The sequence below is a fragment of the Enhydra lutris genome, unplaced genomic scaffold, assembly GCF_002288905.1.
Source record: "Enhydra lutris kenyoni isolate GAN:26980312 unplaced genomic scaffold, ASM228890v2 scaffoldscaffold13, whole genome shotgun sequence".
In the NCBI taxonomy this organism is placed as follows: Eukaryota; Metazoa; Chordata; class Mammalia; order Carnivora; family Mustelidae; genus Enhydra; species Enhydra lutris.
In genome coordinates this window covers 48,467,153-48,535,730 of record NW_019154097.1, presented here as the reverse complement: position 1 = coordinate 48,535,730, position 68,578 = coordinate 48,467,153, and the positions used below count along the sequence as shown (strand labels likewise).

The window sequence follows — 68,578 nt, the reverse complement described above, 5'->3', positions numbered from 1 at the left end:
CCACCGTCTAGTGCTGACCGGCGGGGGTGGGGACAGGACGCCGGGCTGGGGGTGGAGGCAAGACGGAGAAGAAAAGAGAACCGAGAATGTTTTGAGCGGCTTGGTGGGGAAGTCAGGGGTGGCGGTCAGGGCCCACCACTGCTGCGGTGACAGCCCGAGTAAGAATTCCACAATTCATCATCGAATGACTCAGCCCGGGCTTTGGACCGGCGCCTCTCTGAACCCCGGGGAGCGTGACTCAGCAGCTGAGGGGGCCGGGCGCAGGAGACACAGCCACAGTCCATGTGAGCGCTGACTGTGGGGAGAACGGCCTGTTCCCAGCTCCAGACCCCAAGGCGGAGCGTCTGCCTCTGTGGTCAGACACACACACGGCCTGGGGTTCCTAACCATGCGGCCGAGTCTCCTCCCTCAGACCTGGGTTTCTCCTAGTCTGCTGTTGAGAGAGCAGCCCCAGAGATCGTGGGGCTGTCCCCTTTCCCTCCTGGCCTTGGGGTCTGCAGCAGGATGCCACGGTCACAGATGCTAGGGGCGTCTCTCCCCTGCACTGTGCTACTGGGGTGAGGCCAGCCTCCCTCTAAGGGCTGCAGAGACCTCACTGTAGGGGCAGGGAGATGGGCACGTGGCCCAGGCTGGGCACACGACTGGACAGATGGTCACAGCATTCTTCCTCACTGCTGAGGGCAGGGGAATGGGGCTCTCTGGCCTTGATTTTGCTCAAGGGTCAACTCAGAAAATGTCTCTTCCCCTCAGACACAGAGAACCGTCTCCCCTTAACACTAAGGTAGGGACAGACCGTCCCTACCCCGTTTTGGCAGAAAACAGCCAAAGCAAGGCAAGATGGAACAGCCCCCCCGAATCCAGTGGCGGGGGTGGGACACAGAGGCTGTAGGGCGCCACGCAGGACACACAGACCCACTTGTCCCTGCCAGCGACCCCGATCACATTCTCACCTTGATTACTCACACGCAGCCCTCTCCTCCCCGGGACAAGAAGTCCTGATTCACACGCAGCATTCCGCGATCCGGTGTTCGGTAAATATTTATTGGGTGAAAGAACAAAGGAGCGAATCAGGGCTGGAAACTAGTCACTGTTCCCCACTTGGGACGCAGTGGCGGGAGGAGCAGCAGACACCACAGCCCGCAGGGCCCTGGGGCTAAAGAGGTTTATCCCTCCTCCTTAGAAGGGAGGGGCATGCATAAGAGCGAAGTTACCCAAATTCTGGGGGAAAAGTAACCCCACTCTACTGTCCTTTTTCTTCCCCCCCTCCAGTCCTTCCAACTTCTACAGGACTGGTTCATTTCATCGCTTATCCTGGTGACTGACTGCTTGTTTTCCTCTCCAGTGGCCGCCCTGGGAAGGATGCAAGCCCTAGGAGGACAGGGCATTTTGCCTGTTTTGTGCGCTGTTCTATCCAAGCCCATAGTACAGTGACTGGGATATAGTAGATCCTGAATAATGGATGAATGAATGAACGCTACCTTTTGAGCGTTTCCTCTGAGCTGGGTCCCTTCCTACCTGCTTTGCATTTTGCATGTATGACCTCATTTAGTGCCCTCAAATGTTCTAGGAGGTAGCTATTACTATCATCCCTGGTTCAAAGATGGGGAAGTTGAGGTTGGAGATGATGTAATACGGACAAGATCGCCGAGAGCTGGGCAACGGCCTGGGTCAGAGGCCAAGGCCAGCTGTGGCTTGTCTGGGGTCAGCTCTCAATCATCCCCTCCCCGGCCTGGGGGGACGCTGCCCACAAGGCCTTCCAGGGAAGCCACACCCTGCTCATCTAACCCTTTTGGTTGATGTTTTTCCCTATCACTCTTCCTACTGACTTCCCCCATCACCCTGTCCCACCCCCAAAAGATATTTCTGCCCTGAGATGCATCACTCCAGCTTCCAGGCTTTTCCTGGCAGAAACACACAGACCTCCTGAGGGCAGAGAAGGGGACTAGGGAAACTCGAGCCAGCCAGGCCATACAGAGATGGGCAGGGCTGTTTCCATAGCCCACTCCCTAACACCTCCCCTCTTGCTCTCTCTGAGATCATGTGGGAGGCTCCCAGCCCCAAGCTCAGGGGAGGCAGAACCCCCCACCCCCAGATCAGTTTCTGTGGGTTTCCTACTGCTGGGAACTGAGCTAGAATGCAGGGAGGCCCCTGCGTACTCCAGAGTTCCAGCACTCCCAGGCACTGTCTCCTCACCCGGGACGGCTCTGCAGGGCCCAGACAGGGGGAGCCAGACCCCTCACCTCCTGCCTCATCCCACAGTCCCCTTCTCTGCCCCCAGGCCTCTGTGGTTCTCCTGCCAGGAAGAGTCTGGAAGCTGAGGAAATGCTGTGCTTCAGGGCAGAGATATCTTTTAGGGGTGGGACGGGGTGATGGGGGAAGTCGGTAGAAGAGTGATAAAGAAAAGCATCAACCAGAAGGAATGGAGGAAGCGGGGTGGGCTTTCCTGGAAGGCCCTGAGGACAGCGCCTCCCTGGGGGAGTGATGGAGAGCTGGCCGCTGGCGTTGGCCTCTGCTCAGCTCCTTGCTCCCCGGAGACCCAGGAACATCAGGAGGGGCAGGAAGCCTGCAGAGACCTGAGGACACACACGTCCATGCTCAGGGAGACACAGTGCCTGTGTCACCATCCAGGGGCTCAGGGAGGCAGTGGGAGAGGAAGGGAAAGAGGCTGGGGCGTCTGAGCAACATCGCCAAGTGGGTCAGCCGGGGAGGCGGAAGCTGGATCGGAGGTTGTTGGGGAGAATCTGAGTCCAGATGTTAGAGAGCAGGACCACGCCTCACATATGGGTTTCTGCATGTGGCTGGAGCCGAGCATCCTCGCTGGTGTTTGCGGGAGAGAGGGGGTTGTAAACACATGAAGGGGGGGAGGCTTGCTGGAAGGGTGTTCCCAGGCAGGCTCCGTGCCAGCTTGAGCCTCATCAAAGAATCAAGTCTGGAATTTCCCTGAAGCTCATTTTCTATCATTAAACCCTCAGTCGAGGACCACAGCTGCCCAATCGACCCCTCAAGGGCAAGTGCGGGGGGCGGGGGGCGGCAAGGAGCAGAGCCCTCCAGGAGCACCTCTGAGACCAGTCCACCTCTCCACCCAGAAGCCCCTCTCCTACCACAGGATGTTTTATGCCTCCCCTTGGGGTCCTTCCTCCTTTCCTCCAAGAAAGGGATTCAGGATGATGAGAGCCACAATTCACCCCAGCTCTAGCGCTCATTAATGGGTGACCCCTGCATAGTTTTCTTTCTTCCTTTTTTTTTTTTTTTAAGATTCCATTCATTCATTTGAGAAAGACAGAGAGAAGATGAGAGGGGCGGGGCAGAGGGAGAGGGAGAAGCAGACTCCCCACTGAGCAGGGAGCCCAACATGGGGCTCGATCCCAGGACCCCAGGATCATGACCTGAGCTCACATTTAACTGCTCGAGCCAGCCAGGCGCCGCCACCCATCTCCCACCCCCCCATAGGTTTTTTTTTAGCCTCTCTGGACCCTGTTTCCTCATTTGTATAACGGATGCAGTGAGATGTCGTGGGGCCCCCACATGAAGAAATGAGATACAGAATGTAAATGCGCCCCAGCCAGCGCCTGGCACAAAGATGTCCAAATTCATCGTTCCTTCCTACCCTCACCCCTCAGGACCATGTGCCTTTCCCCACACCTTCTGGGGACAAAGCTCTGGGGCTGACCTGTTTTCCTCCCCTGCCCCTCGCCCCTCCGTGCACCCATCCACCAGTCCACCATACAGAAGGCATTTCCTAGGCCCTTCCTCTAAGGGACCAAGGCAAACAGCAAGTGCAAAATTGTCGAGGGAAGACACGGCCAGCTGGGCAAAGAGGCGGGTGACTTTATTGGGGACATCCATCACGGCCCCTCTGGTTCCCTGCTAATACGTGCACACCATAGACAAAGCCAGCTCAGGGCCAACTAACGGCAACAGGGGCATAAAGACCAGTGCTAGGAACCAAACGCCCGTGTACTAATTCACTGATAGAGACACAGACCCCAGGCACCTGGACGCGTCTCTCCTGGCAGCATCAGAGTCGAATGGCCAAGCGTGGGGTCAGAACAAGGCCTGGGCATGGGATGATTTCAAAGACTGGATGATAGCCGGAGGCATCCACGCTATCTCGGGACAACCCAACCCCACGGCCTGATCCCTGAGGTTTTTGGGACAGAGCACCAACTGTCCCACATAACCTAGAAACCGGGCCCCAAGTTGGATCTTCCTGGAAGCCCCATTCATAATGAGGGGGAAGTCTCCCCTCTGTTGGCATCCCCCCACCAACCCAGGTAGAAGACAATGCAGTTAGGTCCCTAAGATCATTTGCAATCTTATCTGTCCTGAGATTTTCCCAGGTCTCCTTAATTGAATTTGGGATATTTACAGACAGACAATCTCCTAGGTAATTTCTACATAGGGCTAATATCCTCTCCTAACCCGTGTTTCTTCCTAATTGAATTCTCAGAAGGCAATGTTAACTTCAAGGTACTTGGCTATGAGGCCCAAGTACCGCCCCCGTGGGGCAGTATTAAGGCCCAGAGGAGGAAAGTGTAGATCCAAACAGTTCCTACAACTAAATGGTGCACCACCCAGTAGGGAAAACAAAATCAACACGGGTGGTACAGTTGAAGAATGAGCCAGGGCTGAGCGGTGTGTCTGACTGTGGGTCTGATCTTAAGAGCGTTCAAGTTCACAGGAGAGACAGCTTAGGGTGGCCTGGAGGAGGCTGGGAAGACTTTGGGGGAAAGGGAGGATCCAAGCTCCCTTGGGAGGCTCTGTGAAGGGCTGATACACATAAGAACGGCAGGGGAGATGGGTGGGAAAATGGGAAATCAGGTGATGTAGATGGTGGGGACAGATATAGCAGAAGATCCTGTCCCCATCATGAATGCCTTCCCACTTTCCTTCTTTCTCCCACTGTTCCTGCTATCTTCCCCAAACAGGAACGGGGTTTGTGGAGAAGCCCAGCAGACCTAGGGAGGCCCCGCAGTTAACACAGACCTGGCAGGTGCCCATCCCCCCAACTGCCACCACCACCCCCCACTTCCTTTTCCCCCACCTGCCTGCCCTGTCCTGCCACAGAGCTAACATCCACAAGCCGGAAACCGTACAGAGGGCGGGCAGGGGAGCCTCTGCCCCAGACTAGAAGCGGCAGCCCCTCGTCTTCCACCTGCTGCCCTGACTGTGGGCCTGATTCAGCCCGGAAGCCAGCTCAGTGTGCCAGACACAACAGGACCTCTTCCCCTTACCTACCGTCCCTTGGGCTTCGCAGAAATGATAACATGGAGTTTCTGAGTCAGGGGCTTTCCATCTGGGATCCTCTGCCGCCTCCCACCTCGGCCACTGCCACAGAGTGCGTGGCAGGCCACTTCCTGAAAGGATAAACACTTGAGGACCCGGGTCCCCTGAGGCTGTCCTAAGAGTCCAGCCTTCTTGATAGCTCCAGAGCCTAACGGGTTTTGTCAGCGCTGGTCTAAAGCTCCAGCGCTGGGAGCTCAGAATGAGAAGGCCTCCCCGCTACATTTCCTAGACCCCAAAGCTCTCCTGTTGGTCTCTCTGTAATTCCACTGGTGTCCCTTCTGAAGGAGCAAGACCTTGGACTCGAGACAATTGCCCTTCTGCTTTCCCAGATCGCTGATCATTGACAGGGCTGGCCTGTGCAGGGTGGAGGGCTCGGGAAGAGGGAGCGGTCTCCAGCCGCAGGGCCCGAGCTCTCGCCGACCCTGGCATGACCCACGGAGGCCGTCTGGGTCTGGGGCCAGCCCTCTAGGGTGGTGAGCTGGCAGGCTGGGCTGTACTCTGGGAAACACGGAGTGCGCCTCAGGGAGCCAGCTGTCGGTTCGGGCTGTGAATAACGGGGGCCTCGTCACCATCCCAGAGCTGCAGGGCAGGAGTACTGAGCACCGGGACTGACTAAGAGAGCAGGTCTGGACGGGTGGGTGACAGGCACGACGCAGGGAGGCTCCGCCAGGCACCTACACGCAGGGCAAATCCGTCGGCCTGCTCTCTGGTGTTCTCCCTGCCCAGGCCCTTCCTTCTCCTCATATGACTCTTGTTTCTCCAGATTGACACCTCCTCCCCGTCCTCTCCACCGTGCACCTCTGCCTTAGCCCAAAGGTCGGGTCCCTGGACCCTTCACTGTCTGCCCCAGGCCTCAGATATCCCTTGGCTGGATGCCTGAGCTCCCGGATCACTCAAGAGGCATTTGGCACACCCCTCCTCGGAATTTATAACTGCCTTTCTCCAGAACAGGGCCCTAAATCCCTCCAGGGCCAGAGCCCTGGCTCCTGCCCCAGCACCTCTACCTGCCCCATGGGCAGAAAAGGCAGTAAAAGCTGCTGTCCATGAAAGCTTGCAGGTGACAGCAGGGATAGCGGATAGAGACATCCTACAGATCCAGCCCTCAAGCTGGCGCTCACAGGGGCCTTCCTGAGTGTTTCATGTGTCCCTCTTTGAGGCATTTGAGGCCCGTTCTGGCTTCTCTGGCCCTGAAGTTGAAGACGGTCCCTCCGTGCCTGAGACCGGCCAGCTTTTTATCTCCTCTCTAGCCTTTCCCACCCATCTCCAAGTCCAGCCTGAAGTCCAAGGTCAACAGATAACCAGGCCACAAACAGGAATGGTGCCCAGAAACTGCTTACAGGGCAGATGGGTCAAAGGGCAGCATGGCACGTCCTCCTCCCCAGCCCTCTCCTGGGGCTACGGCTCCCTGTCCCCAGGTGGCCCAGGCTCAAGACCTCAGGGAAGACTGTCAGGCAGATTCTTCCTAATGTGATGAGATCCCTTGCCTCCCAAAGCCACCTCAGAGCCACAAGGGTCTGAAATTGCACACCACTCACGGGGGGTGGGGGGGGGGTGCGTCTCAGGTTGTAATCTCAGTCCCAGAGAGCCCCTGGACCGAGATCCAGAACGTCACCATTCCTGAGCAAGCATGGCCGGGGAGAGTGTGATGTCATCACAGGGAGAGTGTGATGTCATCACAGCTAGACTGGGGACCAGTTTCTTGCACAGTAGCAGCTCTGGGGGGGAAGGAAGGAGTCAGGGGTGGGAAGGGGAGCTGTGGGACCTAGTAAAGGAGAAGCCTGGGCCTATCCTGGGTTGGGGGTTCAGGGGAACAGGTGGGCAGGGGACCCCAGGGGGACAGCTGAGGCACTAAAAAACAGAATGGAGGCGGTTTGAGAGCTGGGGATGCTGGAGCCATCTCCTCTCATTAGCTGAGTGTCCTCGAGCAAGAGCTCCAGCTCCCCTGTGGGTCCAGACAGTGCCACTCCCGGTCTCTGAGCTGGCTGAGAATGAACGCAGGTACTGAGCGTACAATAGGGCCACGCAGACAGCCACCTTTCTGCACAACCTGGCCATCCGTACCGCTGCAGCTTGGGGAAGGGACTTTCCCTGAACCTCTAAAGAAGAGGCATGCAGACCCCCCAACACCTTAGGAATGAGTGGATGCACAGGTCGGAAACTGCCTAACTCCATCAGCCAGGCAGCCCGGCGGGAGTTTCCAGACGCTCAGCATCCTCCTTCCCCCAGCTTCACCAGCGTGAGAGGCTGGGATGCATCCCAGGGTCACCGCCGCCCTCTTGGGATGTCTCTTTCCATCTCTTCCAGATGGAAGCTCCTTCTGGGCTCTGAAGGAGGAAGGAAACTCCGCACCTCTGGCACTGCACACGGTGGGGGAACCCTAAGCTGCCCTCCACCCTGGCCTAGCCTGGCCTCCTTCATCCCAAATGGAGCCCCCATGGGCTCTGACCTCCGCAAATCCTGCCCTAGAACCTAGAGTTGTCTCGCTTGGTTTCCGGCAGTCCACTGGCCATCTGGGGCGGGGGCTATCCCAGCCTGCGCAGGGCTGGCCTTCTTTGCCAAACGCTCCTTTAGTCCTGCCTTTGGCCTCCCTCTGATCCTCCTGACCTTGGCAGGAGATCCTGTTTTTCCCCTATAGACGCTCTTCAGCCTCAGAAGGCCAGAAAGGGGGCCGGGGACCATTTCTCCCAGTTGTCACAAAGCAGGACCCAGACCTCTCGCTTTCCACGCCAGCATCCATACCTGGCAGACAGCTCACGAGGGGGCTTCCCTAGGCTGCTGGTTGTTTACCTGCTTGGGGCAGGAAGGCCCTGTCCAGTTCCTGCCCCTTGCTATCTGGAGGGTGACTCTGTCTCCCGTGAATTGTTTTCTTTCCGGTGGAATTTTGTTCTTGAGGACTCAGTGTTCTGTCTTAACCACTCCGTTGCTGCCACCACCGCCAGGCCTCACATCCCGGTTTCCTCCTGTCCAGACAGTGCTGGCCACCGGCCAGGACCTCGGCCATTCGTGGTGAGGACAAGGGTTGAGGACAGCGGAGGGGGAAGCAGGAAGTGGGAAGCTGAATTCCTCCTTGGTCAGGGCTTCGGGCCTCTTCTGCGGGGCCTGCGGCGTGTCCGCCGTGGGTGGGCGAGCACTCCCCCTGCAGGGGTCCATGTGAGCCCAGCGAGCAAGCCTGGGGTGGACACACGGAGAGGTTTCACACAGATTGGGACACACCCTCCAACCTGGGACTTCATAAATCCCCAACTGGTTTCCCCTGAGATTTGTTGCAAGACCCCCTAGCCCTAAGGGAGTCAGGGAAGACTGATGGGCCAAGACTGAAGCCAGTCTCTAGTGGGGTCGCAGGGCAGGGGGTGGGAGGCGGAGGTGACAGGCAGGACTGCCCAGCCTACGCCAACTCCCCTGCCCTTGGCACTTCCTGTGGGGTTGCACAAAGCCAGAAGAAGGGGCAGGTGTGGGTGGGGGTGGCTCATGCCTCCCTCTTTCCTGCCCTAGACGTTGGCCCACACAGCGGCTCCAGGAAAGAGCCCAAGTCCGGTTCCCAGGGAGTTCAAGGCAACCCGGGTCAGCCTGCCCCACCAGGCCTGGAGCCCTGGTCAGGTCTGAACTGCTTAACCTTGCCACCTCGGCTCCCCTCACCTCTGCAGCCCCAGCTCCTTCCCCCAGCACCCCTACCCCAAAGACAGAGCTGTGATGTAAATTACTCACTCCGCCTGCATCAGCCTTTACTCCCAGGCCTGCTATTTCCCGACACGCTGGGCGGGGGGGTGCACACCAAGGTCCCCCAGGCAAAGGACTCAGGAGGAGGGCGTCGTGTATTTCTGGGTCCTGGACGATGAGGGACGGCAGGCACTGCCAGCCCTAAGCACCCGCTTCAGATCCAAGTTCTTAACACGATGACCGTGCTTTCATCACGCATCCACGGGAAGCCTGGTCCCCTCCTGCCAGTGCCAGACACGGGCCACAACCCTTGATGGCCCTCCTTGCCCCAGTGGGGCTTTTGTCCAGCCCCATCAGCTGAGCTTCTGGGGTTCCTGAGGGCCTGATTCGCTGGCCCCCCTCTGGCACAGGGGTCCCAGCCTCTGCTTGGGAGCCAAGTGGCTCAGGAGAGGACACACAGGGAGAAAATTTAAGAATACAAATTGTTGTTGTTGTTGTCGTTTTAAAGTAGGCTCCATGCTCAGCATGGAGCCCAATGCAGGGCTCGAACCCATGCTCCTGAGATCAAGACCTGAGCTGAGGTCGAGTCGGACACTTAACCGACGGAGCCACCCAGGCGCCCCAGGAAGGCAGAATTTAAAGTCAACTGAAACCTACGGAACACCTTCTCTGTATGGACAGAGACACTCGATCATGTCACCCATGCTATCCTTTGAAATCCTAACGGCGCTGTCATGAAAACGGCATCCTCCTCCCCACTCTGCAGAAGAGAAAAGTGGAGGCTCAGAGGGACCAAGGAAGCTGCCCAAACGCTCCTGCTGGTCCTCGGGCCACATCTGCCTCTTTCTACAGAAGGAGTCTGGTTCTGAGTCGTGGCGTCTGTCTTAGGGAGAAGGAGGCTCTAGGAAGGAAGCGGGATAACCAGAGCCAGCCGCGTCTGGTTGCACGGCTGAGCATCAGAGAACCCTGTGTCGAGAGCAAGTGTGCTGTGCCCATTCTCCCGGACCCAGCTGCAAATCCTGGGAAGGTTATGAGGAGGGTCGTGGGCCCTGGAAGAGCCGAGCACGCCAGCAGCCTGAGTGCATCACAGCTCATCAAGTCAGCTGCTCACTGAGCAGCCCTGGGTGACTCAGGGGGAAAGACATGCAGAGAGCGCGTGCTTCCATATGGCAAGGAAGCGAGGGAGAGGAATGGTCAGTGACTCGAGAGGTCCCTGACTCTCCAGTGGCAAATTCCATCTGGGCGATATCACACAGGCTGCTTCATCCCTGGGTCCTCTGCCACCCACAGGTCTCCCCACTGACCTGGGGTCACCGTTTCTCTGGGCATTCGGAACCAAACCAGACTAGAACAAGTACATCTATTTCAAGGAGCTAGAAGGCAGGTACAGAAAGAGCAGAGGCCTGCCCATTTCTGGGAGGACAAGACAGAGGCAAGAAGCCTCAGCCAGAAGAGAAAAAAACTGGTCCCTGGAGAGGAAGGCGGGGAGAGAGGGTGGGCGCATTTTCTTCCCTTTGCCCAAGCAGCTCTGTGCCTCCTGGGCCCACCCCATCCCTCCGGACCTCCCTGCCTCCCCGCTGCTGAGGCCAGGCTGCCTCTCCCTCGTAAACCAGCAGCAGTCCCTCTGCCTCCGGGGAGCCTTCCCCCCACATTCGAGCCTGCGCCCTGACACCCTGGCCCACAACTTGTCGTAGAGACAGTTGTAGCTTTTAATCTAATGATCACGTACACATTAAATCTGTCCCAGCGTGGCCGTTCCTTCAGGGAGCGAGAAGTGTCTCTTTCTCGAAATCACACCAACTAACACTTGTTGTCAATAAGTATCTGGCCATCTCAGAGACGCCAAGATTCACACAACAGCCCGGGTGAAATAAAACAGGATGTGTCCAGAGAAAGTTACAAAGGGAGTTTCAGGAATTCAGAGAACGAGGAACAAGTTCTGGTAAGGATGAGAGAAGTGAATCAGAGCTGGATAATCCACATACGTGAGCAAAGAGAAATGGAAGGTGGCCCTGGGGTGCCCCACAGGCCTGCACTGCTTCATTCCGGCTGACAGGGGCAGACCCTGCGGCCACAACTATCCCAGCACTTGCACACCCCACCCTTCCCGGTTCATCAGACTTCCCCTTGGGGCCACACTGGGCCCCATTCACTCCCTCTGCCTCTTTCCCCCAAGAGAGGAGGCTCACTTTTGCCTGGGGGATGTGGGGGTCTTGGTGCTCATTGAACAGAGACATTATGAGAGAGCCCCCAAGAGGATATGGCCCCTTGGGGCCCTCCCAGGACATAAAAATCAATGAAACACAACGACAGCACAGTAGGCTTGCTGAGTACAGACATGACCGTGGGACGGGGGAAGTGTGCCCAAGGGATGAAGAGTATGGGGACCCGACAAGGGACCGGGGATGTGGGTGGCAGAGAATGGGTCAAGAGGGCGGTCTAGAAGAGTTGGTCAAGCTCTGTTGGATTTTTTTAATACAGATTTTTAAAAAGATTTTATTTGCTTTTTATTACTTATTTACTTATTATGCTTAATTAATTAATTAATTTATTTATTTATTATACAGATCACAAGTAGGCAGAGAGGCAGGCAAAGAGAGAGAAGGGAGGAAGCAGGCTCCCTGATGAGCAGAGAGCCCTATGCGGGGCTCGAGCCCAGGACCCTGAGATCATGACCTGAGCTAAAGGCAGAGGCTTTAACCCACTGAGCCACCCAGCCACCCCAAGCTCTGTTGGATTTTTACCTTTTGCTAAAACAAAAAACTCCCCACCTTCCCTGCATGCTCAGGGGTCAGGACAAGCGTCGAATGTCAGGAAGATGCACATGTGACCCCACAGCCCAGAGAGCAACATTTTCCTAAGACCTAAAATTGGCAAAACCAGCCAGAGGTTCCCCATCAGGCCGGGGGTGGCAGTGGGAAGATGTGGCCCAGAGTAGATGACGGCAGCTGGCATTTGATGCCAACACTCGCCCCGGGCCAAGGGAGGCGAACAGAACATCTGACATCAAGGAGCTCAAGTTGTATCAAGGTTAACAGCTCGAGCTGTCCCAACCAAGCATGGCCGGCTGCCACTTAGTGAGAGCTTAGAACACACGCTCACAGGCAATATTTCGAAAGGTGGGAGTCGTTCTCAGCCTCTCTATAAACTGTCATCTACACACTTATCTACGAAAAAGAAGACTGAGGGGCGCCTGGGTGGCTCAGTGGTTTAAACCTCTGACTTCAGCTCAGGTTGTGATCCCAGGGTTCTGGGATGGAGACCCGAATTTGGCTCTCTGCTAAGTAGGGAGTCTGCTTCCCCCATGCCCCCGCCTGCCTCTCTGCCTACTTGTGATCTCTGTTTGTCAAATAAATAAATAAAATCTTAAAAACAAAAAAAAAAGAAAAAGAAGACCGAAGCATCTGAAGGTTAAGTTGTCCCTGAGGACACATAACCAGCAAGGTGTCAGATCCACGTGTCCGGGTGGGTCTGTCCTTGGCTGTGACCGCTCTTCTCCCCCACTGGATGGTGCCGTGTGGCCTCACACACTTCACGCCCCCTCTGTAGACCGCAGGGCCCATGCCTGCAAATTTGAAGGACCAGACTAAATGGTTCCCAGTGTCCCCTGCTCTGAAATACTGGGATAAAATTGCGGAAAAAAGCAGCCGCAGACAAGCAAGGCTGGGGCTAGGTGGCGGGTTGGGGCTTCTGCCTTCTTCAGGCCATAGGTTTATAGGAGTGTAAGGAAAGAAGGCCAGCAGTAGCCAGAGAGGGGGAGGGGGCTGTGGAGGCAGAGGAGGGGACATCGGGCATGGCACCTGCGTGAGAAGGGACCCTGGACACGCCAAGGAGGCATGTGCCTGTCGGGGTCCCAGGGGCATGATCTTAAGTGAGGAGAGGCCTGGAGACAGGCCACTCACCCCAGCTCACTCCGAGGAGAGGGGCAGCGCCAGGCTAGCCCAAACACAGGCTATTTTTGGCTTTGTGTTGTTTGGAAAGCAACCAGGCCAGAAATAGTGCTGTGAGTTAGAAGGACCCTGTCTTTCTCCCACCCCCGGCTCTCCCAGTGAAATCACCAAGAATCGGCAGGGCAGGCCCCAACATTCCAGGGAGCCTGTGTAACTGATAGGGGGCAGCGCTCTCCTCCCCACAGGAAGACTTGGAGCAGAGCATTTGACTGTAAAAGGGCTTCTGCAAGAGGAGAAGCCAGAGAAGGGGGGACTGAGTCAGAGCGGAAGAGAAAGAAAGGGGGAAAGTGGGAGAGATCTCCCGTGGTTAGAGTAGGAGTGGAAACCTGTTGAGGAAGGGTTGAACAGGGCAGTCAAGAAGAGGGAGTCCCGGGGGGAGAAAGGGAAAGTGAAAAAGCCAGTGGGGTGGTGGTGTTGGGAGAGCAAAGGGGAAGCAAAGAGGAAGAGAGGAGAGCAGGCCAGGGACAGCTGGAAGGCAGGAGGTGAGGGGTGCGGGGAAGACCTGCTGCTCTGAGGCCAGAAGCTGGGGTCTGTGGGTGGGGGGTGGGGGACAGTCATGGAAAATGTGACTCTGGTCTAGTCATGAACCACCTGCTGGCGGACAGATGGCTACATCTTTCCCAGTTGGCTGGAACTGAAACTTCCCCTGAAATTCATAGTCTTATAACTCACCCTCTTATCTCTAACCCTCTGGGAATCAGAGATCAAGCAATTTCAAAAGCAGGGACTTTTCTCTTTCTGTCTGTTTGATCCTTTACAAAAGAGCTATGGCTTGAGCAAGGTCAAGGCTGTTCGCTTGGGCTTCAGGAAAAGGGGGTAAAGTGACGGCCCCTTGACTCAGGATGGATTCTGAGAAGGGTGTCACATGGATGTCTGCTGGGGGACAGCGGGGGGACCTAGCTGCACTGACATGTGGAGGGTATCCAGAGGGCAGACAGGGAGGAAGCAAGGCCTGATCACACAGAGGAGTGACAGTGACTTAGGTCAAGTCTGGGTTTGGTCATCTAGCAGCCCTAGCTCCTCAGAAAGTCAAAGGAAGAGTCAGAAACCCCAGCATAGGACCCAGTGACACTGGGCCTTGCCTCAGTTTCTAATTCACACCCATTCACACCCATGACTGACTTCGTAAAGTCAGCCCTCGTAAATTGCATCCCTGCTCTCCCCAATGGGACACAGAGCTGCTCCCCTCCAGGCCTGGGAACAGAGGGTCTTTTCTGGAATGCCGCCAGGATCATCCGTCAGGTCCAGGAGCAGGGATGGAACTGGTCACTGCCCTGGCAGGACCCAAGCTGTCCACAGAAAACAGCAGGGACTTTTAGGCTAAGGCCTGGCTGGGCGACGCCAGGCGAGGGACGATGGCTCCCGGTATGGCCAATGGAAGAAGGGAAGGAGGCTCAGCTCAAGGAGGCTACAGAGGACGGGCAGCAGGGTGCCCCCAGGGACCCCTTCCAGTCCCATCTCCAACCATTGCCCCGCTAGCTTGGGGCTTGGCCCTCCCACCCCTGACTCCCACTGCCCTGTCCCCCTCACCGTTATGCCCCCAGGTGTGGGGGGCGGGGCACTGGGGGCATTTCCTGGGGTAGGAGATGGGCTGGGGGCTGCGCTTCTGTCTTCTCCCCTTGAGAGAGGTCAAGAGTAACCGCCCCCTTGTGCTTAACCACTCTCTCAGGGACTGCAAACCAGACCAGCAGAGGAGAAGGACATAAACAAGAAGTTACATGGGAACTGTCCTATACTGGAAAAGAGTGGGTGATCCTAACTTTCCGACCGAGGTTTGCCCTTCTCTCCCTGCCGCCCCCTCCCCACCTAACTCCCAGGGGCAACGGAGAAAACAAACGGAGGCGGAGGCAGAGCACAAGTGGGGAAAGCCGTCCAGCTGTGGTTGCCCTTGGCAGCTGCTTACTGAAAACATCCAAAACAAATACCCCGACACTTCCACCCACTCACACTTCCTGTGATTCTGCTATCTCCACGGATACTCCCAGTTGAACCCCACCACCTACACCCAGCAAGACAGTGTGTGGACCGGCAGGTCAAGGGCTTCATCTCCCCACCCAGCCACCCCCTCTGCCTACAACAGCCTGGGCACGTGGCTGGAGCCCACTAAGCCCCCAGATGCCCGAGTTCGGTCCCACACACAGCCTCTGGCCAACTCCCATCCTCTCTAGGATTGTTGGGTCACTCCTCCACCTCCAAGCCCAGTGGCCTAAAGACGCACCCCACAAACAAAAGGCCACGAATGGATTCTCTCACTGGCTCCTCCAGCCCTGAGGGTGTCTGCTTCTCGAGGAAGGATAAGCTGTAATTCTCCCCAGGCTCCAAATTCCTCGCCAAGGCTTTACCCCGTTAACCCCTGGTCCCTCTCACCTTCCATCACCCCACCCAGCACACTCAAACCCCCTCCAGACACAGCTGTTGGCACACAAGAGAGCCCAGGGGGCACCTCGAGAGTCTGGACACGTGGGAGAGTCAGCTGTGTATCATCGACGGGCTGGCGGGCCCCCGGCAGGGAAGAGGAAAAAAAACGGAAGGGAAGGGAGTCCTCTGTGTGCTCATGTCCTAGACAATCAAAACCCAGACAATCACATGGCGCGCTCTGTGCCCTCTGGCCGCTGGGATGAGGCCAAGAGGAGGGAGGCAACCCGTTTCTCCGAAAGAAAAGGAAGGAATGTAAACTGTTTCTCCCGTGCAGGTCACTGCAAACACGGGGTCTTTGGGGCCGTCTGGCCCTGCTAGGAGTCAAGCTAGCAGATCATCTCAAAAGAGAAGGGCACAGGCAGAGGGGGGCAAGTCCAGGGAAGCCCTTGGGCCAAGGCAAGTAGGGTCTGCTCAGTTGTTCCTGACCCCACTCACACACGTACACACACAGAGCAGCACGCACACACATGCCTCAGCGAGTTTGGCAGAGGGAGGTGCAGAGGGGGCCTGGCCGGACTTCCAGATCCAGAAAGTGGGTGGGGCTGAGCCATGAGTTCATCTATTTCCTGCCCACAGTGGTATAAAGGGAGGTAGCAGGCTGCCGAGGAACACAGCTGCCTCCGGCTGCGGGGCCACGAGCACTGTCAGGGGAGCCACACCCCCTCTGGGGCAGCAGAATCGCCACTGGCAGCCGCAGCAGCAGGACAGACCAGCAATCACAAGGCACCTTTGAGAACTTCAGGTAAGAGAGAAAAAAACCACCTCTCCGTCTCTTCCTCGGATTGCGAAACACCTCCCACGAAATGCCTTCCATCCACAATCCCCGCTTTTCCTCTTTTCTCTCCACTGGAGACCTGCCGATCTGAGTTGATGTACGGTGGCGGGGCCGGACCCACAACCCCACCGCCCGGAAACAAGGGCCTGGATTCTCTGTCCTTCTGCATGAGGACTCCCTGCCCTCGTCTGGGAAGGGGCTTTCCATGCCTGCTAACTTGAATGAATGAATAGTGGTGAAAACATTAGAAGAGAATTAAAAGCATTATGCAAATCAAAGGCAGTATTATAATTTAGCCTTTTGCCCTCCCCGCCCCCCCAAAAGGAGAGACACTGCAGGGTGCTGCTAGGGGGCTGCTGGAGTCCCACAGGGAGAACCGCACCTGGGACTCTGTGGAGCTGAGACGGAGGGGAAAGGCTCAGAAATCGGGCCCTCAGGGTCTCTTCCTTGTGTTCACGCATCACCCGCCCACGGCAAACACAGGGAGCCTGGCCCCTGGCAGGGGGGCCCGTCTCCCCGCCCCACCCACCCCTCTTCCAGAACTCTCCCCTCACCAGATTCTTTTCCGCTTGCTCTAGGATGCAGATGTCTACAGTCTGCCTTGCCCTGGGCCTGGCCCTTGTCTTTGGTGAAGCATCGGCCTCCTACCTCCACGAGACTCGGGCAGCGGAACTGGCCACAGACTTCGGAGTGAAAGTGTTTAAGCAGGTGGCACAGGCCTCCAAGGACCGCAACATGGTTTTCTCCCCCTATGGGGTGGCCTCTGTCCTGGCCATGTTGCAGCTGACCACAGCAGGAGAGACACGGCAGCAAATCCAAGAGGCCATGCGGTTCCAGATTGATGGTGAGAGATGGGGCAGAGCAGGCGGCGGGCGGGTGCTCAACCTGTCTTCTCGGGACAGGGGCGTCACCAACCAGAAGCAGGGGGAAGGCCAGCCCCGGCTGAGCCGAGTCACCTCCTGTGCCCCATTTCCCTGGACATCCTGTGTCATGGGGCCGAGTTGGTCACTGGGAGTACGGGTCAGGGGATGTGGCTTACCCCTTATTAACTGCGCGACCTTCATCCCCTGTGGACCTGTTTCCTCATCTGCAAAATAGGGACAAGAAAATTATCTCCCACACAGAGCTGCCATGAGCATTCAATCGAATTGTGCGGGTGAAACGCTTCTCATCGCTATTATGCCAATAAGAAAAAAATGTAGGGTTCATGACCTAAAAGGAGAGAAAAATATTCGAACCCACAAAAGGGTGGGGACCTGAGATTTTTGAGGAGAAGAGGGAGATGAAGAAGAGATTAAGATTTGGAAGGATATCTCCCTCCAGAGGTCCCCAGGAAGCAGAAGAGCCCCATTCGGGTGGGCGGGATTGGGCCTCTCTCGTGGAGGAACTTGGCCCAAAGGGGCGCCCTTGGCTTAACATAAGCTGACATGTCCTCTCTGTCCCGTCCGGGCACAGAGAAGGGCATGGCACCTGCCCTCCGCCAGCTGTACAAGGAACTCATGGGGCCGTGGAACAAGGACGACATCAGCACTGCGGACGCCATCTTCGTCCAGCGGGATCTGAAGCTGGTTCACGGCTTCATGCCCTACTTCTTCAGGCTGTTCCGAACCACAGTCAAGCAGGTGGACTTCTCAGAGGTGGAGAGAGCCAGGTTCATCGTCAACGACTGGGTGAAGCGACACACAAAAGGTGAGCCGGCAGGGACAGGGGGCTGGGCCCGAGGGCCCGCAGAGGAAACAGATCCCCGGCAGCCCAGTCTCTCCTTGCCAGCGTGCTCTTCTCTGTAGACGGGTCAGGTGCTGGTTCTTAGAGAAGAACCAGAGCATCTCTGTTTTCATAAGTAGGCCCTCTAAGGGTGCTCAAAAGGGCTGTGAGATGTCATAAGAACGGTAATGAGCGGGACTCCTGGGTGGCTCAGTGGGTTAAGCCCCTGCCTTCGGCTCAGGTCATGATCTCAGGGTCCTGGGATTGAGTCCCGCATTGGGCTCTCTGCTCAGCAGGGAGACTGCTTCCCTCTCTCTCTCTCTCTCTCTGCCTGCCTCTCTGTCTACTTGTGATCTCTCTCTGTCAAATAAATAAATAAATTCTTAAAAAAAAAAAAAAAAAAAGAACGGTAATGAGCACAAGAACACAGCTCTCCCAGACTACAGCTTAGGGAGCAAAGCAAGGGAAAAGCCAAAGTTAGGGAAGACTTCTCTCTGAGTCTGATCCCAGACGGGATCCCAGCAGCAGAGCGTATGCTGGGCGGGAAGCTCTCCCGAGACTCCTAGGAAGACAAAACAGGTGGAACATAGCTAGCCCTGCTCACTTACACCCCTAGTCTGCCTCAAAGACACACATCCAATCTGACGACTGAAGGAAACCTGCTAATAGGACTGAAACCTATCTGACCCCGTCACCGCTCACCTGGCTTTCTCGCAGGCATGATTGGCAACCTGCTGGGCAGAGGGACTGTGGACCAGCTAACGCGCCTGATGCTGGTGAATGCCCTCTACTTCAAAGGCCAGTGGAAGACCCCCTTCCCCAAGTCAGGCACCCACCACCGCCTCTTCCACAAATCTGATGGCAGCACCGTCTCTGTGCCCATGATGGCTCAGACCAACAAGTTCAACTACAGTAAGTTCAAGACCTTCTTCCAAAAGTCCCAGCACTACTATACCTCATCCCCCCAGGGGGATCCCCTCCCAGGGAGGAGAAAGTCCCGAATATAGCCCAGCTTTGCCAAAGACTCCTCAAGCAGGAGCTGTTGGGATAGCGGGAGCAGCCAAATGTAGCTTTAGCTCACGCAAGACAAAGCTGACATCCAGAAAGTCCCTCCAGCCCACATGTGACCGCCTGATCTCTGTCTCCAGTCGAATGTTTCTAGTATGATTACAAAGGGGGGCTCACAAATCTTCCAGGGGGAAGGCCTGTACAGATGGACGTTGAGCTGAAGCAGAAAAGAATGAGGATGAATTAGTGGTTGGGTGTGGGGGACACGGGAGTGAAGGCCAAGAGCCCAAAAGGAGACAGGGTAACCAGACAACACTGAATTGGCAGAAGAGGAGGGAAATGGGGATTAAAAACTTTGACTGGAGGAGCCTCCAAAGCCCGGTAGAAAGCTGGCTTCCAGAAAGAGCAGAAGAGACCAAACTCATTGAAAACCCAGTGCTGGGTGAGAACCAACAAAAGCAGAAGCCATTATCCGTGCGCCAATCCGGTGTCTTCGCAGCCGAGTTTTCTACCCCCGACGGCCATTATTACGACATCCTGGAACTGCCCTATCACGGAGACATGCTCAGCATGTTCATTGCTGCTCCCTATGAAAAAGACGTGCCTCTTTCTGCCCTCACCAACATCCTGGATGCCCAGCTCATCAGCCAGTGGAAAGGGAATATGACCAGACGGCTCCGCCTCCTGGTTCTGCCCAAGTAAGTCACCCCTTGCTCTCACCACCCTTGCCAATCCCTCCCCAAACCCCCTCTATGTACCCCCTCCCCTCCCCCAGGGCTCCCTGAAAGGCCCACCTCCAGTTTCCCAGATGTAACATTTGCAGGGCAGGGACATGTGTGGGAAGCTGATGGGAAACACTCTGGCCTGGGTTTGATTAAGATTCCGCTCATCCTCCCTCCTCCTGTTTCCACTGGAGGGCGGCGGGGAGTCTTTCTAGACCGTGCCCCCACCCTGCCCACCCTCAGCATACCAGGCCAAAGCCAGACGAAGGAAGAGCCAGAGAAATGGTGGAGGTGGGGGGGCCAGATCGGCCTTTGAAAGACCCTTTCCCACCCCCCTCGGCTCAAGTCAACATCCAAACAATGGAGACAAAAGGAGCCCGAGCAGCTTCTAGCTGGCTTCTAACAAAGGAGATTTTAAAAATCCTTCTGCAGAAGCACAGAGGGCGGAGAAAGCTGAGGCTGGGTCATTCCGGAATTGTAGGGAAGCCTCCCACTGCACTGACCCCAAATTTCCAGATGCTGTAATGCCAGGCTTGGGGAAAGGGGAGAATTTAGCTGGTTTGAATGCTCTTGCCCCGCCCCCACCCCATCCCTATAAAGTGAAACCCAGAGGGAATGAGAGCCCTGATAGGAAGCAGGGGGAACCCAGAGCTGGAGTCCTCTTCAGAATTAGCTCCCCGGAACACAGTCTACAGACCAGGTTCCTGCAGAGGAGGCGGGAGGCGGCGGGGAGATGGCCGACAATGTTCATTTCTATTAGACCTTCCACACAGATTTGAAAAGACCAGCCTCCCTCCACTTTCACATCTGTCCCCAACCTGTTGGGCCGCCAGCCAGGCCCGGAGGGGGCTACACTGGCAGGGACTGGGAGAAGCTACAAGGGGAGGCCCGAGCCTGAGATGTTTCCTGCTCCTGTTTCCAGGTTCTCCCTGGAGAGCGAAGTCAACCTCCGGGGACCCCTGGAGAACTTGGGGATGACTGACATGTTCAGGCCAAACCAGGCAGACTTCTCCAGTCTTTCAGGTAGGAGATTTTCCTTCCGCTTTCTTCCGCTGGCAGACTGTGGGGCCCCCAAGGGGACAAAGGGGTGTGTCTCTGAGAACCCCAGCTGATCTGCCCTGGGATGCACTTGTGTTTCAGATCAAGAGGCACTGTACGTGTCCCAGGCGCTGCAGAAAGTAAAGATCGAGGTGAACGAGAGCGGCACGGTGGCGTCCTCCTCTACAGGTGAGTCAGGCTCAGGTGAGGCCTGGGGGGGTCTCCGCCCACGGCTTCCAGGAGGGGCCTACATCTGGGGCGAACCCCGTGGCCCTGCTCTACCAGGCTCCCCTCATGGAGTGGCACCCCCTCCTCGCCCTGATGCCAAGGGCATCGCCCCGACCCCAACAGAGTTTCTCAGCCTAGAAATTGGGCCCACTTGGCCTTGGAGCCCAGTCCCTGACCCGACGGCTCCAGAGGTACCCTGAAGGTGAAAAGCACATCCCCCCACCCCGCAAAGGAAGCCTGGCTTCTTCTCCCAGTGGCTGGTCAGCTTAAGGAACTTGCTCACCAAAACGCTCTACAAAGGCTTACATAAATGGCTGTTTATGAGGAGCTGACAGGTCTCGGCGAAACTCCTAGAGGCAACCAGGCCTCTGAGGATTTCCCTCAACTGTTAAGGCTCACAGCCAAGCCTCCTAGACAACCCCCAGGGCTACCATCAGAAGGCTGGTGTCAGGGCATCCCTGCTGATCAGTCCAGGCACCAGCGCCCAGTCCCTCTGTTCTAGAACCTTGTTCCTTCTCTCTTAGCCATCATCGTCTCAGCTCGAATGGCCCCCGAGGAGATCATCATGGACAGACCCTTCCTCTTCGTGGTGCGGCACAACCCCACAGGTGAGCCGAGGCCACGATGCGCCCCTGCCCTCTCCCCCAGCCCCCCGCCCCCGCCCCATCTTCTCGCCTCAGGCACCAGTCTAGACAGGTGTAGACACTCCCTCCTACCCCGGGAGGACTCCAGACAAAGAATCCAGAGCTCTGGTTCACCTCCTCCATTCAGGGACAACGCTCTGTCACCAAGAGAGCACCGTGCCAGGACCCCAGCCCTAGCTTAGTCACAACAGCAGCTGTGACTCCTGACAGCTCACTCACGTTCTCACATCTCGGTTCATCCATAAACATGGGGCTGCATGAGCCAGGCCTTTTCTTCCCGTTCTCATCTCCCACGCATCTTCCATCCTCAGGAACGGTTCTTTTCATGGGCCAAGTGATGGAACCCTGACCGCGAGAACAGCAGCCCTCATCTGGGACAGAACTGGAGATACATCCAAGAAGAAGGAACTCTAAAGGAAAAAAAATATATTTTAATTAATTTTTCTGGAGAAAAAGAAGGCATTTGCCCTTTAGGGAAAAACAAAACAAAACAAAACAAAAAAAAAAACAAAAAAAGGTAAATTTTTCGAATCTGCATCCCAGACCTCAGCCTCTCCCAGGAATGGGGAAGAGGACCTTTCAGTAAAACTCCACGGTGGAGCCCCCCGGAGAGACCTCCGAAGCACAGCTGGGTCTCCACACCAGACTGTAAACCTCGGACAACCACTGGCGCAGCTGCTCTGCCCATCCGGGTCTGCAGACCTGGACCCCGCCGAGACCCCGGCAGGATGGCACCCCAAGGCTTGCAGGAGCTTTTGTGTGCTTGGTGGAAACGATTTGTGTTCCAGGCACGTAGCTGTCACTCTTGCACTGTCTGCCACTGCTGAGGAGGCTGGCGGCGGGCCAAAGAAGGCCAGTGGGAGAGGCACACTTCCCGTTCGAGGTCTACGCCACCCCAGATTGGAGGGTCTCGCGGCCCTGGGTGGAGACCCGCCCTGACCTGGCCATCGCCCTCCCCAGAAACAGTGTGCATATATTATTTTGGAGTGTAGGTGACTTGTTTACTCATAGGAGCAGGTTTCTGCTTCCCACTAACTTCATTTTGCAGGAATGGAGGAAGAGAAGTGATATGAGTGCCTGGTTCTTGGCTCTAATCTCCCGGTGGGGAGGGTGGGATGCCAGGGGTGTGCTTGGGTATTTAATCACATCCTTGTCCTTGTGTGCTTGTGAGAGAGAAAGAGGACCCTCAAGAAAAACGTAGTCTATGAATTTGCTTGTCATGTTCCCTGGTGGTCTGCGTCTTGCCTCTCAGGAGTCTGGCCCCTTGACTAGCTGCCCCTCTGGGCGGCAAGCGTGGTGGGGCCCACACTGCCCCCTTGTGGCTTCCTGAGCCCCGTGGTTCCTCTCCCGTCCTGGCCCTTCCACTCCATGGCGAAGACCCCCGCCAAGATGATCTAACTTTAGGGACCAAAAGGATTAGGTGGGTCAGAGAGATTACAGCGAGGACAGTGTGCTTTCAAAATTTTCCAATATATTTAGGAACAGGAGAGCAAGGGGCTGCACGACCTAACAGGACAGAACTTTCCCCAATTACAGGGTGATTCACAGCCGCATTGGTGACTCACTTCGATGTGTCATTTCCGGCTGCTGTGTGCGAGCAGTGGACACGTGAGAGAGGGGGAGAGAGACTGAGAGAGAGAGAGGAGAATGAGAGAGACCACGAGCTCGGACTTAACTACCCTAGCTAGATAATCTTTCTGAAAGCCAACGAGCTAGGGGGCATGGTATGAAGACCCAGTTTGTTGAAGAATTGCACATAGATGTTGAATGAATGAATGTAACCCAAACAGGACCCTAACCGCCTCCCCCACAACCCCTCCCCACGCTCTTCAGTGAAAAATCTTTGTTCTTTGTTTGTTTGTTTCTCTTAATGCACTGGACAGTGACAGCTACACACAGTCCCCATAAGGATACCCAAGTGTGGGGTCCAACATTCTTGAAGTTGTGTTGAATCATATGCTTTTTTCACTTTTGATATATAAACAAGTAAAATATTTTAAAAAAATAATAAAATAAGTTAATTAAAATATTCCAAAAGAGTCCCTGTCTTTACTTCCCACGTTTCATGTGGTAGAAAATCAGAATCCCATCAGTCCACAGACTTCTCCAGTAAAGGGGATTTTTATGAAACATATGCCCACAAGCCCAAGGCACAAAGACCTGCCCTGGGCGAGTCCATGGGGCTGACCACCGGGCCTCTGCAAGAAGGCGCACATGGTAGGGCATAATTCTCCCCCTGGGCGTCACCCTCTAAAAGGAAAGAGGGGTCCCCCCCAACACCTTCCACCTGCCCTGACACCTGCTCATGCGCACTGTCCCTGGGGGTTCCCATCTCGGTTCATGCCATTGCCTTCCTTGCCAAAAGCCCCCACCCCTGCACAAACCCTACTCCCCACTTCTCAAAACCCAGACCAAGCCCGGTTCCTTGACCTGGCACTCCCCATGAGTGACCTGGTCCAGACCATCACTCTCTACCTGCCATTTTAGTAAGATTTCTTTTTCCGGCCGTGTAACAGTGCTCGTATTCATGTGTGCTCTTTAGCTCTGAGTGTGCCATCCCCATGTACAGATCGGGTTCCTCTGGAAACAAGGCTCTTTCGTGATATAGACTCTTAATATCCTCCTTAAAACGACATCCTGGAAAGTCTTTTATTCTGTTCCTCTAGTCTCTTGAAGGCTCTTGCCAGGGGACATACCTCCCCCAATTAGTTTCTGTTCATATCTTCAAAAAAATAATCTTTTAAGCTGAAAAAAAAAAAACAAAAACAAAAAACAAACAAGAACTAGCTGTCGGAATTGTATGCTGTCCAGCTCCAGAACCCTAAAGACAGGCGTGATAGATCAGCCCCCTGGAAACCTAGGTCTTCTCTCTCTCTCTCTTTTTTAAATTTTTATTTATTTTAAGGAATCTCTGTGCCCAGCGTGGGGCTTGAACTCATGAAGTCGTGATCGAGAGTGAGTCCAGACTGAGCCAGTTCCTAGGTCTTGTCTTTTCTTTTTTTTTTTTTTTTTTACGATTTTTTAGAATTTATTTGACAGGCAGAGATCACAAGCAAGCAGAGAGGCAGGCAGAGACAGGGGGAGGAAGTAGGCTCCCTGCTGAGCAGAGAGCCTGATGTGGGGCTGGATCCCAGGACCCTGAGATCATGACCTGAGCTGAAGACAGAGGCTTTAACCCACTGAGCCACCCAGGCACCCTCGTAGGTCTTGTCTTAATAGGAACTGATTACCACCTGCGGGCTTGTTCAAAATGCCTTCTAACAGTTACTGGGCAGTAAGTTCTCCATCACTGGGAGGGTTTAAGGACAGCCAGGATAACCTCTTGGTGGCGCTAGCTTCTGCAGACAGGGTATACTTTTTAAAACGTATGTTTTAATCGAAATTTAATTTTAGGTGTCAGGTGACTTGTGTAAGGGGTACCAAACACAAGCTCATAGGAAGACACTCAATTTGAAAGGTAAAAATAGGAACTTAATTGGTCCCCAGTTTCTTCGGTGTTCTTTTAGAATTGCGCTAAGCATTTATAAGCATATTTAAAATATTCTTCTCTTTCACACAAATGAGATCATTACACACACACACACACACACACACACACACAGAGTGTTCGGCAACTTGCTTTACTTACCCAATGATACAGCCTACACACCTGTCCCTCATCCCCTTTACCAGTTGCATATATAGACGAACTATAATTCCTAAACCCCCGTTGATGGATTTTGGTGGTTCCATGGTTTTATTCTTATTTTTGTTACCAGCAAGACTGGGATGCACATGCATCCCAGTGCACGTGTGTTCGTGTGTCCATAGGATAGTTTCCTAGCAGCGGGACTAAGGATCTTTCAAGAACCTCTCAACCCTGCAGTCATGTGACTCTGTAATACAAACATTCTCAAAAGGCACAGACAGTCAAAAGTGATCATTCTGCCTGGTTGGAATCTTACTTCTTCTCAAGCTTAAATAAGCCTTCACAACTTTCCTAAATAAGCCCACTGGTGTGAATAAAGATAGATTTCAGGCCTTGAACTAAAGGAACCTTCACATTATAATTTTCTCTAAATTGTGTTAGACTTCTTGGAGCGAGTTTAGATTATGATGTTAATCCAGAAAGGGCGTTCATTCAGCCTACTCACTCCCCAATCATTCAACATTTGCTAAAGGGCTTCTCCCTGACCCTATCGTTCCTGTTTCTCTCTAGAGGGACAATCAGGGACCTCCTTGGGTGCCTCCAACATGGTGCTCTAAGATGTTCAAAGGGGATGTGGTTGTTTGGCACCTTCTCCTTATGGATTCTTGTCTTTTTTTTTCTTCTTTAAAGATTTTATTTATTTGACAGAGATCACAAGTAGGCAGAGAGGCAGGCAGAGAGAGAAGGGGAAGCAGGCTCCCCGCCAAGCAGAGAGATGGATGCGGGGCTCGTTCCCAGGACCCTGAGATCATGACCTGAGCTGAAGGCAGAGGTTTTAACCCACTGAGCTACCCAGGCGCCCTGGATTCTTGTCTTTGGATTTGTCTTTTTTTCAGGTTTTCTCTTCTCCCCAGGGGTCCCTAGAGTATGAGGGGCCCAAAAGCCCAATCAAGCCTGGTCTTCCTCTCTCCTTAGAAAGCCAATGGATTAACTATACTGGAATTAAAATGTAAATTTTGGAAGGAGGGAAGGAAGGAAGGAGATGGAGGGAAGGATGGGGGAAAGGAAAGGAGGCCCACGAAGCTACTCTTAGCTTCCGAAAGGTGCTCTCAACCTCCGTGAGCACGCCTTCTTTCCTTTCCAATTCTCTGGCGAGCTCTGTGGGACCAAGATGGACTAGAAACTCATCACAGAACTAGGGAAAGGGAGCCATAGAGGCCACTTGGCCTGCTTCTAACTGGCTCAGACCAGAGATGCCCAAGCTAGACGTGGCCTGGTCCAGTTCATGAGATCACTGAGATTTGTAGCCAGAACTTAAGCTTGTGCTAAAGTATTCCTTTTCCTGCAAGCATACTTCCTTCCCTTTGGGGCTGTAGCGGGGAGCTGGAGTCATGACGGTAATGGCCCAAGAATGCAAGGGTACAGGGACCCAGATAGATCTTCTGTCCTCCTTACCTCCTGAAAATAAGACCGATTCCATGCACTGGCCTGATTGTGGAGGATTTACCCATCGGTAACAGCTTTGCTCAGAAACCGAGAGCATCTCAAAAAGCAGAGCAAGTTAGCCTGGTTTGACAGGGTACAGTTCAAAAAACCATCCATCCCTGCTGAGAAGTCTCAGAAGAGAAGGGTTCATCAGAAGGCCTCACCCCCGCAGAAAGAGTTTTCTCCGGGAGGTGCCCTATTTAACTGTGCCCTCTGCTTTTCTCAGATATTTTGGGGACAGAGATGATGATGCGCCCCTCACAGTACAAAGCCTGCCCGCCCCTGCCTGGCTTCACCCGGGGCCCCCCTCCTCCACCCCTCCAAATCTCTCTTCCTCCATCTCTTTAGAAATGAAAAGCCAACAAGATCTGCTTCCAGCCATCATTACTGCACATTTCTTATAAACCTCACACAGTGGAATTATTTATCTGCCCACGTGTGGGCAATGAGTATGACTCATTCTGTAAATCCCTCCATGGTAAAAATATTCCATCAGAATGAAACTTGTCAAGGAGACACCATCTGTTTTCCAAGCCACTCTTTTTTTTTTCTTTTTTTTAGGTGGTTCCTCAAGTAAGTTTCGTTGTAATAGTAGCAAATGCTTACGTCAAGATGAGGAAACCAGGCAGAGAGGGGGAGGAGAAACTTGTCATTGTTATTATTATTACTATTATTATTATTATTATTACTATGATTACATAACAGCCCAGATGTCTCTGTGCTCTTTGTTACACTGTGCCGTCCCTCTCAGTGGCATTTGCGAACACAGGTCTCCCTGCCCCCACGTGCCAGCCACCAGCACTCCCTTACACCTTGGCCTTCAACCTGCACACCCCCGTCCTACCACCACAGAGCCATTTCCTTTACTCCCTAGCCACCAGATGTCGCTTTGACTCCAGTGGAAAGCTCTTCTTGAAGCAAAGCAGCTGTAGCTTCTGCCCAAATCTGGCCAAGTTTGAACCCCATACGATTTAACAAGTATTTATTTAAAAGCTTAACTTGATACTGGATACTGTGAAGCCCTTTTAAAAAGCATAAGTGATCTTTCTTACTATCTTACCTAAGGAGAGTAGACGCCAGAAAGCTGAAATGCTACGTGAGTCCCTGCCAAGATGGTTGAAGGGAACACTGTCAAAATGATCGCAGGGGCCTACATAGGAGGATAAGCCTCACCAGGAGTGGGCGCTTGATGGAAACTTACAGGATGGAAACTTACAGGAGGGATAAGGTGGGCTTGGGTCTGTAGGGCAGGAATGGTAGCACATTTCAGAAAACAGCGTGAATGAAATGACAAAGGAACAGTGTTATCAAGTCACGTTCAAGGCACACACCTGAGGAGGACGTCCCAAGTCACCAGGCTGGCCTTCAGACTGCTGCCTCTCTCCTCTGATAACCCAGCCAGTCAACTCTCCCCCTCTTTGAAACACCCTCTCCTGATCTAGTCAGGCAAGTCTGGCCTCTGTTTTTTGAAACAACCATGCTTTCTTGTTATCCTTCATGTCCCAGGATTATAGTCTGCAAGACTACAAAAAGGTTGTGACATTGACCAAATGTCACATTTGGCTTTTGGGAAGCCAAAAGATGGGAAACCAAAGGTTCCCACCTTCAGAGGAACGCAAAGGAAGGATGTCAGTGAAGCTTGATGATGTCAGAGATGACGATGGAATTTTCTTTTTTTTTTAAAAATTTTATTGGCGTGCTTGGGTGGCTCAGCGGGTTAAAGCCTCTGCCTTCAGCTCAGGTCATGATCTCAGGGTCCTGGGATCCGGCCCTGCATTGGGCTCTCTGATCAGGAGGGAGCCTGCTTCCCCTCTCTCTCTCTCTCTGCCTGCCTCTCTGCCTACTTGTGATCTCTGTCTTTTTAAAAAATGTTATTTATTTATTTGAGAGAGAGAGAGAGCAAGAGAGCACAAGCAGGGAGAGCTGCAGAGGGACAAGGAGAAGCAGGCTTCCTGCTGAAGAAGCCCAATGTGGGGCTCGATCCCAGGACTCCGGGATCATAACCTGAGCCGAAGGCAGATGTTCAGCCAACTGAGCCACCCAGGCGCCCCAACAATGGAATTTTTGAGCAGGGGATCCCGTGTACATTTATTCAACCAATGTTGGGTATCTGCTGCTGTCAGGCACCATGCTGGGCACAGTAGAAACAGCATAAGAAGTAACCACTATATTGGACATGCTACCACCATATACAAAATGAGATCGTAGCATATGTTGGATCAGAAGATGGAAACGTCTGGATTTAAGGACCGTGGGTACCAATCATAATGGATGCCAGTCCACAAGTACTATGCGGGAGGATGCCAGGAAGAAAGAAGAGATGAATAAGATTCCATCCCTGAAGGCGCTTCCAATCCAGTGGGAGAGACAAGGTGGCTTACAGGCACAGCCAGTGGACAACGCGGCATGCTTACCAAGGTTACCAGAGTCCTTAGTTCGCAGGAACGGAAACCAACTCTAGCTAAGGGGAGCACCAAAGGAAACTGGGGACCTCAGGGAATTGCCGGGAGAGCCAGAGAACCAGAGAGCAATCTCAAACTACAGACAGTGCCCCCCAAATCACACCGGTGCCCGTGCCCTGATCTTCACTGGACACAGGACCCTGTCATTGGTGCTGCTGCACTGGCGCCCTAAGTTTCCATCCTCTGACCCTCTGCCAGAGTCTTACTTACCTCCCCTCCATCACCTCATTCCTTCCCAGTCCATAGTCTGGGCAGATGTGTGGACTGGCCGAATCCAATGGGCATGCCAAGGGCGTGGTCCCAAAGAAGGCTGCAAAAGCGAATGTCAGGAAGCTTCACACGCTTCTGTGAACTGCCACACATGCAACTGGGAGGTTGTTCTGTCTTCCCCTAGACTCATAAGGTGGGATTCCTTAAACCTTAGGAGTGGGGTTAGAGCCCAGAAGGCAAAAGAGAATGGCAAACATCTACTACAGAAGGTATTCTAACTGTCCAGACTCTTAGGAACAGTACATGGTAAGGTCCAAGCTGCTCAGTTAAAAAAACAAACAAGTCGGGGTGTCTGGGTGGCTCAGTGGGTTGAGCCTCTGCCTGCAGCTCGGGTCATGATCTCAGGGTCCTGGGATTGGGCCCGCATCGGGCTCTGCTCAGCAGGGAGCCTGCTTCCCTCTCTCTCTCTGCCTGCCTCTGCCTACTTGTGATCTCTCTCTCTGTGTCAAATAAAATAAATAAATAAAAAATCTAAAAACAAACAAACAAACAAAAACCAAAGATGGCTACAAATGACATCACTGGGGAACTATGGACTACTCAAAGAATGTGCAAAAAATGGGTGCGGAGGCACCTGGGTGGCTCAGTTGGTTAAGCATCCGACTCTTGATTTTGGCTCTGGTCATGATCTCAGGGTCATGGGATCAAGCCCCACCTTGGGGTCTGCGCTCAACATAGAGTTTGCTTGTCCCTCTCCCTCTGTTGCTCCCCCTTGCTTGCTCTCTCTCTCTCTCTCTCTCTCTCAAATAAATAAAATGTTTTTTAAAAAAATGGGTGCAGAGGGGGCGCCTCGGTGGCTCAGTGGGTTAAGCCGCTGCCTTTGGCTCAGGTCATGATCTCAGGGTCTTGGGATCGAGCCCCGCATCAGGCTCTCTGCTCAGCGGGGAGCCTGCTTCCTTCCTCTCTCTCTGCCTGCCTCTCTGCCTACTTGTGATCTCTCTCTGTCAAATAAATAAAATCTTTTAAAAAATGGCTGCAGAGGGCATCACAACAGGGAGAAGTACAGAGCATAAACTCACAGAGATGAAAGACTTCAGGCCACCCCTCCAACCACCCCAGGAACCACTGCCTACAACCAGAAGAGGACAGACTTGGGGAGGTGTCAGTATGGTTTGTAGGGTGACAATACAAACGTCATCACTTACGAAGGTCAATCTCCCCTTTAACCCTCCAGACTTATCTTTGACTTTTCCTCTTTCTTCTTTATGAAATAGATGAGTTCTCCATATCAATTGATGTGCCCATTACAGGCATCTCCCCAGTTTGCCCCTCTCCATTTCATCTTTGTGCCTGGATTCCCAAAGATGATCTTCCAACCCTCCATTTATCCTTTCAAATTGTCCCCTGTTTAACTATAAGATTAACTTTCTTTTTTTTTTTTTAAGATTTTATTTATTTGACAGGGAGAGAGAAAGAGAGAGCACAAGCAGGAGGTAGCAGCAGAGGGAGAGGGAGAAGCAGACTCCCCGCCAAGATGGGAGCCCGATGTGGGGCTCGATCCCAGGACCCTGAGATCATGACCGGAGCTGAAGGCAGACGCGCTTAACCACTGAGCCACCCAGGTGCCCTAAGATTAACTTTCTTAAAAACCGTTCTCACCAAGTTATCCACCAACTCAGGCAACCATAACCACTCCCAACTGCCCACTGCCTCAAATCTGAACTCCTCTGCAGACACAAGCCAAATTGGATCCACCAACTCAGATTTTTTATGATTAGCAAAGAGATCCAGTCCACCGTCTTCAGACTGGTTTGAATCACCTGAACTGTAGGACTCCGCAGGAGCAAAACCCATATTTCTAACAATTCTCTCCTGAATCCTCTTTTCTGCAGTGAGGCATACCACATTGAGACAAGGAATTCTAGAAAGTATCAGCTTTCCAAGGAGTGTAGGAGTTCACATCTCTAGAGCTTCCAAATTTCCAAGAGCTGTTGCTCAGCTCACTGCTTTACCTCTCTGCTTCACGGCTCTTTACTTCCTTATCTACAACCTTCCTCTCCCCCTCCACCCCAGGCGCACAAATCCTTTCATTCCTTATGCCATCTCCTTTCCTTCTTTTCACTCTGTAATGTTTTACCCTTCCTGACGCCAACAGCTGGCTTGATTGATCTATTTTTGACCTAAACAAACAAATTAAAAAAAAAAAAAACCAAGACAGTCCAACCAATGTCTACATCATTGGTAAGCTGAAGGTATACACAGAGGAGAAAGGGAATTGACAAAGAGGAAAAAGAAAGAGTAGAAGCAAGAAGTTGAGAAAGGGAGAAAGTAAGCAGGGATACCGATGAGTGTTGGCCATGTGCCGGATACTTTCTGTACAGCCTCAAAACAACCCTGCAAAGCAGTTATGGCCATCCTCAGTTTTCCAATAAGGACACTGAGGGCTAAATGACTCATCTGAGGCCACACATCCAGTAAGGGTCAGAGACGAGACCGTATCCCAGGTGAATTAGGACCCCTGTTCTTGCGACAATAGCATATTAATTCATATCCAAGAGTAAGAAAAAAAAAGAGCATAAAATGGAGACGGGTGAGGCTTTAGCGACAATTGCTTCAAGTGCTATTCAGAAATAATAACATCATTTTCGACCTGACAAAAGGGAAGGTCTTCTCTTACCCCGACCTGCCAATTGCTTCACTCGACCGCAAGGAAGCACGCAGGCACAGGTGCGCATGCTCACACGCGCACGCCGAAGGCCGAGAAGCCTCATCTAATTCACTAATTCACAGCCTCATCTTTGCCCTTGCGTCCCGGTTACATCTGTCCTTTTTCAGTTTCGACCCATGCTGCCCTTTTAAGATGCTCTGTATTTCTTCCCGTTTTGCCTTCATTCATGCCCTCTCCCTTCTCCGCACATCACTTTCCTATCAGCCCCCCCTTTTTTTATCTCCCATCTCCCTCATGACCTACATACTTCCCTCACTTCAGGTAGGTGCCGCATCGAGCAGGTTCTCGGTACATCTCTCTTTTGGGCTCCATGTTTATGTCACCCCCCGCCCCCCTCCACCACTACCACGCTTTGTCTAGTCTTCCTCAAGCCCTCAAGTCAGGACTCCTTCCCCACGTCCAGTTCCCGCCCTGCGCCCTCTCCATCGCCCCCGCGCCCTCCTCAGTCGTGCCTGTTTTCCCACAAACTCCACCACTCGTCCCCTCCACCTCTCACCCCCTTTCCCGCCTTTTCCCCCCAAGGTTCCGAAGCGCGAGGACCTCATTGTCCTCCTCCCCCATCTTCCAACCTGCCCACCAGACGGCCTTGTTACCATGACGACAGAGCTACTCACAGCTGAAGTCGAGGACCTGGTTGCCATGGCTTCCGCATCTCCGCCTCCAGCCCCGCCCGCGCGCCCCGCAGAGCTGGCGCCTGCGCCGTACGCCTCTGGAAGGGCCTCGGAGCCGGGGCGGGACGGGGCGGGGCTTCAGGCGAGAGGGAGGGAAGGAGGAGATAGGCTAAGAAAGGGAGTGGAGCTGGCGCGTACGGTGGCCGAAGAGGGACGCGCCGCGCGAGCCGGAGGCTGCAGGATGGTAGGCGGTGTGGAGAGGGAGGGGAGGGGGAACCGAGGGGCGTGGGCTGCACCTGCGGGGGTCCTTGCGGGCCTCCCTCTGTGGGGGCCGCCCTCTCTTCCTCCGGTCCTCGGAGGCCCCGCTTACCCGGGCGGGTGGGCCAGACGGCCTCGCAAGGAAGAGCAGCTGGAAACGGCTTTAGGGAGAAGGGACGGGGAATGGGCGCATTTGGGGGGCAAGAGGGGGCTGACTAGGGGGCGGCGGAAGCGTCCCGAGCCGGGGGTAGAGCGCGGGTGGCGGTCCAGGGGGTCCCGACCACTGCCGCAGGAAGTCGCCCGAGGAAGAGGGACGCGGGGGCCTGCCGGGGAAGGGAGGCGGCGGGGTTGGCAGGTCACCAAGACCCTCTGTTTCCGTGCAGCGCAGAGGAACGGCGGGCCCGGGGAAAGCGGTGTGTGGGAGGGGAGAGTTTCCGGGTCCGAGGAGTGGATGTCCTGCCTCGGTTTATCTCTCTGCTCGCCTATAGGCTGGGGTGAGGTGGGAAAGCCAAGTGGGCGCGAGGTCTTGCTCTCCGGGACCCAGGCTTCAGATCCCCGGCTCCCGTGCTCTTGGCTCTCTGCCCCCCATCCCATTCTCTTTCCGGAGCCCAGGCCTTCCGTCTTCCTGCTGGCTTCCCGCTCCCCCGCCCCCCAATCTCAGGCGAAGGGCTTCCTTGCTCCCCTCTGTTGCTCTACTGCCACGCTAGCAGCCTGTCCCCTTCCCCACCACCATACCCCCTTGATTTCTCATTTAATCTCCTAAACAAGTCCAGTTTCAAACACCCACGATTCCAGCCCTTGGTAATGCCCAGGGAGAGGAGAACTGCAGGGAGAAGGAGCTAACTCCAGGGTGTAGACTGGACTCCCTGGAACTGGGAAACTGGGGGCACATGGGGGTAGTGAGGGCTGTGTACTCCTCCCCACTCTACTCAGCATGCGCTTTGTTCCGCAAAGCTCCAGGAACCACCCAGGATGGCGGTGTCCTAACCGAGGAACTGAGAGGGAAATTAATTTCGGTCACCTGGTACCTGGAGAAGAGTGGGTGCATAGCTGGAGGCACCCTTAAAGGAAGAAAGACAGGACTGAGGGTGGCCAGAGGCCTGGTTGGCTGAGGAGAGAAGAGGGTGGAATTTACCCCTGGGCATACGACTGGCCCTGGAGGGCAGTGCATTGGGGACATCCGCAAGGGTGTATGGCTAGGAATAGGGTGGAGAATTGAGGTAGCTTCTGGAGAGACAAAATACCCCATTTCAGCATGGTGGTGTGTAGAGGGACTACAGAAGAAAGCAGACATCTCTGTGGCTTCAGCTATGAGCTGCTTGTCACCGTACTAGGCATTTTACTGACCTTTGGAAGACAGAAGTAGGAAACAGGAGGGGAAGGAATAATAATAGTGACATCTAAGGTGTTACAGTCCTTACCATGTGACAGGCACAATTGCGTATAGCAACTCATTTAATCCCTCCAAACAGGTAGGTACTTTTATTACATCCATCTTACAGACCAGGGAACTGAGGCCCTGAGACATAGAATAATCGCCCAAGGCAAATTTCTCCACTACCGGAGCCAGGATTTGAACCCAAATGACAGACTCCAAAGCTCTGACATGCCCCAGAAGGAAAGGCACCTGCGGTTGGGCATACCCAGAGTTGACAGCAAGGGCTGCTGTTTGAAACCCTTGGGAGCTGTGAATAGAGAAGAGTTAGAGGCATTTGTGGGACGCATCCGTAGCTGTGTTTCTGGAGTAAACAAACTCAGAGAACCAGATCTCTGACCCTCAGCTCTGCCCCCTGCCCCTAGATGCGATTCATGCTGCTGTTCAGCCGGCAGGGGAAGCTGCGGCTGCAGAAATGGTACCTGGCCACATCAGACAAGGAGCGAAAGAAAATGGTCCGGGAGCTTATGCAGGTGGTTCTGGCTCGCAAGCCCAAGATGTGTAGCTTCCTGGAGTGGAGGGATCTCAAAGTCGTCTATAAGAGGTGACTCGCCACTTACTTTCTTTTTTTTTTTTTTTTCTTTTTTAAAGATTTTATTTATTTATTTATTTGACAGACAAAGATCACAAGTAGGCAGAGAGGGAGGCAGAGAGAGGAGGAAGCAGGCTCCCTGCTGAGCAGAGAGCCCCATGCGGGGCTCGATCCCAGGACCCCAGGATCATGACCTGAGCCGAAGGCAGAGGCTTTAACCCACTGAGCCACCCAGGCACCCCTCGCCACCTACTTTCCATAGCTGTCCAGACCCTGCCGGAGGGGGATCTGGCAGTGGGTTCAAATGGCTGAGCAATAAGGTCAGGGAGAACTGGGAGCTAAGGCCATCTGGAGGGCATTGAGGAACTCCAGCTTCCTTTACTCTCCAAACTTAGCTGGAAGAAATTCTAGTTCCCCACTTGTTTCACTCATGCCTGACACCTGCCTCTGTCGCCAAGGCCTTATCCTGTCCATCACACATGTCCCTTGCAGCCTCATTCAACAATAATAGATCCTGCACCGCCTCTCCCCAAACACATGTGCGCGTGCGCACACACACACACACACACCCTGTCCAGTTCCTTCTCTGAGCATGTGGATTAGTTGGCTCAGGTTTTTGCTGAGTCAAACTGAACAGGTCAGAGGGAAAGAGGGAAAGAGCTTGCATGTTTCCTCTGTCTTGTGAAAGCCACCAAGAGGCAGAGGGAGTTGTTACTGTTTGCATACCCTGGGGCCACCCCGCCTGTGTCCAGTAGGGACACAGACCCTGTGCTGGGAATAAGGAGAAATGGGAGGTTTGGGCGCACAGAGCCTGGGTCCTAAAGCAGGCCCAGCAGCCCCTCCAGCGACCCCGCTTGTGCCCCTGCCCGCAGATACGCCAGCCTCTACTTCTGCTGCGCCATCGAAGGCCAAGACAATGAGCTCATCACGCTGGAGCTGATCCACCGGTACGTGGAGCTCCTGGACAAGTACTTCGGCAGCGTAAGTCTCCCCACCCGCCCTGTCCATACCCAGCAGTCCTCTCTTTCTACCAAACCTTGGGACCCTTCCAGTCTCTGCCTAGAAGGTTTGGGAAAGGCCAAGTTGGAACAGTGAGAACAGTAATTAATTCCCCTCTTTAAGCTTTAAGCCTATTCGCCATATCCCTTAATCAGCCGGGGGCGGGGTGGGGGTGGGGTTGGGTATGCACCAGACTCTGCCACTCAGTACATCTAGAGCTGAGCTCCGAGGTTTCACAAAGGGACAGAGCCCACATTCAGATTTTATCAGTGGCTCCTGACCTTGACTTTGCATTGGAATTTTCTGGAGAGTTGATTTTTTTCTTTTTTTTTTTTTTTAAATTAGTGATGTCTGCATCCCATGCCCAGCAAGCCTGGATTTACTGATTGGCGGGGAAGAGCGGGGATAGGCCAGGCATGAGCAGTCAGCTCAGACCTTAGATGGGGAGAAGTAATAATTCCCTCATTTGTATTCCAAATTAACAGTTTACAAAGTGCTTTCAGGCTCTCGTGTCTGCTCCTCATTTTATCTTGTGAGTAGGTGGTGTTATCTCAATTTTGCGATGAGAAACCAGACTCAGAGAAATGAAATGTCATGTCCGTCTAGCGGCGTAGTGGCAGAGCCCTGCTTGGCGCTCAAATCTTTCCACCCGTGATCCAGAATCTCCTCCTTCCCGGCCCCGTAGCGCCCAGCGAGGGAGGCTAGCCCGGCCCCTGGTGGGAAACAATGACACAGATTTTGGGGGGAAGGCAACAGGAATCACGGTCAAGGGTAGATTAGGGCAACTCATTTTTCATGTTCACAGAGAAAGAGGCGAGACAAGAAGGAAAAGTTAAACCGAGTACTAAGGCTTTGGGGTTCGGGGGTTTGTAGGCCTGGGGCAGGAGCGTGAGGTGGGAGCAGTGGTCACAAAGAAAACTGTGGTACCGTGAGAAGAAAAGAGGGTGGGTGGCTGGGGTGCCAGTGGGGTGGGAATGCACCTTGACATTCAACTCTGCCTTCTCCCCGTCCCCCCCAGGTGTGCGAGCTGGACATCATCTTCAACTTTGAGAAGGCCTACTTCATCTTGGATGAGTTTCTCATGGGGGGTGATGTCCAGGACACTTCCAAAAAGAGTGTGCTGAAGGCCATCGAGCAGGCCGACCTGCTGCAGGAGGTATGGGCCCGGGACAGTGAGGAGGAGGAAGAGGGCCATGGCACAGGGGGCCCTTCCTTCCCTGGACACCTCACCTGCCAGCCACAGCTGCCGCCTTCTGGCTGCCAAGGGAGGCTCCCTCCCTGTGGCGTCTGGCCCCCACGGTGCCCGGTTGGCCAGCTTGCCCTCAAGCGCTGACTGACAGCTCAGGGTGGGAGGTCAGGGTGGCAGGCAGCCCGCCTGTGCCCGCTCTCCCTCCTTCTCCCGAGACCCAGGGTGTGTTGTCCCAGCCAGATCTCCTTGGTCCCATACTTCTCTTGGCATTTGGGAATCGGAGAGGGGCACATGATAGGTAATTCTTCTTTCCCTGGTGTCTCATGGAGGTGGGGTCCCCTCCCCCCCTTTTTTTTTTTAACAGCACACACACACCCAAAAGCCTCTGCTCCTCAGAAGCAAGGGGCTTTGGGGATTTGGGGGTTGGGGTAGAGGGTGCCTGGCTGTTGGTTCTCTGCTCTCTGACGCCCCCGCCCTCACCCCATTACTGCCTGCCCCCTCTCTGCTGTGCCACTGCTGAGGCTTGGCGCAGGGAGATGAGTCACCAGAATCTGCAATGACAAGCAAGCTGGCCTGGGCTGGCTCTGAGGAGGGGGAGAGACGGGGGCTCATCTCTGCAGTAGGAGAAAGGGCAGGATTGAACTTGGCACCTCACTGGTCCAGCTTCCCCTTCACACACACACACACACACACACACACACACACACACACATGCATGTGCCCTGGCACACACACCCACCCCTGTTACTAGTGCGCTGCTCAGACCCTAATGACTCATCTCTCTGCAGTCTGGTTCACCTTCCCTCAGGGACCTGATGCCAACTTATTACTCCCTGCCCCCACTCTGAATCAAAGGACCCAACCATCTGGAACCCCCAGCCTCCAGAAAGCAGGGTTCCCACCCCTCAGTCCCATCTTCACTCCCTTCTGCCTCAGAGACGGAGCCTGCCTGCTCCCCAAGCTTCTGGTTTGGGGTTCTCTGGGTGGTGGCAGACCCCACCTGGAACCCCTACTTGCCACAGTTGGCTCTAGGGGCTGGTCCCTAGAGACTGGGGACTGGAGACTGTTCCAGCTTTGAGCTCACATTGGCTTTTCTCCCCCGCCCCCGTTTCTCTGTGTCCCCGGCCACCTCGTGATTGTCGTTGTCTTGCCCACCCTCCTCTCCCTCATTCCCTGTCTGCCTCTCCTGGTGTCTCTGCATCACCCTCTGTCTGTCTCTGCCTCAGGAAGATGAGTCGCCCCGCAGTGTGCTGGAGGAGATGGGGCTGGCATAGCCCCCCACCCCGCCTGGGCCCGTGGAGCTGTGGGGAGCTGGTGGAGAGGCAGGGCACAAGTGCCCCTTTTCTTGGTGGGACCCAGCCGCCCCTCTTCTGCTGCCTCACCTTCTTCTGGAGTGAGCTGTGGGCTCAGGACCCTCAAACATTCCTTCCCTCACCTCTATCTCCTCTTTCCCCTCTCCCCAACGAAGGTTTTAGGAGCTAGGAGGTAGGAAAATGTGACCAAAATGGGGGTGCTATTTGGCTTTCTTTCCCTGCCTTTGAAGAACTAATGTTACCCCAGACTTTCTCCCCTCCCTTATAACTGTAAATATATAAATACGTCAGGTTAAAGGGAAAAGGTTTTCAGGGCTCTTCTCTTCTCCCTTGCCCCATAACCTACCTCCACCCTGCCCCAGTAGCCAGCTAGGGCAGCCCCTCTGCCTGGGATGGGGTGGGGGGAATTTCTGAGTACTGAAAGGGAAGACCTTTCCCCTCATCTACCCTCCTCCTCCTCTGCCACTGTGGGGACTCTGTCCAGTGCCAGGGGAGGAACAACATGGTTAATTTTTTTCTAACCTTGCCACTTTGCAGGAAGTGAGGGCTGGGGGAAGGGCAGGCTCTCGGGAGACCGTCCCTCCTTCACTCCATGTTTTGGGTGAGGCAGGAGCTAAGCTCCAGAGAGGAGCTAAGGGGTGGGGTGTGGGAAGCATCTGACTTTATTTCCTTTCCTCTGAAATAAAAGGAAAAGCGTTTCTGGACTTTGTCTGCTTGGGCTCTGTGAAGGAAGGAAGGGCCCCTGGGATCAGTCAGGAGGGGACGGGAACTGGGATTGCTGGCGTTAAAGGGAAAAAAACAAACACATAGAGGACCTCCAGTTTGATTTGAATGATAATGAATATTTTTAGGATTCGGGTCCTATGAAAATACATCCGTCGTTTATCCAAAGTGAAAATTTAACCTGTGCTGAGTGCCCCTATTCCAGTCGGATTTGTGAGCTCAGTGCCTCTCTGAACTTGGTACCTCCAGCTCCCCGGTCACCTTCAGCCAGGGACGAGCAACTCCTGGGGACACGGTTTCACTCCTGGGCTTACCGAAGGGTTGAGGAGTGGCTGAAAGCAAGGTGTTTCTGGAGCTGGAGGCCCCTCCTCCCTGTATGTTGTGAAATACACAAGACCAGGGAATTTAGGGGTCCGGGGAAGGAGGCGAGCGGTGAGGTTGGAATCGGGCTGTGGAGCCACCAGTACTGCCAAAGAGGCTGGAGGGTCATGGCTAGAAGAAGCTTCTAAGTGGCCTAGGGACCCACCGCCACCGCCACCGGCCACTGGCCACCACCACCATCCCCCCTAGGCTGGAAGTGCAATTTGGGCTTTCTTCATAGATGTGGGCCATATTCTATTCTGAAATGCGGCTGAAAGCGGTTCCACCACCCTGGCTTTTGAACAGGTGGCGAGGGGTGTTGTGGCCGGCGCTTCCCTCACCGCCCCTTGGGAAGGACCACGGAGGCCCAAGGGGACGGGTGAATAACGGAGAACAAAGTCCTAATAAAATAGTCACTTTTATTTCTTAGCAAAACTATTTCCTCCGTGAGGGGTATTTACAACAGAGAAGGGAAAGAATAGGTAAATTCACAGCGATCTGGAGAGGGTGGAGAGGCTCCTGGGAGGCCCAAAGGGCAGGAGACAGACACTTCTTCACACAATTAACTGGAACAGCTTTTTCCGGTTTTGGACGGGGACGTCCCGAGAGGGACTCGGTGGGGACAGAGGCCCGGTGGGGTTGGGGGGGTGATTCGCACAAACCACCGCCCGCCTGGGGTGGCCCCGGGGGGCCTCCTTGAGTGAGTCTGGGGTGTTCGGGCTTGGAATCCGGGAAGCTGTCTGACGGGTCCCGGCGCAGCCCGGGGGCGGGGCGACCCGAGGGCGGGGGCGGGGCCGGGAGGCGGCCAGGGGCGGGGCTGGGGTGCATGCAAACACCAAGAAGGGAGAGGAGAAACACGGAGGGGGGTGGCAGCGCACGCGGTAGCGGCGCACGGGGGTGGAGCCAGGGCAGGTCACGGGCGCCGGAGCAGCACGTGCTCGATATAATTCTCCAGCTCCTCCTGCTCCTGCATCCGGCGCTCCTCCGCCTCCGCCTCCTCCTGCGCGCGCCGCGCCTGGGCCTCCCGGTCAGGATAGTGGTGCGAAGGCGGCAGGGCGTGGTGGTAGTGGCGGCGGCGCGAGGCAGCGGGCGGCTGCAGTGTCCGCGGCCGGATATAATTGGGAAAAGGGTGGTAGGGCCCGGGGGGAAACAACTCGTCCTCCTCGCGATCCCAGGGCGGGAGCACCTCGTTCCAGTCGGGCAGCTCCTCGCGGGCGGGGGCGGGGACAGGGGGCGGGGGCTGCGGGGAACGGACGTGGGTGGGGGCGGGGGCGGCCCGGGGGTGCGGCACGGGCTCGGGAGGGGCGTTCTTCTTCCGCTTCCGCTTCTCCTCCACCTCCTCGATGATGCTGACCACGTCGTCCGCTGGCAGGTGGAGTTTGGTGGACAGCTCAATGAGGCTGTCGATCGTCTGAGGGTCCATCTCTTCATCGTCGTCGTCCTCCTCCCCGCCCTCCTCTGCCCCCTCAGCCTCCTTCCGACGGTGGCCGGGCATCTCTTCCTGGGAGCGCTTGTCCTCGGCTCCGGCTTCCCCGTCCTCCTCCTCTGCGAACAGCAGCGCGTTCTGCCGCGCCCTCTCAGCCTCCTCCGCCTCTGCCTCCGCCTCCGCCGCCTCCTCATCCTCTTCCCCCACCCTCTCCGCCCCGCCGCGTCTCTCCTGCTCCGCCTCCGCATCCACCCTCTCGCTCTCTCGCTCCTCCTCCTTCTCCTGCAGCCCCCGACCCCCAAGGCCTCGCTGCCGGGCCCCGCCCTGCAGCAAATACTGGAGCAGCAGGTCGGAGGCGAGGTCTGCCAGCCGCTCTTCCTGCGCCGCGGCCTGCCGTGTGGCCTCTGCCTGCCGCCGCCCGGCCTCTACTTGCGCCAGCCCTTGCTGTAGAAGGCGCTCCCCCGCCTCAGAGCCGCCCAGGAGTGAGCTCTCCGGACGGCGCGCCTTGGGGAAAGGGGCACCCAGGCTTTGGTACGCCTTGGATAGGGGTGCCAATGCCTCACCTAGATGTGTTTTGGGGGAGGACACTCCTTCCCCGAACTGGTGGGCTTCAGGAAGGGGCCCACTCTCCGGCATACGCGCCTGGAATTGAGGGGGAGCAGGGGGTGGCAGGGGCGCGCGCTCCGGGACTCGCGCCTGGAACTCTCCCCACGAAGCGCGCCACACGCGCTCCGGCCCGGGGCTCTCCAGGTTGACTCGGGTCAGCGTGTGAGTGCGAGTTTCCGTCTCTGCTGCCGCTGTCTCTTGCTGGCGCTTGGCGTTGCTCGGACTGAAATCTCGCAGTTCCTGGAGCAGGGAAGCTAGCGCCTCGAGCTCTTCGGAGGGGTCGCCAGCCTCGGGACCATTCTCCTGAGTCTGAGCGCGAGGCGGGGCCGCAGGTGCCTGGGTCTCTGGCGCCGGGAGGCTGTGGGTCTGGCTGCGCACGGTCTCGGTCAGCAGAGCTTCTGCTGCTTCTTCCTTTGGCTCCTGCTGGGAGCCGCCGGGCGCCGGAGGCGAGCCCGGGCGGTCAAGTGCCTGCAGCAGCACTGCGGCCAGCGCCCGGGGATCCACGCCCTGGAAAAGCTCTCCCTCGTCCTGAGGCTCAGAATTTCGAGCGGCTCGGACCTCTGGGGCGCTAACATCCTTCGGCCCGGGCACTGCGTCCCCAGCTACCGGCTCTTTATGTTCAGAGCTGAGGGGAGGTGGCTGCGCCTCAGGGTGCCCCGGGGGCGCTGCTCCCAACCCCTTGAACAGTAGAAGGAAGCAGAAGAGGGTGGAAGCCGGCAACCTGAGCGATTTCATGACCAAAGAACTGCCGGAGACTGTGAAAAATAGAAGGGACCAAAGAAAGAGAGGGTTTCTGTAAGAATTTTCCGCTCTCTGATTCTATATCCCCTTCCCCCACCTTTAATCAGGAAATCCAGGGCTTCCCTCATCCCCCTAACCTTACCCAGAAGAGGGACGTTTAGGTGCAAAGGAGAGAGATGTTGTGCCGATCTCTGGAGTCGTGTAAATGGGAAAACGCCCGCAACCCTCGCTCCCCCCAGTGCCTCCTCGCCCCCTTGCCTAAGCCATCTCACTGCCAGCGCCCACGTACTAAGCAGCTAAGATAAGGGGGAAAAAAATCTCTGCTCCCTCCCCACAGGACTCCCCGGATGGTGCGTGGGCGACTTCAGCAGCAAGAGAAAAGCGGCGACTCCCCCATTTACCAGGGACCCTTACCGGGGGCTCCCCGCTGTGTTTTTAACACCCCCATCCGGGAGGAGAGAGAACCCTCCCTCACGCCCACGGCTGCCGAGGGTTTGAGGGATGGACAGCGGAGTATTTACCAGCTGGTGTCACGATGCGGGAGGTGGAGAGGAGGGTCGGGTCGGGGCGGGGTGGGGACAGGGGAAGATCGGGACGCGTCCGCCTCGGCTCCGAGCAGTGGCTGGGATAGGAGCGACGGTCGAGTTCTGGCGTCCAGTGGGTTGGGCTCAGCTGGGTCCGCGCGGCTCTGGGAGACTCGCTCGTTCCGGCTTCAGCACGCTGGACAGCGCCCGCGCCGCTGCCGCCTTATAAAGGGGAGAGCGCAGGGTCACGTGGGATCGCCCCGCCCCATTGACGTCAATGTTCATTCATGGGGAAGCGGGCGGGCGCCTCGAGGTGGGGGGCAGCCCAGTGATTGGAGAAGGTGTTCTGCTCCCGGCCCGCGCCTGCGCGCCGGGAGCCTCGGCTGGAGGGGCGTGCGCTAGCTTAGCACCGGGGAAATGAATGAATGAATGAATGAATGAAATCGCCGGGGCGGGCGGGGCAGGGGGCTATGAATGAATGAAGGAGGGACGAGGAGAAAAGGATGAATGAATGAATGGGAGAATGAATGGAAGGGTGAATGCTGAGACGCTCCAAGGCGGGAGGGTGGGTTACAGAGCAACTTGCAGCTGCGGGAGCCCGCGTCGCTGAGCCGAACAGAATGGGGGCACTCCTGGGGTCTGACTGGGCATCAGTAGGTGATCCATACTGGGGAGGGGGAGGATAAAGATTCCAAAGCCGAGGAAGGGGCTGGACTACCCACCCCCCGACAGCACGCACGGTTCACGGGGAACACACCCAAGGACGGCGTGAACCCGAGAGAGGAGGGACGGATCTGGGCGCCTGCTGGCGCTGTTCGCGGATCTGCGGTGCGGGGTGCCGGCCCTGGGCCGGGGCAGATGGGTGGATCTTGCGGTTTTGGTAATCCCGTTGGAAAGGGTCCGAGTCGGAAGAAAGGGGAAAGACTGAGGATGTGTGCCTCTATGTCGTGTCTGTTCACAGTCGGTGCGTGTTTGGAGAAAAAGGTGTGTCTGTCCTTCTGTCCAGTTCACTCTGTAGCTTATGTTGGCGGCCCCGCTTGCCCCTTGTCAGCCCACCTCTCCCCCACCCTCCTCCTGCTTCTTTCCCTCCCTCTGCTTCCCCCCAAAGGACGTTTGGAGGGCGAGAGCAGACCAGGTGGGGAGGGGGTTGTGCAGGTTGGGGGGGGTGACTCAACTCCAGCTCTCTCCATTGCTTAAAGGGAAGGTTTGAACGCGTTGCAGAGCGGGGGGTGAGTGCAACGTCAGAGATAGCCCCTCTCTAACCATCAGACCCCTCGTCCGTATCTCCTGCCAGAGGCGTTGGGGTTGGGGGCTTGGACAGCTAGAGGTTGGGGTGGGGCAATGACGCACAGATTGCGCAAAGAGAATCCATCAGCGAGCCGGGTCCAGTGAAGGGAGACCAGCCCGTGGGCGGGGGTGGAGGGAGGACGGAAATGGGGAGGGGGCAGGGGAGAAGGGAGGAAGGCAAGGGGAGCAGCCACTGCAGGAATGAAGGGAAGGAGGGAGGCTGGAGGGGGCTGCAGTGCAGGCAGAGAGCTGTGCGGGGGTGTGGGCAGGGAAAGGGGGGAGTGACAATGACACATGCCAGACACACAAGAACTGCGGACACAGGGGTGCCTGTGGGCACACGCAGGGCACCCACACCCTAAGACTCCGGAAACCGAGATCAGGGCTGTCTCTCAGGGGCTCAGAGACTCTTTCAGAGCCAGTCCTCAACCCCCTCCTCATCTGTTCCTAGCACTGACCCTCCTCTCTCTCTCTCTCTCTCTCTCTCTCTCTGACACACACACACACACACACACACACACACACACACACACACTCACGTGCTTTCCTCTATAGCCAGCAGTGGCTTCTTGGTTCCATCAGTGGCTCGACTTTCCCAGAAGAAAGCCCATCAGCTCTGCAGGGAAAGAGGGGGGGAGGAGGAGAGAGAGAGGAAAGAGAGAAGAGAGGGGAGCAGGAGAGGGAGGGAGGAAGGAAGGAATCTGGAACAGGTAGAAGGAACAGGCTAAAGGAGGGAAAAAAAAAAAACACCACAGCACTGAGAACCAAGGTGACTGTGGAGATACCACAGAAAGCAGAGAGAGGAGGGGGCAGCAGACCCCAAGGCTGTGCCTCACCCCCTCATCCCCAACACACGCAACTATCTAGGACCACTTCCTAACCTGGGGGCTCCCCACATTCCTCTTTCTCCTCCTCTTGTTCTCCCCTTTATCTTCCCAGCCTGGTTACTGTGAGCAGTGGAATGGGGAGGGGGTCACGTTACCTTCCCGAGGAGGATGAATCAGAGAGATGGCTCAGACATCTGGAGGGGGGAGGGGAAGCCATCCAAGAGAGAAGGAAGAGGGGAGGGAAAGAGCCAAGGGGGGCAGACTGAGAGGCTGATGGGGCTAAGAACTAAGTGTGAGATGAGGGAAGACAGGCATCTAGATAAGCGGTTTGTGTTCCTGTGGGCTTGTGTATGTGCACAGGCACCTATGTGTGCATGTGTGTTTGTGTGTGTGCAGAGTTTAATGAAACATGGGGGGGTGGTGGAGAAAGGGAATTGGAAGACCAGTTGTGTATTTAATCAGATAGAGTGGATAGGCATGATAGTGTTCCACTTTAAATATGAAATCTCTTGCAATCTATGTGGCCATGTTTGTGCCTGTTTCCAGATGGCATTGTATAAGTATGAGTGCATGTGGGTTCCAATCCTTCTGAGTGTCTGTATACCTGTGTGGTTGGGAAGCTTGAGTGTGTCCAGTCTGGGCATCTTCTGCTGTCCAAAAAGTGAGCCAGGCTTGGTGTGTCACGTGTGTGTGTGTGTGTGTGTGTGTGTGTGTGTACATATGTGTCTTTGTTTATTTCTGAGTCTTTCCATGCTTTCTGATTTATGTTAGAAGTTATACAGATGTCTCTGTGTCTTTGATCTTGCCTGCCCCTCCCCCACACTCACCATCTCTAGATTTCTGTGCAGTAAAGCCACTCATCCGCAGTCCCCAAGTTCGGGTCTTTGCCCCCTTGTTTTCAGAGCGTTCCCTTATTCTTCCATTCTTCCCCCAGTTTTTCACCCCTTCCTTCCTCCACTCAGCCCAGAGCCCAGGGGAGCTTCTCAGACACTGACATCCCAAGAATCTCAGCTACCATGGGGTGGGGAAGGGGGGCAGCAAGGTGGAAGCCAGGGCACCCCCCCACACACAATAGGGTTGGTGATTCCACAATCTGGATCCCGTCTGTATGGACTCTGAATCTCTGGGTCTGTTTCTGCCTCTCTTCATCTCAGTTTCCTACCTGGGTATGCTCATTCACACACACCCCACCTCTCAGAGATGTGCTGTGCCCTTCATACCCTGCTGACTCCAGGGGCTTCTGGAAAAGAGCTGGACCTGGGGACAGTTGGCTGGAATCGGTAGAGGAAGGAGAAGGGAGGAAAGATAATGGAGAGGCAGAGCTGGAAAAGGCAATGCTGAGATGGAGAGCTGGAGGGGATGCCTGGTGTTTGCTCTGAGTTATTTGTATAAATCCCTCTCTCTGTCTTTGTTTCTGAATCTCTCATACTCTCCAAGAGGGCAGCAGGAGAAGATGGGGTCCAATGGAGTAGTGATCCAAACTGAAGATTTGGAAAGCCAGGGGAGGGGGGTGGACAGACCCCTGTGTCTTTTCCCTGGGAAGGCTTGGAAGAGAAAAAGAGGGCAGGGGCTTGGGGACCCCGCAGCTCATCGTCCCCCCATCCTTCCCTTCCCCCCCAACCGGTGACTCACCTCTGCAGCCTTTCATTGCGTCAGCGATGGGGGGACAGGCAGAGAGGGGGGCACTTTATGAGAGGGGCAGGGGTCTCCAGTTTGAACTGAAAGAAGATGCTGAAGGTCTCCCCTGAGAATCATTGCCCTATCCCCTGCCCAGCCCAGTTCAGTATAGTGGGGAGTACTGGGGAGGGGACCAAGAGGGGGCTGGGGGCCACTGGTGGGTGTGGGAATGATGAGTAATAGGAAGGGGGTGCTCATCCTGATTTTCAGTTCCAGGGTCCCATTCTCTCATACCCCCACCCACTCCTGAGTGGGGGATGGGAGACCCAGCAAGCCGGGGGAGGGCAAAGCCGCAGAGATGAGTCACCAAGAGAATGAGAGAGAGAGAGAGAAAGAGACAGAGATGAGGGGAGACACAAAGAGAGACAGCTTCTGGAGAGACTGAGAAGGAAAAACACACACGCCATGAAGATGATATCCACAAACTAACCAGAGATAGCAAATTGTGTACTTTCATAATTCTGCCCTAGCCTCCTCCAACATCCACCTGTCACACACAGACATACTGTTATTCAGAGTTACACTGATGTTCTGAGACACACCCACTTACACAAACACAATATCACACCTAGCATGGCAATGTTACTCAGACACATGCTGAAGATGTGACCAGGGCAGTGGAGATTTGCGTTGAGAGCCCTCGTTCCTTTTACATGGGATGGTGGGAAGAGGTAAAAACCCTAAGGGAATGTGACTTCAAAAATCCAAGACGCGGTTTCAGGGACTCACAGGCTACGCCTTGCACACACGACGATACAGTTGCCTACCTCCCCATCCACACATACATAGTGACATATCAAATATCCTCCTCATCAAAAAGCCACTTGGAGTACCTGATTCTGGGGCACACCAGGCACGTTGTCCCGAATACATCCCACCCGGACACCCTGTGACTCGTACACACATGTACAGAAACGCAGACACACAAAGACGCCCATGGACACACTCACACAGACGGAAACCACCTTGCGCTGCCTCGCCGGCGTCCGCGCGTCCTGGCGCCCCCGCGTGTTACTTTTCGGAATCGCAGTCTCCGGCGCTCCGGAGCTTGGCTCCCGGGGGGCGGTGCCCAAGCTCCCTCCACCTCCTCCCCCTTCCGCGGGGTGCCCACCCAGGAATCCGGGAAGCGAGCGCTCAGGCCAAGAGAGCCGAGAGCCGCGAGTTAGACGCCTGGATTGTGGGGCTGAGGGAGGCCGGTCCTGGATGCCAAGGGAAACTTGGGAGAGAAGCCCATAGAATTTGGATAGCAGCGGACTCCTAGGTCCAGGGGAAAGAGAGACCCGGGGTTGTCAGGGCTCCGCGTAGCTGCCCTCCTCGCTCCAGAGCAACCGCTTCTTTCTGCCGCTGGGCTGGGGTGGGGGTGGGGGCGCGCAGCGGCCAGCAGCCCTCTCCAGCTCCAGGAAGTCATTAGCCCCATTGCCACAGGGCTTAGAGATCCTCTCTAACACAGGCTGCTGGGGAAGGGGGGGGGGATAATGCGTCTCATCCTTCCCCCACCGAGAAGTGAAACAGACACAGAGGGTGGGCTAAGGGTCCGTTTTATTGCAATACAGTCACGGTTGAAGTGACAGGGAGGGTGGCAGCATGGCCAGACGCCGAAGGCAGCAACAGCAGAACCGGAACTGGGGAAAGTGATGAAGCAGCGGCTGTCCTCTTTGCCCACCTTCTTCCACCTCCAGGCGCCCTTCTCTGTCCACGTCTTTGATTCCACCCCCAGCGACGCCTGTGCTTGCTGTTAACAAATCCCCACCAACTGTCCATCGTCCAGCAAGAAGTTCCAGCACTCACGGTCCCACGGAGTGAGGTTCTGAGGCATGCTCAGGGCTTGGGACTCCGGAATTCTAGGCCCTACCTGGCTCCAAGCTACTTTGAATGACTTGGAAGTCACTTTGATCTTTGCGAACCTGTTTCCTCCCTCCGTGGTAGATATGAACATCCAGTGTAGGAGACAGCGCTGTGTACTTCCAGCTGTTACTACTTGGACTCAAATAGAAAACTGCCAAAGTCCAAAAAGCCTAAAGAAACCAGAGGAAGGGAGGGATGTCCAGAAATAACCGACGGTGGGGGTTCCAGTGGCGCTAGAAGGCAGCCCGGTCAGAACCGGAGAACAGCCCCATACTGGGCTGAGGAATCTGCACTCCCACGCCAGACTCTCGAACCCAACCCCGCCCCCCCCCCGTCCATGGCCTAGTTCAGGCCACTGGTTGGGGGCATGGGAAGGGGGCCTCTGGCACAGCAACATGGTACAAAGTTGGAGGAAACCCGTCAGAGGGGGCAGGCTTGGAAAGATGCGTCCCTGGAGGGTCAACAGGGCATTATAATTCTAGTTCATTGACAGGCTCCGTATTGCAAACGGGGTGAATGATGAAAAGGTCATGGGGAAGAGGAATGGAGGAGCAGACAAATGGGCCACGGTGGGGCTAAGTGTCTGGGAGGCCCGGAGGAGGAGGGTGGGGACACAGAGGGACACAGAGGGAAGGAGGGAGAGGATAGTGATGGAGAAGCGCAGGAGGCCGAGAGGGAGGCAAGGAGCAGAGTGCTGGGCAAGCTCTGAGAGCTCGAGAAAGGGCGGGAGGAAGAAAAGTAATACGTGTTGGGCAGCTGGGCATAGCACATCCTTCTGCCCGCTCCCATCCGCGAGGGGGCAGAAGGGAGAAGCCAAGAAGGGCCGAATTCACTGTCAGGCCAAGGCGGCGGACAAGGAAAGGCTCTGAAGTCTGGGATGGAACCCACTCTTCGGCCAGTAAGGGGGAAAGGGTGGACAATCGCAGCGCAAGGGCCTCCCCCAAACCCGGCGGTTCGGATCAAGGCGTGGGCAACAGCTTCGGGTCGCGCCAGAGAAGTAAGGGTAAAAAGTTAGGGCGCTGCGAGTAAGGTGAGGCTTCAGAGCCGACCGCGGAGAGCAGGGGCAGGGGGCGGAGCTTGCGAACAGAGGGAGTCGGGGCTTTCTGCAGATCTGAAGTGCTGCTTCTGTCCCCTCCGATAGGACACGCCTTAGATGGCGGCCTCCAGCAGGTGCTGCTCCATATCACCCTTGACCAGCTCGAGCCCCCGGCCGGCCTGGCAGAAGTCAGCCAGCTGTGACCATAACTGGGGCGCTAGGAAAAGCCGGCACATGACGATGAGGCCGGCGAGGCGCGGGGCCCGGCGCTGCAGATGCTGCAAAAGCTGGCTCTGCACCTGCGCGTCATCGCTGCCGAAGGCGCTGATGTTGAGGTAGCGCCACGTGCCGTCACCACCATGCGAGATGGGAAAGGGGCGCGTGCACAGCGTGAGCACGCGGGACTGTCCACGCGCCACTCCAGGCCTTGGCCGCCAACCGGCGCGGGCTGCTTTCCCTCGGCCTGTAGGGATGCCAGTCCTGGATGATGGTCCCTCCTGGAAGCTCGTCGCGCTGTGCGGAGGGCGACAGCAGGAGGCGTGCCTCTGAATATGTACCTGGATCCCCAAGGAGGGGCGAGGTCGGTGTGGGGCCCTGGGTCTCCGAGGGGAGGGGAAGGGTGGGAAACAGATTATTCGGTAGGATAAGGGAGGCGCAGGGAAAGGACAAAGGCCCAGATCAGGATCTTTGGGTCCCTGAAGGGAAGCAGGAGCAATAGAGGGGAGGCAGGGTCACGGAACTCCGGACGCCGGGACTCGCCAGCCAACTGGAGTAAGGACTGAGGGTTGGAGGGCTGGGAGTCGGGAGCTTTTTGACTGTCATTAGACAAAAGGGCCTGGGTCCGGTCTGCGAGTCCCGGGGCAGGGCTCACGGGCGCCCCCACTCGGCAGACCCAGCAGAGAAAGCAAGCCGGTGACTGCGCGAGGCGGGAGGACGTCTGGTTATCCGAGCTCCCGGGTCCTTCTCACCTGCTGCGTGATGGGGCGGTATTTCTTCAGCTCACGGGGGCCTAGCTGGTTGTCCCGCGTGAGCTGTGTCACCTTGACCCCCAGGTGCTGTCGCGCTACGCCCTTGCCGCGCTCCCTGGGTGCCACGCGCAGCCCCTCCACCAGCACGGTCTCCCTGGCGTCGATCAAGGGCACCGACTCCAGAACGATCTGCGGACCGACGCCGTTAGGGGGCCCTCCGCCCCACCCGGGTCTCTCGGCTCACGGGACTCGCCTCTTCCCACATGCTGAGTACTCCGTCGTCCCCACCCCGGGCGCCAGGCCAGGCCCGGGCCTGCCCGGGGAGATCTCCTCAGCCCTCGGGTCTCGAATTCCAGAGCCAGCCCTTCCATCCCGGTCTCATCCACCTCTAGAGAGGATCCAGCTCCTCTTACACCGGGTCCCTGGGCATCGCCACACCCCTTTTCCTTGGCCCCAGCCCCAGGAACTTGCTACGCCCCCTAGTCCCTGCCACGCCCCCTGTTCTTCTTAGCTCCGCCCCGACCCCCCTCTAGCAGCCCGGCCCGCTCGCAGTTTCCAGATGCCTTTTGAGAGAGAGTTCAGTCCATTCAGGGGTCCTGACCCCGCTCTTGGTCTCACCTCCAGTCTACCTTCTTTTGCCTGCTCTCCTCTTTTTATGCTCCTGCCCCCCAAAACTGCTCAAACGAATCTTCAAACACCGAAGCTCTCACCAGTCCCTCCCTCTGGTTCCTCCACTCTTCCCAGGACTGCGCTCATTGCTGGGCCCCTGGATCCACACGCCCGACTCTTTGGTTCCAGAGCGGACTGGCTCCTCAGGCCTCCTCTCCTTCCTAAGATCCCAGTCACCAAACGTAGCTTCACCCCGCTTTTACCGGCCCCGGCTCTCACCACTCCTTTACGCTTGGCCAGCACCACGGTGCCGTCGGGATCCCGGAGCCGGCTGTGGTAGTGGCTGGGAACGTTGTAGTCGAGGCCTACTGGAGATGCCCCCCGAGATGGCCAGCACCTCTTCAAACTCCCGTCCTGTGCCACCACGAAGACCAAAGGGTTGGCCTTGGCGTCAGGCCCGGATCTGAACCTGGGGTTGGCCCCCAAGGGCTTGGCCTTGGCCTCAGGCCCTGACTCAGCCCCTGGGGTCTCGCTCTCAGCCTCAGGCCGTGATCCGGATCTGGACGTGGCAGCCTCCCCCTCCAGCCGTCTGAATGTGGCTCGGCATCTGACTTGGCCTTGTTTTCAGGCTTAGGGACCTCTGAGCTGGCTGCACCACACCTGGCTTCCAACTTCATTTCCCTGCAGAAAATAGACAACCCAGTGTTGTGGTCAGAGCCCCTGTTTCCACATGTGGCCCCCTATACCTCCAGTCCCCACAGCCCTTTCCTACACAAATACCCCTTCTCTTCTGCTCTCCACACAGACCCCGGGAATACAGGGCCTCTGGCTCTGGCAAGCTCCCAGAGCTCCCAAATCTACCAGGGGATTCCTCAACAGTCACAAATCGGGAAACCCATGAGCTCCTCAGAGACTGTCCCGAGATCCCCTTCACATCCAGCTGCCCCTAAGGGACTCAGACAAGGGGCAAAAGGCCCTTGAAGGGGTAAAAGATTGAAAAGGTCCCACCACTTCTCCAAGACTTCTGTAAGAACATGAGAAACCATCATCTCCACTCTCCCTACAAAAGGAGTCCCTGGGGAAAACAGAGGGTTCCATCCCTCCCTTTCCTACCACTGCCAGTCACAATCCCAGAGCAAAGGGGGGGGGGTGGGTATAAACTCCAGATCTTCCCCTATTGCCAGTCCAGTACCCTCCACTCCCACCTCTGACACATACATTCAAACATAAACCAGAGTGGACAGTTGGATAGGTCCATTAGAAAATTTCAAGTCATTCCTCCCAGGCTGATCAAAACGCCCTTCCCTTCCTCCTGCTGGAGTTTGTTCCCTCCTTCGCCGTAGGGAGACCTGGCTCCCCTCTAGGGCTAGATGATCATTTGGGGAAAGGCTCTGTTGGAGCTCTGGCAAACAGAATGTCCACAAAGATCACCTATGCCCCTCTTCCATTTACCTTCCCTCCAGAGAGTCTCTTCTGATTTTCTCTCTCCCTCTGTTCTTCTTTCTAATTTCTTCCTATAATTCTTACCCTATCTTCTACTCAAGATTTTCTGTGTCCTTCTTATTCTCATTTTTGGGTCAGCTCCCCTGGATCTGTCACCGTTTGGCCTCTTCTGTTTTCCCTGCCAGAAACAGGGCCAAGAGAAAGCCCTTCCCCAAGTCCTAATGGCTCTTCATTTCCAGACCTCTCCCCTCCAGACCAACCAAATCAACCAATTAAACCCCCCTTCTCTCTTTCAGCCAGTTATAACAGTCCCTTCCTACAACCTACCTCAAGCCTCATTAACCAACATCCCAGGAGACACATCTACTAGCTACTTTGTGGGGGATGATACTGGTTGGTTTGTTTGTTTGCTTTTTTAACAAGCACACTGCCTAGGTTTGGGAGAGGGGACAAACAATGGCACTAAGGAGTTTAGGGATGGTCTTAGCTCCCACACCATAAACAGCTTACATAACTACAGCATGCTTGCTATACAGATGAAACTTCAAAACAAAAGCCCCATGTCTAAGGCCCTCCTGGGTAATCCTTACCTGGCTGAGGTAAGACAGCATCAGGTCAGTATCATCAGAAAGAGGGGAAGCAAAGACTCAGAGGATCTTATAGCCCCTGCTAGAGCCACCTGAGACCATCAAGTTCATCCCACTTCTTTAACAGTGAGGAAACAGACACCCAAAGGAGGCTCAGATCTGGCCTAAGGTGACTCCGCTTGGATAGAGCCAGGCTTGAGGTCAAGGTTAAGTTTTCCTGGCTCCCAGGCCAGTGGGGGAGTGTATTTTTGGTGTATTTGGGCCTCCAGACCCAGGCAGAAGAGCAAGGACAGGAATTACTGGGTCCTTCCTTGGCAGGAGTCAAAGGTCCCAAGAACTAAAAGCTCAGAACCAGAGATGGGGTCCTTGGGAGGAAACCCTAGTGCCCCCCCACCCCCACTGTCAGCACTTCCATGCCAACAAGCCTGGGACCAGCTCAAGCATCAGATTCCTTGTGGCAGGCTCTGGCAATGATGGGTCTCAGAAATGAGCAAGTTAGCTTGTGGCTTCCGTCTACATTTCCAGGCAACCTCACTAGTAGTTCACGGGTCCCTCAAAAATACCAGCTGGTAGTTCCGTGCTGAGCTTGGCAATTTCCTACAGCCCCCAAAGGGGACAGAAAGTGAGCAACTTGGAGACAGGGACCCATCCAACTGATTCAAGACATTCGGTTACCCTCCTTTGCTTTCAAGTCGGGGAGACTCTTTCCAAAGGGTGTGTCTTCATCTTGGATAAGGTTGTTTGTAAGGAGGTCACAGGAAGAAGGAAGAGCTTGCAAATTCATCTCTCTCATTTTCTTCCTAGGCACTCCTCTATACCTATTCCCTTTTGGGGGGACAGGACACAAATGTTCCAAGTTCCTTAAGCCCTGGGGGAGGTGAGTGCTGGGAACAAAGCAGGCCAGAGGCTCCAGGCCAAGCCAAAGCTGCTGGCTGGCCCCACAACCCTGGCTCCACACTCTGATCCCTTTCCATCCCTCAGGACAGTGCCCTCCAACCTGACTCCTTGAACTGTCATTCCCATAATGTATCTAGGCAGAGGGAGCCCGTGCCCCCAGGGCACTGCAGGAGATGTAGTTCAGGCATCTCCTGGACTGAGCTCCGGGAAGAAGGACAGCGTTTCCCTTGCCCTCCGTATCCCCGCATTCTTGGATCCATTCTTTCAATCTTATAAATATGAATACTCACTCTGGGAGGGGATGATTAAAGTCCTCGCTGGGCATGCCGGGAGGCCCCCACCCCACCTCCACCGCACCCCACACACCTGAAATATTGGTGCCCTTGAGGTCGACAGTTCTCGGAGCTGGAACAGGGAGTAGAGGGAGCAGACAGCGGAGAGGCGGAGACAAAGAGACGGCAGCAACACAAAGCACCCAAAGAAGAGAGCAAAAAGGACAGGAGGGGAGGCAGGAAGGAGACAAAGGCGGACAGGGAGGTGCGGGGCAGGAGAGGATGGGAGAGGGGAGTGGGAGGAGGCACGGATACCAGACACAGACATGACACCTCGTGACTCTGGGCCAAGCAGATGCCAAAAAAAAAAAAAAAAAAAAAGTCCTAGCAATGCACCCCCTCCCCAGGGAGACCATAAATAGAAAGCAGCGACACACCCCCTTCTCCTCACAGTGCGCAATGGGGGAAGGGGTCAAGGGGAGGAGAGAGCCAGAAAAAGAGTCAGGAAGAGAATAGAGACCTCGGGAACAGAGGCGGGGGAGACAAGATGAAATGGGGCACAGGCAGGGGATGAGGAAGACAGACCAATGAGCCATGGGGGGTGCCCCAGAGCCACTGCCATGGATTAGGGGCTGTCCTGGAGGGTTTTCCCCAGTCTTTCCTCTGCCCCTTCCCAGGAGTGGGGAGTAGGGGCGGGGGCAGGCGGGACAGAGCTTCCGAAGGAAGCTTTCTACTTGGCAGGGGTCCCCGTGGGCGCCAGGCTCAGGGGACAGGTGGGAGCGCAATGACGACGGGATGGGGGAGGGATGACGGACGGGAAAGTGCCTCTGAACATGTAGGCAAAGTCCGGATCCCAGTTATCTAGGTCACCGGACCGGGAGGGGTAGGACTGTAGGGGGCACAGCGGCTGTCTTCCCCTGGGGGGGGCGGTGGCCTTCTGCTACCCCCGTTCCGCGGAGGAGGAGCACGCCAGCCCCCAGCCCCCAGGCCCGCGGCCCCCTACCTCGCCGGAGCCGGAGCCCGGGCCGGGATAGCGAGACACGGAGCGGGGCAGGCCACGCGGACAGCGAACGGTGTCGGGAGTGGGGTCCCTTCGGAGCCCCGAGGGTCGAGTTCGGACGACGCGGGGGACCGGAGCAGTCCCAACTCGGAGTTGGAGCGCGGATGCCGGGTCTGCGCCGCGGCTCAGTGCCGCACGCGGGCGGGAGGTTCGGGGTTCGGGTGCTGCGGGCGCCTCCCGCCGCGACGCTCTGCGGGGCCCGTGCTGCGGCTCCGAGGGGCGGAGACCCTGGCGACGCGGAGGAAACCCGGCCCGGATCTGGAGTGGACTCAGGGCGGCCTGGGGGCGGGTGGGTGGAGAGCAGGTTTCGGGCAAGGTGGGGGTGGGGCATGCGGGCCCGGGGGCCGGCGCAGCTGGGTGGCCTCAAGTCCGGCCGACGAGACTTCGCCCCTTGCTCTGGCTGGGCAGCGGGACTAAGGGTGGGAGGTACCTAGGGTTTTGGCGGAGGGGTTGACTGCTGGCTTAGTTATCACCCCACACCCCCAGCACCTTTACACTCTGCCCCCGGGCCTCCTCTCCCCGCCCCCCCCCACCGCTTTCGCAGCCCTCCCTCCTCCAGGCGAAACCCCCTCAAACTAATGCCAGTGCCAGGTAAGTCAGAGCCACTGGAGAGGGCACACAGAGCCCTGGGGACTAGGTCGGAGAAACAGATGGAGGAAATTGGACACGCTTGCAGATGGGGGTGCGAGAAGACACCGGGAGACAGATGGGGATGGGAGCCCCTCTCCCTCGCCCTCCCTCCAGGGTCTGCCCAGCTCTCCTGCTCCCTCTTCCCACCAATCTCTGATTCCCCACCTATCTTTTCCCACTTTTTAAAATACTTTCCAAGGTGATAACTCCGTTAACCTGTTACAGCGATCCAATAGGCTGTGCTAATGTGATCAGGTGGGGGGCGGGGTTCGTGTCCTCTTCCGGGGCTCCCAGACACATGGCCACGCGGAGAGTCATCCTTGGAATTCTAGGCCCAGGTAGGCCAATAAATAACTGACAAGTCACTTAACCTTCTTATTTTTCTTTTTTCTTTTCTTTTTTTTTTTTTTAACTTTTTATTTCTGTAATCGCCGCACCCAATGTGGGGCTCGAACTCACGACCCCGAGATCAAGAGTTGCATGCTCCACCGACTGAGCCGGCCGGGCGCCCTCTTCCTTCTTTTTTCTTAATATGACTTCTCCCCATTTCTTATTTTTTAAAAAAACTGCTAACACCCTGCCCATCTCCCAAAACCGCGGGTAAGGTGGAACGTGCTCCACGGTGGCACAGCTCCTCAAAAAGTTGGCGGAAAAAGTCACAGGCGGCAGGAGGGAGACGCAACCAGGCTCTAATCCCTCCCTTTTCCCCCAGAAGCCACGCCTTCTGCCACCAGAAGCTCTGGGATTGGCTCAACGTTCACCACTTCCAGTTCCCTCAGCCAATGAGAAAAGAAAGTTTCCCGAAGTTGCTAACGCTTCACGTCTGAGCGGCGCAGAAGGGAGAAGTCGCGCTCATTGGTCTAATCAAAAGCCACGTGGTTCCAAAATCACCACGCGCAGGCTGCTTCTGTCCCGACTCCCCTGAGAGTTTAGGGGGGCGGTGGTGATAAGGGGATGGAAGATGACGAATCCCCTGGCTGCCCCTCCCAGCAAGAGGGAACAAGAGGCTTTCGGCATCCGTAAGTGCTTTGAGGATGCGGGGTGTGGGGGAGAGGGGATGGAGGTGGGGGTGCATCACCTTGTGCCACTGGACTTTAAAATCCGCCAAGGTTAAGACCCGTGGGGATGGAAGCGTGATTTGCTTTGTGGCAGAGGCGTGAGAGTCCTGGCTTCACAGGTTTGGGTACCAGGCCACCCCGCCTCCCCCCCCCCCCACTTCACCCCTGCACCCCATCCTGGTGGTGAGCCTCAGAACCACGCAGAATGTTTGCACAGCACTTCGGTTTGATTCTCATAACACTGTAGGATGGGTGAGGCTTGTTTAGTCACTTTACAAAGGAAGAAAGTGGGTTCTGAGAAGTCCCGCCATGTGGGGTAGATCCCGTAGCTGGCAAGGGGCACTATGAAGGCCTCCGGCTGCAAACCGAGACCCCCACCGCCCACTGACCCCACAGAGGGCAGAGGTACTTGGTGAAAATGCTTTTGCAAACGGCAGCGCACGAAGCAGATGTCAGTGCAGTTAATGCTGGAGGTTTCCCTTAGCTGCCCTGAATTTTGTAAATGCTGTCTCGGACCTGGGGACCCATACTGGCTTTGACCCTCATGCCGGGCTTGTTTCTTTGGGCCTTTTATTTGGAAGAGCGTATTGTGTGTCTTCTCTCTGGACCCGTGTATCTTACTGTCAGCAGGGCAGTATTTCCCTCCCTGCCCTTTCATTCATATGGGCCGTCCCTATCCCCATCATCGTCTCTCACCCTCCCCTTCAGCAGACCACCTTGGGTCTTCTTCTCTGGCCCTGAACACCTCCGCACCCTGGGATTCTGATGACCAGGACTTCTTCCCCCAGATTTTTGGTTTTGGGGTGTTCTCCTCTCTGACCCCTCTTCTCCCTCCGACTCTCCAGCTTTGAGACCAAGGCTGAGACCCCTGGCCTCTCCCTGATCCAGTGACCCTTCTTCCTGGGCAAGTCCCCATTCTATGAGTCAAGTCTATCGACACTTGGCTGATCGCAGAGAAATATAAAAGATGCTTTACTGAGCATCTTATGGGCACTGCATGTGCTTTTTGTCGACTAGGCAAAGGACCAACTGATCTGCAGATAAGGCAGGAGGCCAAAGATCAAAGGGTTAAGTAATTGCCTCAGAGTCACAGAGCCAGTGAATGCCTAAAAGTCTTACTCAGAATTATGGCATCGGAAGGAACTTTCCAGATTACCTCAGAAGGCAAGGTATCACAGATCCCACATACTGGTGACTCACGGTTTCTTCATCTGTAAAGAGGGCATAGCTCCCACCTTCCAGTAAGGATTGAGTAAGATAATGTAAGAAAAGTGCTTGGCAGAGCATAGAGGTTCGATTAAAAGTAGGTATTACGATCTAGCCAACTAGAACAATTCTCCTCTGCAGTGCATTGTAGCTTGTACACTGAAATGCAGATGGAACCAGAGGCCTGCCTTATTCATTCTTCCTTTGGGACTGTCAGACTCTAGGAACTTCATGAATCAGGGGATAGAAAGCTGGGAAGCCACTGAGCTTGACAGTGAACTCTTTTTTAGAACGGGGTTGATGTTACAGCTATCTTTTTTTTTTCTTTTAAAATTTTATTTATTTGGGGTACCTGGGTGGCTCAGTGGGTTAAAGCCTCTGCCTTCGGCTCAGGTCAGGGTCTCCAGGTCCTGGGATCGAGCCCGAATCGGGCTCTCTGCTCAGCAGGGAGCCTGCTTCCCCCCACCCACCACCTGCCTCTCTGCCTACTTGTGATCTCTCTCTCTCTCTCTCTCTCCCTCTGTGTCAAATAAATAAATTTTTTTATTTATATAAAAAAAGATTTTATTTATTTATTGGTGGGGGGGGGGAGAGAAGGAGCGGGGCAGAGGGAGAGGGTGAGGGAGAAGCAGACTCCCTGTCGAGCAGGGAGCCCGACGTGGGGCTCAATCCCAGGACCCCGAGATCATGACTCAAGCAGACGCCTAACTGACTGAACTTCCCAGGCCCCCTGATGTTAAAGCTATCTTTATACCTCTGGTGCTTTGTTCAGCTCTTGGCACATAGTAAATGCTTAGTAAGTATATTATGAAAGAAGGAATGACTTCAACCTAGTTCTAGAGTAGGGGAAGTTGAGACCACCTTTGATCATTTTTATCGAAAGTCATCCACCGGGTAGAGGTAAAACCAGATTCCCGGTATCCTAACCCCAAGCCAATGCACAACCCAGCCTCACACTGCATTTCTTTCTTTTTCTTTCTTTCTTCCTTCCTTCCTTTCTTTCTTTCTTTCTTTTTTAAGATTTTATTTATTTATTTGAAAGACAGATCGAGATCACAAGTAGGCAGAGAGGCAGGCAGAGGGAGAGAGGGAAGCAGGCTCCCTGCTGAGCAAGGAGCCTGATTCGGGGCTTGATTCCAGGACTCTGGGATCATGACCTGAGCCGAAGGCAAAGGCTCAACCCACTGAGCCACCCAGGCGCCCCTCACACTGCGTTTCTAAACGGCTTGTGCCTAGAAGTTCCTGAAATTCCACATCTTCTCTCCCCACCCATCACCAGGTCCCTCTCTCCAGGTCCATATGAACCAACATTGTCTGTAATGTCTGTCATTTATTCACAAACATTAACGTCATCTTCGATGGGTCTGATTGACTCCATTTCTGTTCTCAAAGAGCTCAATCATTAGCTAGCCATCAGAAAAAAACCCATCACTTTTATTCTGGAGACTATCTAACACACACAGAAAATAGAACAGTATAACAAAGCCTCACTGGCCTACCATCAGCTTCAACAATTATCAGCTCATAACCACTATCATTGGGCACTGCAAGCACCCTGATATTTTGAAAAAAATTTCAGACATCATATCGTTTCTGGTATTTCAGTAGATCTTTATCATAGGGAGAGATGGAATTGTGTCTCCCTCCCCAATTCATATATTGAAGCCCTAACCTCCAGTGTGACTGTATTTGGAGACAGGGGCCTTTACACAGGGAATAAAGGCTAAATGAGATCTTAAGAGTAGGGCTAGAATCCATAGAATTATAAGAGGCAGAGACACTGGAGCTCCCTCTCTACCCTCGCATTTGCAGAAAAAAGGCCTTGTGAGGAGGCAGAAAGAAAGTAACTCTACAGGCCAGGAAGAGAGCTTTCACCAGAAACTGAATCTGCCAGAACCTTGATCATGGACTTGTAGCCTCCAGACGCATGAGAAATAAAGGTGGGGGACACCTGGGTGGCTTAGTCGGTTAAGTGACCGACTCTTGATTTAGGCTGAGGTCATGAGTCATTTAAATGCTTTAAATTTTTCTTTTCATTTGTTGGTCTTCAAGATAAGTTTTTAATTTTTTTAAATTTGTATGATTTTTATTTATTTAGTATGCAATGGAGAGAAACCAGGAGAGCAGGAACACAAGCAGGGGGAATGGGAGAGGGAGAAGCAGGGAGCTAGATGTGGGACTCGAAGCCACGATGCCAGGACCTTGGGATCATGACCTTAGCCAAAGGCAGACGCTTAACAGACTGAGCCACCCAGGTGCCCCTAAAAAATAACAAGATGGGGCTCCTGGGTGACTCAGTGGGTTGAGCCTCTGCCCTCCGCTCAGGTCATGATCTCAGGGTCCTGATGCAGATCGAGCCCCCGCAACGGGCTCTCTGCTCAGCGGGGAGCCTGCTTCCCCCTCCCCCTCTGCCTGCCTCTCTGCCTACTTGTGATCTCTGTCTGTCAAATAAATAAATAAAATCTTAAAAAAAAAAAAAAAAAAAGTCCGCCTCCAGGAGCGCCTGGCTGGATGGGTCAGTAGAGCGTGAAACTCTTGATCTCCCGATTGTGTAACCGAGCCCCACACTGAGCGTAGAGATTACTTAAGAAGAAAATCTTAAAAAAAAAAAAAAAAAAAAAACCCTCCAGTGGATAAAGAAGGACAAGGTCCCGCCAGGAGGAGGCGGCAGCCTGAGCAAAGCCCAGAGCAACCGCGCCCTTCGCAAGAACTGGCAGTTCTGGGTTGTACCGGTCTTGTAGGCAGGGGCTGGCCCGCTGGGGGCGGGGTGGGCAGGGGGTTTAAGCAGGAGTGACACCTTTGCCTTGTGAGTAGAGACCGCCCTCTGGTGCCCACATGGGGGAATGATGGGGAAGAAAAAAAAGAGAGGAGGCATCAGGTTGAGCTTGTAAGTTTCCTCAGTTCATATGTTTAGAAGTTAGACTCTTCCAGATCAGGACGAGAAATCACAATGTTGGGGCTTATCATTCAGCTACACAGGAGGAGGAATGGCATGAGGAAACTCATTAATGGTTTTGTCCTGTGGGCCACAGGCCTCTTGAAAATACATTAGGCCCTTCAGGATGGTCTAGTGACCCATGTTCTTCTCTCTGTGCACCTGTCATGCACAGTCCTCCAAGAAGAGATCCCGTGGTGAATGCTCACCACCACCCAACATAATTTGCACAAAAGACCATCTCTGGGTGGGTGCGGCCCCCAGGCATAAGCAGAGAAGACTTCTGTGTGAATTTTTAAAGGACACTTGTTGGGGTGCCTGGGTGCTCAGTGGGGTTAAACCTCTGCCTTCTTCGGCTCAGGTCAGGATCCCAGGGTCCTGGCATCCAGCCCCGCATCAGGCTCTCTGCTCAGCAGAGAGCCTGCTTCCTCCTGCCCCACCCCGCCTGCCTCTCTGCCTACTTATGATCTCTATCTCTGTCAAATAAATAAATAAAATCTTTAAAAATTAAAAAAAAGGGGGGGTACCTGTTGAGGGCTGAATATGCACCACCCCCACCTCAAAAAGATATACTGATGTCCTTACCCTTAGTGCCTGCAAAGGAGACCTTATTTGAAGATGGGTTCTTTGCAGACGTAATCACATTAAGATGAGGTCATACAGAACAAAGGTGGGCCCTAATTGAATCTAGAAGTGGGCTTCTAGAAGGAGAGGGAGATTTGGACACAACACAGAGGGAGAAGGCCGTGTGACACCAGAGGCAGAGACTGACGTAGGTCCCGGCCCGTGTGTGGAGCTGAAAGAGGGGAGGAAGGGTTCTTCCTTCACAGGTTTCTGAGGGAGAAGACCCTGTGGACACTTGGTTCCGGTCTCCGGAATTGTGAGACAATCCATTTTTGTTGTTTTAAATCACCAAGTGTGGGGCCCCTTGTTAGGGAAACTAGTGGAGCTCCCTCCCTTCCCATGATAGGTGCAAACTCCCCCCCACTTCTGGCTCTGTGAAGGGAACCCCCATGCACTCCCACCCCCAGCTGGGCTTCCTGGGCACAAGCTACAAATGATGCAGCTGGTTCCCTCTGCACAGGTCTCTTGGACATGCTTCATTCACTCATGCCTGGTGCATGGTCATCACCAGAACACAGTCAAAATGCAAAAACATCGAAGATGCACTTCCTGCCCTTACCAGCCACATTTAATAATATGAGATAAAAGATCATGGATGAGTCGTATGTTTGGGTAACAGAAGACCAGTCTGCCTAATGCGATGGTGTACGTGATGGGATCCTATGGTGTGAGGCTTGGGATGTGGCTGTGGCTAGGAAAAGATTTCCTGTAAAGAGGTGGGCGAGATAAGAGTGCCAGTAACTAAGGTCTGCTGGGCACCCTGCCGGGTCCCATTTCTGTGCATACCTCATTTCGATCTCATCAGGAACCCTGTGGTATAGACCAGAGGCTTAGAGGCAGTGCGTAAACCTGCCAAGGTCTGCTCATAGTGAGGGTTGAGCCCCGGGAGCTGAACTGGGGCTCGTTGGTAGGGGTTCCATCCATTCTCCACTCAGGAAGGAGAGCTGAGTCAAGGACAGGCTGGGAAGACGGACTGGGCTGTTTGGAGGCTTCCTTGAATGTGGTGCTGAGGATTTCACACCTTCTAACAACAAGGACCCCGTGACAGTGAGGATCCAGTAGGGAGACTTACACGCAGAAAGCAGTGTGTTACAAAGAGCATCTGGACAGCAGGAAAAGGGGTTGGAGGGGAGAGGAGGGGCAAGACGTCTCTGATTGCAGAGGAGCGGTCCAAGAGGCTGTCCGCGGAGGGATGGGGGTGGGGAGCGAGAGGAGAAGCTGAAAACCGTTTAGCAGGAAAACTGAAGAGGCCAGGGGTCTTGAGTGGGGTTCTGGAATGTGTGGGGAGAAGAAGGAGGTGAGGACCATTCTGGCATGTCCAGCATCAACCCCAGGAACCCTGGGGATGGCAGGCGGCTCAGGACCTAGGGCTCCCTGGGTACACAGATGCCATGTTCTGCCCCTACAGAGCTTGCCCTTTCCACAAGCAGGTGGGGAGGACCATAGTGGCTGGAGCTCAGGAGGAAGGACCAGCAGTCAGGCTGGAGGAGAGCTCATCTATGGGAGGTGACTGCCAGATCCCCAAAGCATACTGGGGTTGGCCTTGGTGACAGGGGGATGGAGACAGGACTAGCCGTGGGGCTCAGGTCAGACCCTAGCAAGATTCTCCCTGTCTGGGTGTGGAGCTTCCAAATCAGCCGTGGTCATGCCCAGACCTCCCCCGGCCTGCTGGGTGGACTCTGCTACACTGTGAAGGCTTCTCTCCACCTCGGCCCTCCTCAGTGCCACCTCCCCCTTCTTTCTCCACAAAGGCTTCCAGATGTTTCCTCCCAGCTCCACTGTGGCTGAGGAGGCACCCACCCAAACAAGGGAAAGCCAAGGGTGAAGAAAGAAGGCTGGGTCACCGGTGGGCGGAGAGTTTGCCTCAGCCTCAACATCAGCACAGAGACATCTGTGTGGCTGTGAGCTTGGACGGCGTCTCACCCCCGTCGCGGAGAAACCCTGTGTGTGTTCGGTTGATGAGAATCTGAGCCATGCCCTTGTGATTTGTGCGCTTGTCTGTGTTGTATTTCAGTTAGAGTTTTAAAACCTCACAACTTGGAAGTAGGTAGTCCCGTGTTACCGGGGGAAACTGAGGCTTACGTGTTTTGACCAAGGTCATGACCAGTGGCTGGCAGAGCTGGACCCCCCACCAAGCATGCGGCTCAGGGCTGGATGCCCTTATCCCTCAGCAGACTTGTCCTTGCCACTCTCCTGTGGTTCAGAGATGGCCCTTGGACCACGTTGGGTCCTCAAATTCAAGTTCAGGCTCAAGCGTCCCCTTGAACTACCTGCCTTCCAACTCTGTGCTATTTCTGTTTCCAGTCAGTGACCATTGTCACCTTGCCAGCAGTGTGGCATCTTTCTCTGTGAGGACCCAGGACGTGCAGGCCAGAACAGGAAGGAGCAGGCCTTGTGCTCTGAAGCTCGAGCACAATCTCTCTAGAATCTTGATTCCTGTCGGGGCCTCCAGCTTTGATCACGGTCTGGGCCTGACCTGCCTCAGCTGAACTGAGCCCATTGGCCAAGTTGACAGTTGCGCTGGGGAGATTTAGCTCCAGGTTAGAACCCATATGACAGCAGCCTCTGGGAAGCAGGGGACTGATGTTGCACAAGGCCCTTTGATTGTCTCTCCTGGAGTCTCGGTCCAGCCGGGGACACTTGTCATTGTCCAGGGGTGTCATTTTCTTTTCTCTCCTTTTCTTTCTTGAAGATTTTTATTTGTTTATTTGACAGAGAGAGACACAGTGAGAGAGGGAACACAAGCAGGGGCGTGGGAGAGGGAGAAGCAGGCTTCCTGCTGAGCGGGGAGCCCGATGTGGGGCTCGATCCCAGGACCCTGAGACCATGACCTGAGCCAAAGGCAGAGGCCCAACCCACTGAGCCACCCAGGCAGCACCCCTGCCCTGCACAGCCTTGCCACAGCTCTCGGCACTGAGGACACGTTCTGTTTGCTGTACCCCATCCCCAGCACGCACCTGTGGGTATGGGTGCCAAGGCTCTCTCCCAGAGATGGAAGCCTGATCTTGACCTTCCTGTACCTTTCTGGTTTGTGTCTAACCCACCCAGATGTTTCCACATGAAGGATAATGTTCCCTCTCAGTTGTCCCTCTCTCCACCAGGATGAGACATGACCACTTTCCTGAGAAAGTTGCCCAATTAGGTTTATGAGTACTGGGAAGACTTTGTTTCTCCTGACCATATGTCTGCTTCTAGGGCCAACCCAGTCCTAACTGCTTGCTGGCTTCTGTTTCTCTCCAGCTTCAGGCTAATCCCTCCCAACCCCTGACTTACTGGTCTTGGATTTCAGATAGGAGTAATGAGTGATGGGGAGTGAAGTCCCTTCCTTTGTCTCCCCCAGTCCCCAAAAGTCCTATTCCTCACCTACCACCCAGCCCAAACCCCCCTCCCCAGAGACAGGCATCTACCACTCACAGAGGAGAAGGGCAGGGGGCTTCTTGGAGGAAGGCCCACAGCGATCTAATCCCCATACCCCCAGCCGTTGGTGGGCGGTTCTCACTAGAAGATGGTGCCTTTGTCCCTCAGGGGAAGAATCCAGAGAAAAACACGTGATGCTACCCTTAAACCACATGCAACAAGTGAGACCACATTTTCCAAGCCAGTGATTGCGAAGTGACCCTTGAGTCCCCAACCCATGACAAGGATCCGAATCGGGACACCAAGGAGAGAGGTGTGAGGGAAGGACTTCAGAGCTCTGTAAGCCCTACCCCCCAGAGGGCCAGGCTTCCCTCCACAAGATCAGTGACAAAGGTTGCAAAACTCAAAGAGTTCCACCTACCCCAGCGTTCGTGGAGTATGTCCACCAGAGGAATCCAACGGCCAGACGGTAGCTGACTGGATGTTCCCATCCAGGAAGGACAAGTGGCTGCATTGAGCCTGTATTCTGGTGGTATCCAGGCTAAGCGTGTTCCAGCCTCCAACTGTTTAGTTTCCATCCCTCTCTCTACCTCTCAGCCTAGAAGAGCAATGGGATTCCTAAGGAGAAATCCTGTGTCAAGTGCATGAGCAGAAAACCAAGGACAGACGAAGAGGCAGAGAAATCTAAAAGGGGATACTCTAGAAAATCCAGGAGAGCCCCACTGAGGAAAAGGAATCAGCTTGGAAGGTCTGGAGGCCCAGAGAACACGAAGCTATCTTAGGACAGTGTTGTCAAGAACGTCTGGGATCCTCCTTCCCCTCCTCTGCCCCTACCCTCCATCCCAAGGGGTCAGTAACAGTGTCTAACGAAGGAGGGGGAGAGGAGGGAGGAAAAAGGGCAACCTGCTTCCAGCCTGCTGCCCTTGTTGGAGATGGAGGATTCCCACTCTCGGACGGAGATCCGAGGGTAGATTACTTCTCAAGCTACAGGTCTATGTACCAATTTAAGGTGAATGAAGAACTTACCCCCCTGAGAATGACCCAGATAAGCCACAGGACCACTCAGATTTTCCTCCAGGAACAAGAAAAAAATTCTTCCACTGAATGTATTGTATAGGACCATGGGAGACTAGTGTAGGTGCATTCTGATTACCTTCCAGCAAGTTCTGAAGTCTGGGATACAGACATAGAGCCAGGCAGCAAACGGGACAGATGTAGTCAGAAAACACTGTGACCACACGAGGACCCTTAGATGGCGCGGTCTTACCCTCTCCTGGGACTGACGACGTGTCTGTGATGAGGGTGATGGTAGTTTGCCAATCTCCGTTCTGAGCCCTTATATTTTAATTCTTCGATCATCACAAGAGTCCTGTGCTTTCTTTTTATTTTTTTAAAGATTTTATTTATTTATTTGCCAGAGAGAGAGAGAGAGAGCACAAACAGAGGAATGACAGGCAGAGGGAGAGAAAGAAGCAGCCTCCTGTTGAGCAGAGAGCCTGATGTGGGACTCGATCCCAGGACCCTGGGACCATGACCTGAGCTGAAGGCAGAGGCTTTACCCTCTGAGCCACCCAGGCGCCCCGAGTCCTGTGCTTTCTGAGCAGATGGGCTCATGTTGATGTGAGGCTGGGCAAGGAGCTGATGTGATGCTGGCCAAACAGGTTCCTGTTTCATTCATTGCCCGGCCACAGGGAAACATAAAGGACAGAGAGGGGTGTAGTACAGACTAACAACCTCATTTCTCCCATCAGAGATCATTGCATTCCGCATACGGCCAGGAACCCTTAACGAAACTCAGCCTTCACTCGGGCTGGCTGTTCTACCATCTGTCCTGTCCCCTCCAGCTCACCCCGCAAAGCCAACTCCTCCCTAGAGCTGCCCTCCGCAACTCAGTCCTGAGGCCCTCCAGCTCTCGGGGAAGCAGATGCCTTCATTCCCAGAGGGAGAAAGGGCTCCGCAAAGGAAAGAGACGTAGGCAAGGTTGTGCAGTGGAATTAAGGCTTGCTGGGAGGAGAATTCAGGGTTCCGATCCCTGCAGTCCTGGAGAATGAAGGCGGGTCATTCCCGGACCTGCTCAACCCCCAGAGCGGGAGGGCGAGCTCCGTAGGCATCCGATTCTACAACATCAAGGTAGGAGAGAAGGAGCTTTTATTGGAGCAGTACAGAGAGGCAGTAGATAGAGCTCTCAGTGCCCTGGGCTGAGGGGCTCAGGGCTGGGGCGGGGGGGGGGGTGAGGAGGACAACAAGGGCTAGATGAAGGTGAGGTGAGTAGAAGCTGGGACCCCGCAGCTTTCCTTGTGGTCCTCAAAGAGTTGCTCCAGAGCCTCCAAAAAAAGCATGTGATAATGGTCCACTTCCTCCTTGGTGGGGTCCAGGCGCTGGGGCACTGGGATGGGGCGGCCCACTGCAGGGAGAGGGGAGACAGAGGTCGGGGGTGGGGGAGGTCCTGCTGCCCGCACAGCTGACAGCAGTTTTCTTGCCCGGAGATGGGGACTCACCCACAGTGGTGATGGGCCTGGCGAAGGGGAGCAGGCCCCAGGAGTTGGCCGAGAAGAGGCCCCGGCCCCAGAAGATGCAAGGAGAAAAGCCCATGATCCTCTTAAAGGTGATCTGACATAGATACTGCCAGGAATCTGTGGCAAAGGCCTTAAATTTGAAGATGTCATTCTCCCCAAAGGAGTACACAGGTACCAGGGAGGCCCTGGGAAGGGACAGAGAGAGAGAGAGAGAAGAAGGGTGGTCAGGCCAGCGGCTTTTGGAGGGAACCACAAGTCCCTCCCCACACCTCTGGATTCCAATGGCCAAGGCCATTTCAAGCAAATGACAAAGATCTGGAGAGAAGGGACTCACGGTTCTTGAGAAATGAGTGTGTACTGGGCCTTCATATGTTGACTCTTGAACAACATGGGGTAAGGGGCACTGACCCCCACCCCCAAAATCCCCATATAACTTAATACTCTCCCCAAACTTAACCCCTAATAGCATGTCCAATAACATAATTAGTCAATTAACAAATATTTTGTGTATGTACTATATATTGTATTCTTATAATAAAATAAGCTGGGGGGCCCCTGGGTGGCTCAGTCAGTGAAACGTCTGCCTTGGGCTCAGGTCATGATCCTAGGGTCCTGGGATCGAGTCCCAGGTCCAGCTCTGCACTCAGCAGGGAGTCTGCTTAAGATTCTCTCTCCCTCTGCCCCTCCCCCAGTTCATGCTCTTACCCACAGCCTTCAAATAAATACAACCTTAAAAAAAATCATCAGGGAGTGCCGGGGGGCTCAGTTGGCTGAGCGGCTAACTCTCGGTTTTGGCTTAGGTCATGATCTTGGGGTCTTGGAACTGAAACCCAAGTTGGATTCTGCAGTCAGGGTGGTATCTGTTTGAGGGTCCCTGCCCCTCCCTCTGCTCCCCTCCCTCACGCCTCTCTCTCCCCCTCAAACAAATGAATCAAATCTCTAAAAAAAGAAAATCATCAGGAAGAGAAAATACATTTACAGTACTATATTGTAAAAAAAATCCATGTATAAGGGACTGGTGCTGTTCAAACCCATGTTGTTTAAGGGTCAACTGTATACATTTTGTCCTCGAGCTTTTGCAACT

The 68,578-nt window shown here is 54.9% G+C and overlaps 5 protein-coding genes across 5 annotated transcripts in view; 2 read left to right on the top strand and 3 right to left on the bottom strand.

The window, feature by feature from the left end:
- The first annotated feature begins 15,948 nt into the window (after positions 1-15,948).
- LOC111145849 (serpin family E member 1) lies at positions 15,949-23,460 on the top strand. The gene is made up of 9 exons (XM_022501124.1): positions 15,949-16,053; positions 16,665-16,930; positions 17,542-17,775; positions 18,508-18,702; positions 19,298-19,496; positions 20,443-20,543; positions 20,661-20,747; positions 21,311-21,394; positions 21,742-23,460. Exons 2-9 carry the CDS (start codon positions 16,666-16,668, stop codon positions 21,777-21,779), a joined length of 1,203 nt encoding a protein of 400 aa, XP_022356832.1. The 5' UTR covers positions 15,949-16,053; position 16,665; the 3' UTR covers positions 21,780-23,460.
- Positions 23,461-32,662: 9,202 nt separating this feature from the next.
- LOC111146117 (adaptor related protein complex 1 sigma 1 subunit) lies at positions 32,663-38,984 on the top strand. The gene is made up of 5 exons (XM_022501515.1): positions 32,663-32,798; positions 34,613-34,791; positions 35,652-35,760; positions 36,797-36,934; positions 38,194-38,984. The coding sequence occupies exons 1-5, from the start codon at positions 32,796-32,798 to the stop codon at positions 38,239-38,241; spliced, it is 477 nt and encodes a 158-aa protein (XP_022357223.1). The 5' UTR covers positions 32,663-32,795; the 3' UTR covers positions 38,242-38,984.
- A 1,243-nt stretch (positions 38,985-40,227) lies between these two features.
- On the bottom strand, positions 40,228-42,854 carry LOC111146447 (VGF nerve growth factor inducible). Its single transcript, XM_022502006.1, has 2 exons — positions 42,658-42,854; positions 40,228-42,150 (listed from the first exon to the last, which is right to left on the bottom strand). Exon 2 carries the CDS (start codon positions 42,128-42,130, stop codon positions 40,277-40,279), a length of 1,854 nt encoding a protein of 617 aa, XP_022357714.1. The 5' UTR covers positions 42,131-42,150; positions 42,658-42,854; the 3' UTR covers positions 40,228-40,276.
- A 6,591-nt stretch (positions 42,855-49,445) lies between these two features.
- Positions 49,446-51,586, bottom strand: LOC111145497 (N-acetyltransferase 16 (putative)). Its single transcript, XM_022500390.1, is given in 8 exon segments — positions 49,446-49,735; positions 49,738-49,761; positions 49,764-49,926; positions 50,301-50,489; positions 51,189-51,275; positions 51,277-51,329; positions 51,332-51,418; positions 51,496-51,586. Coding segments are annotated over 8 exon segments (984 nt in total).
- Positions 51,587-67,227: 15,641 nt separating this feature from the next.
- Positions 67,228-68,578, bottom strand: part of LOC111145496 (monoacylglycerol O-acyltransferase 3) — a 3,802-nt gene continuing 2,451 nt past the window's right edge. Inside the window, exons 6-7 of the mRNA XM_022500389.1 lie at positions 67,477-67,679; positions 67,228-67,382 (exon numbers count right to left, since the gene is read on the bottom strand). Of these exons, the coding sequence (XP_022356097.1) occupies positions 67,228-67,382; positions 67,477-67,679 (358 nt within the window). The remainder of the gene's footprint in view (positions 67,383-67,476; positions 67,680-68,578) is intronic.

Excerpts from the sequence above, each read along its gene's own strand:
- LOC111145849 (XM_022501124.1), top strand. The coding sequence starts at position 16,666 with ATGCAGATGTCTACAGTCTGCCTTGCCCTGGGCCTGGCCCTTGTCTTT. Across the intron at positions 16,931-17,541 it reads CATGCGGTTCCAGATTGATG|AGAAGGGCATGGCACCTGCC; the intron begins GTGAGAGATGGG and ends GTCCGGGCACAG. Across the intron at positions 20,748-21,310 it reads GGTGGCGTCCTCCTCTACAG|CCATCATCGTCTCAGCTCGA; the intron begins GTGAGTCAGGCT and ends CTTCTCTCTTAG.
- LOC111146117 (XM_022501515.1), top strand. Across the intron at positions 34,792-35,651 it reads CTCAAAGTCGTCTATAAGAG|ATACGCCAGCCTCTACTTCT; the intron begins GTGACTCGCCAC and ends CCCTGCCCGCAG. Across the intron at positions 35,761-36,796 it reads TGGACAAGTACTTCGGCAGC|GTGTGCGAGCTGGACATCAT; the intron begins GTAAGTCTCCCC and ends CGTCCCCCCCAG.
- LOC111146447 (XM_022502006.1), bottom strand. The coding sequence starts at position 42,130 with ATGAAATCGCTCAGGTTGCCGGCTTCCACCCTCTTCTGCTTCCTTCTA.